This window comes from Ictalurus punctatus, chromosome 16 (assembly GCF_001660625.3).
Source record: "Ictalurus punctatus breed USDA103 chromosome 16, Coco_2.0, whole genome shotgun sequence".
Classification (NCBI taxonomy): Eukaryota; Metazoa; Chordata; class Actinopteri; order Siluriformes; family Ictaluridae; genus Ictalurus; species Ictalurus punctatus.
Genome location: NC_030431.2, coordinates 16,814,382 through 16,875,788, shown reverse-complemented (window position 1 = coordinate 16,875,788; position 61,407 = coordinate 16,814,382). Strand labels below are relative to the sequence as shown.

Below are 61,407 nucleotides of genomic sequence, written 5' to 3'. Positions count from 1 at the left end.
AGCCTTTGATAGCAGAAGCACATTCAGCTGCCCTATGAGGTTGTGCAAGCAGTTTGAAAAGATGCAGTAAATCTTTTCTGAGATGTCTAGGAGGAAATGTTAGAGTTCAATCTCCCAGATCGGAAGCTGCTTTGCGATAGATGAGACTCAACTAGTAGATGGAATTTGTCAATGATGCCATGAGAGGATAATGAGTTTTGGCCTATTCAGAGCACGTGTCATGATGGATAGGAGAATGGTAGCTTGATTACCAGGTTGTCAAGGAACAAAAACTTAGTGGCAAGGATGTATAATAGAGAAAAAGGAAAACTTCTTAGAGGGGAAAAAACTAGTATGCCCTTTTATGGACCTAGAGGCTTTTCCGATAGGATCTGTCTGTATCACAAAATTCCGGCTTTGGTCATGAACACAATTTCCTGATGTTGGCAAGATGTCCTGAGCTATTAACCACCCAGTTTTCTGTCATAGAAATGGCTAATAAGCACTCTGCAGGACTAAGTTGGACCCACTTGTTGATAACTAAAATGACAATGCAGTGCAGGGATGGTGAGGTGCCTTTGGTGGTCAGTGCTGATGCATACAAAAGCAGTGAGCCATTGCTCAACCAAGCTTGCTTTTAGCTCCAATCTGAATAAACTCTGGGAAGAAAGAAGCTTTGTGCCCTCATCTCTATATTTCTAAAACCCACTCTCTCTGCCTTTCCCCATCTGGACATGGTTAAAGAGGCTCCCTTCAAGGCCAAGAACCTGGAGAATTTCCTGTAAAAGGGGGAGGGGCAGAGAGGGAGGAAAACGAAGACAGAAACAAGAAATTAAAAGAGCCAGAAAAAGAAGGGAAAAGTAGACTTTTAGCAAGACAGTCCCTACTCCACATCTGGCTTATATTAGAAGGAAGAAAGGGGGGTGGGGTGGCCTATGATCAGAAATGGGAGAAGGATAAGGGAGGGACTGGACAGAAAAGGAGCTACATTGTCAGTGCTTTGTTCATGTAGGACTGCTATGTTTCTTTTGCTCCTCTCTCTCTCACACTCACTATGTGAATATGCACATTGGTGAGACTGTCCAGATCGCTGATCTCTGGAAGTCGACTGTCTGTATCCCTTCTTGTTTTCTCTCGGCATCTCAACTTTTCATTATGCCAGATAGTCTATGTTACACATAGAAAAGCACACACTCCCACAAACCTAACTTTATTCATCTCGCCTGAAGACCATTTACAGTCCTGGACTTATGTTTGAAACTAGTTGGCTCTGTATGCATACCAGAATCTGGGAGTGGGGCCAAGCAGAGAAGTGAAGGAAAGAGGGGGCAGAAAAGGAGACAGAGTGAGAGACAAAGTGGGGTCTCTGGGACAAGTTACTTTTTAGACAGCTGCACCATGTCCTCCAATCCAGACCTGTTCCCAGCCCCCAAAGCGGGAAGCTGAGGACAGAGCAGGACAAACTTTGATTGACAGTGGTTCTGCACTGTGTATGTCTGAGTATATCTGACAGCTTGGCTACTTAAAAATCCCACAGGTAGGCAGTCCTCATATATGACAAGACATGATTCTAAGTCCTACAGAGATGATTGTGTTAAAAGCATTTACACTGACATTTTTAGGAATACTATTGAGAAATTATAGTTATAAGTTTGGGCAGTTCTATGTCTAAAACTAGTGACCTATGTTAAAGTTCATCGGGTGTGAATTCTCAGCAGCTGCTATGACTCCCGTGGACTTTGTGTACATACAGATTTTAATGTCTATCTTGAAGAAAACAAGAACTAACTTTCTCTTTCTGTTTACTAAGATCCAGCTGCATCTTTCTCTGGCCTCTGGCAAATTTAGTTTGAGATCCTGACTCATAGGCCGGAAGGAACATGATGTTTGACGGCTCATCATGCTCATCATATATATATATATATATATATATATATATATATATATATATATATATATATATATATATATATATATATATTAGTACTGCAATAAGACTATGTTGGGTCTGTCTAACTGTTTAATTGCTCGAATGATTTTATTGCGCCCCCATGTGACTGAAATAATAAATTGACTTTTTTTTAGCTGTCCCCTTTTCATAGCAAAATGGCCTTGGAAAAAAAGAGAGATTGTATGACAGAGGCAGTATTATTTGCAATTAGTGCTCAGTTTTTACCGATCCAATGTAATATTACACTTTTGTAAAACCTTGGGTTAATTGTTATTTCAGGGCCGAATGTCACTACTAGGATATACTCATCTTTGTGGTCCCCTTGTAAGTAGGCAGTCAGCCTGCTGATTTCCTACTAAGGCCAGAAATATATTACCTTAATAAGAAACACCAGGAAGGGTATTGTGTCTGCTCTGTTGTCTGTCTTAAATAAAATCTGGCAAGAAAGAGCCCTTAATTCTGCCAACACATTTTGGGATCAAAGCAAATATAGTAATAGGCAATCAGGAGTGTATTCTAGATACTCAGTAAGAAAAATATTATGAAAAAGACTACATAAAAATGTGTTAATTCCTGTAATATCTAAAAAAACAAACAAAAAAAAACAAATAAAAAATTAATTAAAAAAAAACTTTTAAATGTGTATAAAGTAGCTCATTTAGAAAATTTAGTAATTTTGCACATACAGTATTTTTTATTCCTGGTCCTAGAGTACTCCTGCACATTTTGTGTATTTTCCTTGTTTCTAACTCATTAATTGAACTACTTAATAGGCTTGAACTGAGTCAGACTGGCTGAGTTAGAGGAGAGAAAACACTAAAATGTGCCAGGGTTGAGAAACTCAAAAGTACAAATACAATGAATATAAAAAGTCTACACAAAGGTTTTGTGATGAAAATCATGGCAGAAAAAGTGAGTGAAAACAATCAGAAACGTTTTAGGGAAAAATAGGAAAAATAAAAAAGTTACAATAACGTGGTTGCATAAGCGTGCACACCCTTTTGTAATTTGGTTCAAAATGAATCACTCACATTCAATTTCATGTTCAAAAGTAATTGTCATACAGCTGTCATCAATGAAATTATTCTGATTAACCACAAGTAAAGACCAGCGTTTTCTGTAGGATTTTCTCGACATGTTGGTTTCAAGAAGAGCTGACAAAGCCTGTACAGGGTCTTACTGTCAAAAAGAATTGATCAGGAGAGGGGTACAAATTTTTTTTTTCAAAACCATTAGATGTACCATGGAATGATCATCATCAACAAGTGGAGAAAATGGTGCACCATAGTGACATCACCAAGAACAGGACATCCCTCCAAAATGTACAAAAGGACAAGATAAAAACTTATCAGGGAGGCTGCCAAGAGACCAACCGCAACGATAAAGGAGCTGCAGGAATATCTGACAAGTACTGATTACTCTACATGTGACAACAATCTCTCGTATTCTTCACATGTCTGAGCTGTAGGTTAGGGTGGTTAGATGGAAGCCTCACAAAAAACATCCAAGCCCCACTAAATCACCCCAAACCATGTGGCAAAATGTGTTATGGTTTGATGAGACCAATTCCAAAAGATATAATAATTCCACAATTCCAATGGTATGTTTGGCACAAAAAAGCATTTTATCATGGTGGATGGAATCATGAATAGCTACAAATACCAGCTGATTTTATTGCAAAACCTTCAAGTGTCTGCTAGGAAGACTAATATAAAAAGCACAACAGTGACACAGAGCATATATCCAAATCAACAAAGGAATGGCTTGACCAAAAGAAGATCAGTGATTTTGAATGACCTAACCAGAGGACAGACCTGAATCCAACGAAAAAGTCTGTGGGGTGACCTAAAGTGAGGTGTGCAGAGGAGCTTTGCTCTTACAGTTTGATGGATCTTGAATGTTTTTGCAATAAAGAGTGGGAAAATATTGCCAAGTCAAGATGTGCCACCCTGATAGACTCTTACCCAAAAACACTGAGTGAAATCAAACTAAAAAGGTGCTTAAACAAAATATTCGTTTAGCGGTGTGCACATGTATGCAACTAGGTTATTGTAAGTTTTTTCTTCCAATTTATTTCCCTACTTTTTGAGCAATTGCTCATTAAAGGTGGGAAAAGATCTAACATGATTTATATTAGTGTCATTCTTTTACTTCACAGAAACCTTCCATTTTAACAGGGGTGTGTAGACTTCTTATATCCACTGTATTACGATTAACTACAGTTCAAAAAACTCATTAGTTTGGTGGATTAGTTTGTTTATCTACCATTCAGGGGTATACACAATATAAATAGCAGTCTAATGCTACAGTATTTCAGGGAGCTGTCTGAACATATAGATTTACATTTAGGCCTTTGTACTATATACTCACATTCCACCCTATTCCACTAGCCTGTGCATTATACAATCTACGAATCAATTTAACAAATACTTATATATTTCTTTAAAAATAACATAATATGGTGCAGTATATGGAGCCTTTTATGAAAAGTACACTACTGTTTACAGCACCTACAGAACATTTCATGATACTGACCTTTCAGCCCCTAAAATAATGATGTTACTGGTGAATTGATGCTGAGGCCAATGTGGGTTTGATATGTGTCCCTCTGAAAATGATGTCTGAACTGCTGTAAAATCCTGGGTCATGTTACTGTTTTTCTTTGCGAGACCTAAGCACAAATTCTAAATTTGATGTTTTTGCAATCTGCCGTAATTGATTTCTCCTCAAATGGAGGCTTCTAAATGTCTGTCAATCTGTCAAACTCCAAACATTAAAATCTCTTTAACATCTCAAATGTTTCTCCTAGCCAGAAATGAGGTTACACGAACATCAAATAGAGAGTTTTGCTTAAGTCTCCTCCTTCGCAAAATGTTCTCCTGAGAAAGATACTCTAACGCTCTTAATTTGTCTCTTCTAATGTTTCAGAAGAGACCTCAATATACTGTGCAAGTGAAAGATTTCAATATCAAAATTTTTTAATATTACCATATAATATTTTTTAATAATTTGTATTTATTAATAATCAATACACTTCCTTCATGCACTTATTTAATCCCTTTCTAGTGTATTTGGAAAATGTGCTGCATATATAATGTCTGGCACTGAAGGCAAATTTAAGAACACTCTTAAAATATATTTTCATTTGCTAAAAAATTCCTTTCTACAGGAATCTCCAGCAAGATTACAATGTGGAAACATGTGGCACCTGTTACGGTGTCCCGCAGAAGATCTATTTCTGTGCATGAAAATTCATTCACAAAAACAAGAGATTACTTGCAAGACATTAAAGAGATCTCCAATGTTTCTTGTACCACATTCTCAGTTTGACTCTTGTTCTCAGGGCGCACAGTGGCTTCCTGGTTAGCTCATTTGCCTCACACCTCTGAGTTTGGGGGATCTGCATGTGCAGAGTTTGTACATTCTCCCCTCACTTCAGAGGCTTCATACAAATACTCCAGGTTCCTTCCCCAGTCCAGAGACATGCGTTGTAGGCTGTTTGCCATCTCTTCCCCCTACCTGTCTGGTCAAATATGTAGGCTCCACTCTAGATGGCAGGGATTCTCTCTGCTCCTCCAGCTGCAAAGCCTAAAAGTCTTCTGATGATTCTAGAGTGATCAGGATGTACTGTAATGAGATGATTCAGAATGATCTCCAGAGTAAGACTACCCTGATTTTTTAATTTATTTTTTTGTTGCTCTTTACACTGTGGTTAGATACTTTTGATTTTTAAAAAAAGTGTGATGAATACTGGCATTTATATATGTTTTTCCACACAAAACACATTATAAGCATTATAATAAAGCATTATAATAATGTATATGTATGTGTCGGTCTGTGCACCAACACAGAGGTATTTTATTAACTTTAAGAATCAGTATCTTTGGATTTGTATGTTCAGATACATGAGACAATTTAGAAGTTGGTTTTCATAATTTGGAAGTTGACATTGATAAATATTTTATATTACTTCACATGTTCTCCCAGACCCTGTCCAGGGTGTACCCCGCCTTGTGCCCAATGCTCCCTGGGATAGGCTCCAGGTTCCCAGTGACCCTGAAAAGGAATAAGTGGTAGAAGATGGATGGATGGATGGATGTTCTCCCAGTGATCACATGGGATTCCTCTTGGTTCTCCAGGAGAGATTTCCTCTCACCTCGACTAGGTGTAAATGAATGAATGAGTGTGTGCATGGTGCCCTACAATGGAATGGTGACTCATGTATTCCCTCCTCACACCCATACCAGCGTTCGGGAGATAGAATCCAACATCACCTTGACCAGGATAAAGCAGTGACTGAAAATGAATGAACGAATAAAACAATGAATGGATAAGAGCTAATACGAGCAAGTGTTTCTTTTTCAAAGCTCATTTGCATTACACTAATCTATCAAAAACTAGACACTATGTCTGTTGAGCTAAACATATTATATGACTGACTTTGTTAAGTAGACATTATTTTTTAAGTAGACATTATTTTTTAAATTTTTCTTATTGTTACAAAGTTTTCCAAAAGCTATTCATTTTCCCAAGTATATTATGCCACACCACCATTGGCCTATCCACAAACAAAACAAATGTCAGATCTGTGGCTTTTATGCTTTTAATAAAATTGCAGTACATTTCCCTAAGGCTATAATTTATAACAGTAGCATTCCCCAGCAATATCAGTCAGTATTAAAATGACCATGGCTTTCACTATGGGTCAATTTCTCTGGCAGTATTTATAAAGTTGCTTCACTGTACTTAGTTGTGTTATATTCTCTGATGCAGAGAAATCTGCTTTAAATCTTGTATTTTGGGGTAGTACATTTCAATACTTTAAATCTGCTAACATCTGAATGTTTTCACTGACATAAAAGCTGTTAGACTCTGTGGGAATTGTTCTATAAATACAACTTTGTAATGTCCTGGAGCTCACTTAAAAAAGAGTGGGAATCAGGGGGCTTTTTAGACTAGCTTTCTGTATGAGTTGCACAAGACACAAAGTGATAGCAGCTTCATGTTTACTCATTTTCATAAAGATCCTTCTTTTCTTCATGATGTGCTACCCAGGTAGCTTGCGATTCCCTGTTGAGGCCGCTGAGATGGAAATGTGATGCAAATATTTTGGCAGAGGACCTGGGCTCATAACAAGCATTCCCAACAAGCTTGTGCTGTTCCAGTCTAGGCTGTCCTGCATCTGTCTACGTGATATTCATTAACACATAAAAGGAGAAAAAAAAAAAAAAAAACTGGCCCAGTTGCAGATTGCAGATTACTCTATGCTTCAACACTAGAGAGCACCATAACACACTGTACAGCACAAAAAAACAGGGGTCCTGTTCCAGTCATTCAAGCAGGTGGGCAGTTTTTCTAAACAAGGGATGTTCCATTAACCCTGAATTTATCTTTCAGTTTCAAAGATCCACGTGTTCTTTTGTCTTTCAGAGGGCATCTTATTTCCCTTGCAAATAAAAACACATTTAAGCATGCTTAGTAGAAAGCTAACTCTACTTCCTTCATTTTTTGCACTTTCAAACAAAGAGAAGGCAGTGCAATCACTAGCACTAGTTTTCTTTATCAGTGGAAGTTCTCTGGACTTTGAACAGACATTTAGTTTTATATATAACTGAGTGTTGCTCACTTCATATGTGAATTAATCCAATCATTTTCAAATGAAGGGTTAAAAATAGGGCCAGTATGGTAGCATTTCTATTAAACTAAAACCCACAAAATCAAGTCCTGCCATATACTGTCCTAAATACATAGAGCGATCATATTTGTGACTGGCTGTGAAGTCTCTTGTGAAGCGTCTTTTATACTAATTTAAAGTGGTCTTTTTAGAATATACCATGATTATGTAGCAAAGTTCATAACAGTAGGAGCTGGGGAACCATCTAAATTTAGAAGTACTATGAAGTAAATAACAATGTAAATCTAAAAAGCTGTAAAAAATCATGATGCTCTCCAAACTCACTGGGGGAAACTAAGATGCGGTACATGCAGCCGTCAAAGAGAAAGGGCAAAGTATTAATAAACAGATGAAGAAAAAGGGAGGGGTGACGAAGCAATGTGTTGTAAAAAGTACAAAAGAGGGAGGGCAACAATTTAGTTGGAGAGTGTGTGTGTGTGTGTGTGTGTGTGTGTGTGTGAGAGAGAGAGAGAGAGAGAGAGAGAGAAAGTTCTGCCCTCTGAGAGAATCAAGAGCAACAGCTGTTCAGGACAGACCCACCACAGGACATAGGGTGCAGAGCTGCCAGTAGTGACATGCTGAGGACTGGATGACTGTGATGAAGGAGGGATGAAGTGCAAAGTGAGTCCCACTAAATACCTGTTATTCAGGAAGGGAATAGAGTAGGAAACTACAGTGGAACTAGGAGGTGCTAGATGGACAATTAGAAGAGGAACTGTGACAAATGAGGAATGAAACATAAACGGCAACAGTACCTGAGAGATAGAGAGAAGTAGAGAGAGACTGAACACCAGAGAGTGCAATACTGAGAGAGAGAGAGAGAGAGAGAGAGAGAGAGAGAGAGAGAGAGAGAGAGAGAGAGAGAGAGCAGAAACAAGGGGGTGGGAGACACACCAAAAAAGGGCTTGAGTCAGAGCTGGAATCAATGCTTGCTGGACAAGCGCACAGACACCAGGGGAGAAGAATAACGCAACAATAGACAGACAGTGTGTGTGTGTGTGTGTGTGTGTGTGTGTGTGTGTGTGCGTGTGTGTGTGTGTGTGTGTGTGTGTGTGTGTGTGAGAGAGAGAGAGAGAGAGAGAGAGAGAGAGAGAGAGAGAGAGAAAGATACAGACAGACAGACTGACATTAAAAAAGAACATGGTGCACTAAGGATTGGTAAGTGTATTAGAGTATGTGCAGTATGTTTTGAGGTTAGTGGTAGTGTACAGATTTATAGGAGTGGGTGAATAGAGAGTGTACTTGTTCCACATATGAGGCTATGGAATAGAGCTGCAGCTGAACACAGACCGTAAGCTGTGCTGTGCCACCATGTCCACGGGCCCCGGGCCCCGAGAGGCCTCCCTACCCAGAGAGAAGCTACTGAAGGAGCCTGGTGTGATGGTGGGGAGCTCGGCTCATAGTCCTGTGGGACTACAGACACTTCTCGACCTGCTAGTTGGAGTCTACCAGGAGTTCCAGTCCTCCGATACAGCCAGAGATAGATACATCAGACGTTTCCTGCAGTGGGGTCAGTAGTGCTTCCTCAGTGTGGGTATGTGTGTGCGTGTATGTTTCGTTGCTTGGTAACTGTGTTGAGCTCCAGTGGGTTCAGGAAGGATGTAGCTGGGAGGTGAACATGAACACAAGGTCATGAAAGGGAACACTGTTCTGAGGTGGTCATGTGGGCGAGACTATGCCAAAGTCGCCATGTGTCCCAGAACTTCACAGTTCATCACAAGACTTTTGAATATGTGTATTTGTGTGTGTGTGTGTGTGTGTGTGTGTGTGTGTGTGTGTGTGTGTGTGTGTGTGTGTGTGTGTGTTAAGGAATGTTTTTATATCTTGGTGGGGGCCAAATATCCTCAAAAGGATGGGAATATCTGAAAATTTTGACTTTGTGGGGACATTTGGCTGATCCATTCTGCATTTATTTAAAAAACTAAAACACCCAAATGTTACCTGTTGGATTAGGTTACGGTTAGGGTTGGGTTTAGGTGTAGACATAACATGTATTAGTCACATTAATAATTACATCCTCACTGTAGCTGTGTATTTGATGAACCAAATACTTATGACTCAACCAAAGATTTTAGCTGAAGTGCCAATGGTTTGTGACAACATTAGCTGCCCCTGCCACATCCATTAGTGCCCCACACATACAAACACACTGTTCTGGTCAGTCCGTACATGGAGGTCTGTTGGCCATGACTTTATGACTTCATGAGGGAGAAGCAGCAGATATAGCCAGAATCAACACACACACACAGGAACAGGCTGTTACAAACACATTTGTCCTCAGACACTCTAGTGTACTGTTATGCTCTTCATGTACAGTCAGTATAGGCTGCTTGATGTAAAGACACTTTAAAGAATGATATGCATGACTGCATGTGTGTGAATAAGTGAGAGGTGGCACAATGCCAGAACTACTGAATCACTGGGTATCTAACAGGTGCTGGAATACCAGTGGCCACTGAACAGATGAAAAGCCCTAGCAAAGGCTGAGTTATTTTTTGCTTAAGTTACATTTGAGTCTCCAGCTCCCACATAGTGTCAGCTGCCGGTACACAGTCAGTTACCCTGTAGGCTTAAGAAAACATGTTTATGTATGTCATGGGTAGAGAGAAGAGCAAGAGAGATTCATTGGCATTGCCTCTGTTTTTGAGATATTTCCATTTATGTGGTTGTCAGGCTGCTTGGCTCTGTTCCACTGAAGAGGGGAAGTGGTAAACAGGAGGAAGGGTGTGGAGTGATTCCCAACTTTCCACAAGCATGCCAAGGCCTCAACATCAGCATCATGACTGTGTCCCTTCCCCCAATGTAGAAGCTGAGTGGCTAGGGCTGTTAGGATTAGTGTTTGTTCAGCAGATGACACTGGTTAGAGAAGTGGATAAAAGTGGATACATTTTGGTAAAGTAGAAATGTTCAGTGGTTAGGGCAGTGATTAGGTTACTTCTTGAGTTTTTCCACCATCAGTACTCATTATTATTAATTCATTTTTATATTAAAACTCTGAACTCAAGTTAAAGTAGAAAAGTATCAACACTACAAGAAAGATTCACAAAAATGCCTTAAATCACTCACCGATTTTACTTATTGATGATAAATTAGTGCCACTTTCACCACGGACCCAATGAATGTGAGGAAACATTAGCTAAGACTAATCTATCAAATGTTAGCTAGCATGATTATAGCTATGCTGTCAAAATGCAAACTGCCTTGACAAATGCAAAGTGAACAGCTAGATGGTGACAGTGATGATTTTAGGTCTCATTCTCATGGTCACATCTGTTACATTTTTAGATTTGTTAGGAATTTAGATCAAGTTGATCCTTGATGCTGTCGGATGCTAAAAGGTCACCTTATGACTTAAACAAATATATGAGTATAGAGAAATGTAGTGGTGCAGTGTTTAAAAATGTAAAATAGAGCGTTTTCTATTGAAATGTAGTATTAGCTGAACGAAAAACTCAATTGAGGTCCAAAAACTTCAAAACACATTTAACAGTGTAATGAAACTTTATGTTCCATCTATGCATATAATGTCTCGGCCCTGCTCAGAGGTGGGTAGTAACGTGCTACATTTACTTGAGTAACTGAAAAAAATTACTTTTTAAGAGTAGGTTTAAATGGCCATACTTATACTCTTACTCAAGTTTACTTTTAATCACAGAAATATACTTTTACTTCGCTACATTTGGTGGCATTCCACCATTACTGGTAAATATTAATTAATGTATGTAGTTTTAATAATTAGTCACAAACACTCACTCTCTCTTTCTCTACACACACTTTCTCTTCTGTTCTGTTCCATAGTCTCTTCTTTTGTTCTATGTTGTCTTGTTTATATGCAGATGCTGACAAGTTTCTGTTGTTAACATGTTGTGAAAATAAAGGGGTATGTGTGTGAGAGATTTTGTGTTGAAAATGACAGGTTGTGTATTATTGTACCCATCACAGGTCTGGGATATGCTGCTTCATCTTGAACCCAGGTTTTATATCATATAAACAGAACAGACAGACGTTCAAGGAGAGGTGTAACTTACAATTCTCCATGTAGTGTGAGATTCAGGATTTTCTCTTCATTTTAATCAGACCTGAACAGTAACTAGTAACTTGCTATTGAGGAGTCTTCTCAATGGATACTTTATTACTCTTACTCAAGTAATTATTAAAATGATCGCTTTTAGTGTTACTTGAGTAATTATTTTTATAAGTAGTTTTACTTGTACTTGAGTAAAATTGTTGGCTACTCTACCCACCTCTGGACCTGTTGGTGTTTAAGTTTATATACATTTATTTTAGTATCACTTCTTTCAGTATTTACAGAAGAAGTTATATAAATAAATGTACAGACCTTACAAATCCTACACTGAGTCCTTCCCTAAGGAGCCCAAGTCAAAATGTGCTTCCATTATGTTGTAGGTATACTGTAGAAATCCAGATCACTGCAATGTCATTTGTCCTTAGAAATGAATGAGTGAACAGGATCCTGATAATTACTGATAATTGTGTCAGTAAATTCAGTACAATGGTGTAAAACCTGAACACTCTTGAGCAGCTTGAGCAGGGATTTAGACAAGTATGTAGTCCAAAGGTTTATTTAAAAAAAAAAGAAAAAAAGAAAAAAAAAGTATATGCACATGTGTGAATCATGCCATAATTGTCATGCTTGATAAGAAATCATTACTCACTTCTCTTCTCATGCAATAAATGCAATCAGGTGGCTGTGTATCTTAGCAACAGCCATAACATAAAACCACACAGTGAGGACTTGTCATAGATTAGTCCCTTCTCTTCCATACAGATGTGCAAGAATTACTTTTCCAGCTAATAATTTTGAAACATCTCTTAAAATTATACCATTATATTATTATAAAATTATACTATTCACTTAATCAACATCGTCTCTTGAAACCTACCTACTCCCGTTTTTATACAGCTCATTATCAACCAACATCCTGAAAACTGTCAATCAATCGTTACAACATTGTGCCAAAGCAGCTACTGCCAGGTTGACTAATAAGGAGAGATCTTGAAACTTTGTATACTTAGTCACTGCATGCCTTTAATCTATCATTTATAATGCCTATATCTATAATTCACAATTTTGTACAAAATAACCAAAAATGTACAGTATTGCCTATACAGGTGACTGATACCACAAATAGTTTACTTGGCAAATTTCATGTGAGTTTCTGTCCTACTGAACCACAGTGAAATGTCTTCTCAAAGTTTTACTGTACATGATTTCTGATTAACTAGCACTACCTGTTTGTGTTTGTTTCCCTTATTAGATAGCCATGCTACCTACAGTTCAACCCGAGACCCTTCTTGACTGTTAGCTGTTGGCCGCTTTCTTTTTAGACTAGTTTAACCTATTTTAACCTATTTAAGTGGTCAGTAATACAGTCTAGAACTGGTAGAGTCCCTTCCCCTCAAGGCTCTGATTTGGACACTTTGTTATTTAAAATATGTGTATGGAGGCTTGGAAAGTGCATCACAGACAGTCTGATAGCCAATAACTGATTAAACTGATAATAATAAATTAAACTATAAAAAATAAACTTTGACTAGTCACTAAACTAAACTAAACTTTCACTAGTCCATTTCACTATAGCATGTAAATATCCAACAACTACCTAGCATTCCTTGTGTGAGAAAAGCACATATAGCTAGCAAGGTTTTTGACAGCCTTTTAAAATGAAAACGATCCTCATCCACACTGGCGTTTCTGTTGTGTTTCAGAAACGATCTCCGTCCACACTACGTGATCTAATACGCATGTCACATGACCATTCATGTACACTGGGCATGCGCATAGAAGGGTAAACAGGAAGTTGGTTGCCAGTCACCAGCAGGCACAACAAACCGGCATTCCATGTAGGGCTTATGTCTCTTGAAATTAGATTTGTTGCCAATTGATCTAATCATAGCTTGCCTCTTGCGCATGTAGGCAGTTAAATACAGAATTTAACTGCACAATGGCTGCTAAGAATGACAACAAAGCCAACAAAGCTTGCGGTTCAGTCTCCGTGTTGTTGTCTATACGATCAATGGTCATATAGTAGGGGCTTGACGAATCAGGGAAGGAAACGCAATGATCCAGAAGACCCAATCAGGGGGGCGAATGTGGGCGAAGCCATGCCTTCATTTGCAAAAGTCTTCGTTTTGGTCCGTTTACACTGAAACGTGAGCCTGGAGTTTTCCAATTAAAACGGGATCTTCTGCATGTCCAAAAGACTCCGTTTTCGAGGGTCGAAAACGTCGGAGTAGTGTAGACGGGAGGCGTAACCGTAGCAAAAGTTATGCATTTTAAAACTAAAATGCACTAGTGTAAACAGGGCCTTAGTTAAACTGACTCTTAACATTTTATGTGTTTATTATTCTGTGCCTCTTACTCAACACCATCTTTGCAGGAACCCAGGCAAGGTTAAACAGTAAATAAAAACATTTCCACAGTGATTTGGTGAAATATATTTATGGTTTCATAAAGTTAATCTCTCAAGGTATGTTATGGGTAGAAAACCACTATTTTGGCCAAAACCCAATTTTCATCTTTTCTGGCTGCCAGAATTCAGCCACAATGGCATCTAATGGGTTTTCCCAGGTCAACACACATATGTGCTTCTGCTTTACATAAGGAATAAAACATGACAGGTTCCTGAAATGTTTCATTTCTATTATACCACAGTGATTTGCCAATAATTGCAATTCATTTTTTAAAATGAATGATACATTTTGCTTTTTGAACATTTCTAGTTACATTTAATGTTGTGAAATGTCCAATGCAAAAATTAGTTCCTGTTATTATTTTTGTTATAGCAGGTATAAGTAGATGTTTCTTCACCAGACTCTCTCTTTTTTTCTCTCTCTCTGTAAAAGTTAAAAAGATCATCCATAATAGTCCATAAACTTAATAAATATAAATAAATAATTGTAAATATAAACAAATAATTAATAAATATAACATTCTCTTTCATCTATATACAGATGTCCCAAAGCTGTATCTGGACTTAGCAGCTGATTGTCACAGAACTGTCAGTTTTCTGTTTGGCAGCATAGCTTGTGGATGCCGCAATTACTTTTTGCAGAAGGCAACAACAGCACAGAAGGTCTACTTGTTAGAGGTTATGCAAAGTGAAAAGATAAGCATTAAGAAACATTTGTGCTTTCTACAAAGTTCAAAGTACAGAGAGGTTACTTAAGTATCCAGTCATCACTTAAATACAGTTGTGACGCTTTCTAAACACCTCTGGCTGTGGGCGTGGTGGAATCGGACAGACTTTACCCAAAACTCTCTTTCTGTCTATTCCAAACCCCTTCCCCTCTCTGTGTTTATCTCATCCCTTCTTAAATCAAACCTCTTTCAATTTATCTCTCTACTTCAAACTTCTTTTAACTTCTCTACCCCAGATACAGTATGTGGTTTGTCCCACTGCTCTCCTGCTTCAGTTACTATTATGAGAAGTGTTTAGGACATGGAGAAACACTCTGGAAACTTCTTTCCACAAAAACAGTTTACACTGTTGCCTTGCTCTCACTCACATTCCTCTCATGTATGTGTGTGTCTGTGTGTATGAGTCTGTGATCCAAGGCACTGGAAAAACTTGCCTTAAAAAAGTCTTAGGCAGTGGCAATCTATTCTTAGCATCATCTGTTCTATTTCTGAACACTTCTTTCTTAAAGGGAAACTGTTTTGCCCTAAATATAGGGGAATAGACTTGATTCTTTAGGAGAAATGGGCTTATCTAAAGGTTATGGTAAGGAGGAAGGCATTGACTAAAAAAAGAATATGGAATGCCAGTGGAATACCTGCAAGTTATGGTTCATCAAATGATCTACTGAAAGAAAAAAAACAACAACAAGAAGAATGCCATTCATTTTCAGGCGTCATTGATGATTAGATAAATGTCTAAAATACTTTAAAAGTGCGTAGCATTCTCTAATATCTCAGGCAAAAAGATTCAAAAGGTTCATTTTTCACTTGTGAATACTTGCAAAATCAAACTGATTCAGCAGGATTGTAAATGTGGTGCAACATGCAGACATATCTGGTTCCTTTTGTTACTTCCTGGAATGCATTCTCAGGACCGTAAGTAAAAAAAAAAAATAGGAAAGCTTGCACAAAAGTTATTGCTGGGAATTGAACTGCTATCAGGGTTCAGTTTTGATACAAACACACATAATTAAAATCAAACTAATGTAAAGTGTCGCTTTCCAGTGACCCATGCAGGTTTTAAGACATGGGTGGCAAAGGGGTGCCATCACACGATTATGTATGGGTTTGTTCCTCCTCAGTACTAATGAATGAACAATGTAAGTTCATAGTTGTTTGATAATTCCTAATAATCATGAGATTTATTCAAAGGTTATTTAAATCAGCATGAGATATGCAGTATATGATGAATTAAATTACCTTATGTCACATATATACTGATTATATTACATTTTTAATTCTGATTAGTTAGAAGGTGTTGATAAATTAATAAACAAATAACAGCAGCTCTGGCAGTAATGCAAGCTATAATTCAAATCACAGGTTTATATTATTGTGCTTGTTTGAATATGTTATTTTTTTCTGTAGGAACAGCCCATTCACTAGGACTTGTATGGCAGACATTCCACACAGTCTAAACCTAATATTGAACAGATTAAAAAAGCTTTGTTGTTATTTAACAAAGAAAACTTTATTTACTTTTTCATTAACATGTTCATGTGAAGTTTTCCGCTGCAAGAAAGTCTAAGTATGGAGGACCTTGTGGTTTCTCTGAAACAAGATGATAATATTATAAACTTCAAAAGAACTGTTATAGCTGTGAAAAAATAAGTGATAACAGGAACTAACTTGTTTTGCTGACATTAAATGAAGCTATAAACGGATATAAACTATGACATGTTCTTTAATAAACAAACAATTGTAATGATTGGTAAATCAGTGCAGTGTAGAATAAGATAGGGTCACATAACACTACAGTTATTTTTCTACAGTAGAAAGCGCTGTTGTGTTTTATTCCCTACATGTATTGCATTATGGTAATGAACCCGTTGGGGTGGCAAGGTTTATTTTAATAGTGTCAGCCATGTAGCCACAGCCCTGGTATCTCACCTGCTGCTTCACTTGCCTTCACCACAATACTTAACTTGTATAGAGAGCATTATAAATAAAGTGACAGCCAATCACAGCTGACATTATTGTACTCCTTTTATCCAATCACAGCGGAGCCTCTGGTGAGACAAGTGAAGAAGACCCGAATAAAAAGGGATGATTTCAACATCCTGAAGGTGATTGGCCGGGGGACCTTCAGTGAGGTGAGAGCCTTGAGACTTTGACTTTTTAGTGTCTAATGCACAGTCTAATATAGACAAATGTAGTAGATTTAAACATAAGAATATGCATTTGGGTTGTTATAGGTTGCTGTTGCTAGAATGTGCAACACTCAACAGGTCTATGCACTGAAGATAATGAACAAATGGGACATGCTGAAGCGTGGACAGGTAAAACACTTTACATATTTCTTAAGCTTTCTGTATGGTCTTTTTTTATTTTATTTTATTTTTTTACTAAAGTATCATATAATGAAGTACTTCTCTCCCTTTCGCTTTCTTTCTCTATGCATATGTTCAGACAGCATGCTACCAGGAGGAAAGGGAGGTTTTGCTAAAAGGGGATCGTCGCTGGATCACAGAGTTGCACTATGCCTTCCAAGATGACAATTACCTTGTATGCTTTGCTAGAAATCACACATTTGATCTACTGTACTTTTCAGCTGCCTCTTATCAAATATATTAAGTGTCACCAAACACACTGTACATGAATAATATGTTATCTGTGTGCTTCTCTGTTGTAGTACTTAGCAATGGATTACTATGTTGGTGGAGATTTGCTGACATTGCTTAGTAAGTTTGGTGACCATATTCCAGAGGACATGGCTCAGTTTTACTTAGCAGAGATGGTGATGGCTATTGACTCTGTCCACAGACTGGGCTACGTCCACAGGTAGATGTGTGTGAGCAGTGGTGGGGTAGACCAATACAATGCTGGGTGGCCAATAAGATTAGCTGATATTAAGGTTCTTATCTGCATTAGAGGAAATCACAGCAATACAGTACAGCTAATAACTCTTTAAATGTGTAGGAAAAGTCATGAAAGTATTGCTATTTTTGAACAACCATCAAGCAAAAGCCATTTGTGTGTGTGTGTGTGTGTGTGTGTGTGGGGGGGGGGGGGGGGGGGGGGGGGGGTTGTACGAAGTTTATTTGGAAGGTTAAGTGGTGTCTCTTGGATGGCCGTGGCGTTGTCAGCATTTGAATTTAAAATCTGATGACTGAAAAACTTGTGGCAGTAGCGTCACTTGGAATCTGCTAACTCCCCTTCTTTGAGGGGACAGCTGTTTGAGTTCATGTTATTAACTTGTTTTAAAGTTAACATTAGCTATTAATAAATATTTATCAAGGGCCTGTTTTTTTTTTTTTTTTTTTTTTTTTTTACATTTATTCTGTATATCATTTTTATCTGTATTACTGTTTCTGTTGTTTATTTGACTGTCATTACAGTAAGGCTCTGTTTACCTAAAGCTATTGGTGTCTACTGGTATATGCAACTTAGAGCACCTTAAAATCGGCATCGTTATCAGTGACAAAATATTTACAGTGAATATAAAAACCTACAGGTTCATGTTAAAATTGCAAGATTTTGTGATGTAAAAAATGTAAAACAAAGATTAGACAGATGTAGTACCTTCCCAAGTTCAGGCAGATGGAGCCAGGTTTGGAACAACTTAAAAGTCAATAAGTAAAACTTTATTTATGTAGTACCTTTTAAAACAATGTTTATAAAGTCCTTTACAGAAGACATAGTCTTACATGCATATGACAGGAGATATATAATATAAAATAAAATCAGTAGTAAGAAATAAAATTGAATGAAAGAAATAAAAGACAGTAAGCAAATAAAATAGAAATAAAAGCATACAAATAAAATCAAGTATGGAAAATCAAATGGTAAGGCGCTCGTCTCTCCCCTTTTTATCCTCGCCACAGCTCACTGCAACAGAGAACATTAATTAGAATAATTCCATGATGGTATGCAATCCTTACCACTCACCGTCTCCAGCTCCACCCTCCATTCACAAACCATCACTCAAGCACGCCTCCGTTTCCACAATAGACCTGTTGACTAAAGCCCCATTCCTGGCTGAAGTGAAGCAGCCTCATAGCATGATACTGCCACCACAATGCTTCACCGTGTGTATGGTGTTCTTTGGGTGATAAGCTGTTTTGTTTTTGCTCCAAACATAATTTTTTAGAATTATGCCTAAACAGTTCTGCCTTTGTCCCATCAGACCATAACACATTTTGCCACGTGTTTTGGGAAATTTTAGGCAGGCTTTGATGTTTTTTTTTCATGAGAAAGTGCTTCCATCTATCCACCCAACCCCATTTCCCAGACATGTGAAGAATATGAGTGATTGTTGTCACATGCAGGGCGTGACCAATACTTGCCAGATATTCTTGCAGCTCCTTTAATGTTGCAGTAGGTCTCCTGGCAGCATCCCTGATATGTTTTTGTCTTGTCATTTTGCCAATTTTGGAGGGACATTCTGTTTTTGGTAATGTCACTGTTCTGCTCCATTTTCTCCACTTGTTGATGATGGTAGTTGGTGGTACACTTGATCACGGTGTTCCAGTGTACAAATAATTTTTTGGAAATTCATTTATACCCCTCTCCTAGAGATCCCATACATGCTTTGTAAGCTCTTTGCAGACCATTTCATTTATCAGGGGTGTGTGGACTTTTTATATCCACTGTATATCAGTCAAGCCCCAGTGTGTAGTATTATATTTTGCTGTATGAGGATGTGGTGTGGTATAAATTCTGTGCTGTTGTCTCTAGAGATGTGAAGCCTGATAACATCCTGCTAACAGCGGATGGACATGTGCGACTGGGGGACTTTGGGTCATGTTTGAGACTGCAGGATGATGGCATGGTGAGGTCACAGTTCTTTATCCAGGAAACACTACAGGCATAAGCTATCATAACCATTATCATAACCCATAATTTTCATAATCTGGCCACATATTTCTTTGAGTATTTGCAGTTGGTCAGACTTAATAAATGTGTGTGAGTAAAGAGGAGGAATGTGACTGAAGGTATGTGCGTGTGTGCAGGTTCACTCTTCGCTGGCTGTAGGTACTCCAGACTACCTGTCTCCAGAGATCTTGCGAGCAGTAGAAGGTGGAGGAGGCTATGGTATAGAGTGTGACTGGTGGGCTCTTGGTGTGTGTGCATATGAGATGCTACTGGGGACCACACCCTTCTATGCAGAGTCTCTGTCTGAAACCTATGCAAAAATAATCCACTTTCAGGTAAATTGAGAGAAAGTGATATAGATAGAGATGGAGAGAGATTAATGCGCAGCAAGTCCTCACTCATCAGTTCACCAGTAGAGGAGAGAATTGGAATTTGAGCGTTATGTTGGCTTGTGTATGTATTTGTGTCTTTGCAGGATTATTTTGAGTTCCCTGCATCTGCTGTGGAGATTTCTGAGGAGGCACGCTCCCTGATCACAGGTTTGCTATGTGACAGGAACGAAAGGCTGGGTGCAAATGGCTCTGCAGATTTCCGGAGTCATCCTTTCTTCAGTGGACTTGAGTGGAGTGCCTTGCACCAGATGCCTGCACCCTATCAGCCTGAAGTCTCCAATGCTACAGACACCTCCAACTTTGACGTGCTGGATGACTGCCTCAGTGAAACAGTCCGTAAATATACCCTCTATTTTGTGGTGTTTTAATGTCCAACTATGGTTACTCAGCAAGATATAAATCACTGGGATCTTAGGATCATGCCTGTGTGTGTGTCCTTATCTTTTATAGGAGACTCTAACTGATGTAATGGACAGAGCACCTACAGGAATTCACCTAGCATTTGTTGGATACTCTTATACAGCTACTAGGTGATCATTCTCTATAATAATACACATTGCCTTCAATATTGGTAATGAATTCATCATATTGTCTTTATTTTTTCTTAATTATTTTTTGTCAAGTTTATTTCCTTATATTATATGGTCCCCAAAAGAAATGCCTGTTGCACAAGCAAGCTAATGAAAATTCTAATAAACAATAAAACAAAAATTTTCCCTACATAGCTGCTGCCATCTTCTACAGGGGCTGTGTGCTTCTTTTACTCCTTCATTCTTCTCTTACAGAGAAACAGGAGCTATGGACCGCAGCCAAGACATCATGATGGAAATTGACCAGCAGCCAGTTCTAGAGTCTCTGTACCTGCCGGAGAAACTGGTATAAGAAAACAATCGCAACAATGTCTCATATTCCGTATATCATTTCACCAGGAACAAACTGTCTCTCAAAACTTGAAACCCTGAAAATTTGCAATAATGATAAAAAAAAAAACACACACACACATTAAATTATTTAATACCCCAGTCAGCCAGTGATGCAGTTGAATTATTTTCAACCCCAGTTATAAAAAAGTTGGGAGAGTTTGGAAAATGCTAATAAACCAAAGAGTAATGATTTGCAAATGTACTTTGACTTGTATTTAAACAAAAACATATAAAGACAAGGTAGTTGATGTTTTACCTCATCAACTGCAGTTTTTTGAAGGTAAGCGTTTATTTTGAAATTGATGCATGCAACACGTTCCAAAAAAATTGGGACAGGTGCAATTTAGGACAAATAGGGATGTGACAAGTTGAAATAAGAAGATGCATCAGTGAATAATCCAACACTTTGAGAACAACATTCCCCAAAGATAAATCAGTAGGATTTTGTGCATTTCACCTTCTACAGTGCACAATATAATTAAAAGATTCAAGGAATCCAGTCAAATCTTGGTGCATAAAGGGCAACGCCGAAAACGACTTCTGAATGGGTGTGATCTCCAATTCCTCAGAAGTCACTGTGTTAAAAACCATCATGAGTCTTTAATGGATTTCCTGACATGGGCTCAGGAATACTTTGGTAAGCCTTTGTCAGTCAACACCATTCACCACTGCATCCACAGATGACAGTTAAGGCTTTACTATGCAAAGCAGAAGCCATACATCAACACTGTCCAGAAGTGCCGCCGAGTTCTCTGGGCTCGGTCTCAACTGAGATGGACAGTAGCACAGTGGAATCATGTTTCCTTTCAAAGGGAAACACGTTGCGTTTAGCATAACACTATGGGCACAGCATAATGCAACGTCTGGTTCCCTTCTCAGGGAAAAGGATTACATGCGTAACCCAGGCATTTTGACGTCTGACGAGTCAACATTTCAAATAGTTTTTGGACAAAACAGCAGTCGTGTTCTCTGGGCCAAAGAGGAAAGGAATCATCCAATTATCATTGTCAGGTCCAAAAGCCAGCATCTATCATGGTATGAAGGTGTGTCAGTGCCCATGGAATGGGTAACTTGCACATTTGTGAGGGCAGCTTTAATGCAGAAAGAGATTTAAACATTTTGGAGCAACATATGGTGCCATCCAGACATCCTTTTCTGTATTTTCCAGCAGTACAAAGCCAAACCACTGCCTGAATTACAAGCGCATGGTTTGTGTTAGCAGAGAATGCTGCTGCTAGCATGGCCTGCCTGCAGTCCTGCAGCCAAAATAAGGCAACAAAGGCCCTGTACAAGTTGTGCAGCTGAAGAAATGCATAATAGATAAATGGGGGAAATTCCGCTTACTAAACTTAACTGACTTAATGTGTCCAAACACTTAATAAGTGTCATTAAAAAAAAGTGATGTTACACAGTGGTAAACAGTCAACTGTCCCAACTTTTTTGGAGTGTGTTGCAGTCATCAGATTTGAAATGTGTGTATATTTTCATAAATAAATACAATTCACAAAGTAAAACATCCTATAATGTGTTAATAATGTGTTTTCAATATAGTACAGGGTGAATTTAATTTTCCAATGACTTTTTGTTTGGTTTTTTTGCATTTTACAACTTTTTCAGAATTGGGGTTGTACATAAAAAGGTATATTAAGATAAAAGTAAGCTATAGATCACCAGTCATTTCTGACTAGCACTTCATCCTAGGGTAGGTAGTGCATAGCATGTAGCACCAGTGTCCCAGGTTTGATCCTGTGCTCAGGTTACTGTCTGTGAAGTTCCTCATGTTCTCCCCATGTCCATGTGGGTTTCCTCTGGGTTTGCTGGTTTCCTCCCAACTTCCACAAACATGCTGGTAGGTGGATTGGCTACTCCGAATTGCCTATAGGTGTGAATGAGTGTGTAAATAGAGCCCTGCAATGCACAGGTGACCCGTCCAGGATATATTCTCACTTCACGCCCAGCATTCCCAGGATAGGCTCCAGATACACCCTGACCAGGATAAAGCAGTTCAATGAATGAATGAATGGACGGATGGATGAATAAATGACTTCTCCATACTGTTGAGGCATTCTGTGGAGGGCAGGTGTACATTTGTGCTTTCCACAACCTGACTCCGTAATTCCTCTTTAATACGACCATATAATCCTTTTTGTAAGAATGAGTGTCTACAAAATCCTCATTGGTGATTATATCAAATTAAGGCATTGAATTGCCTGTGATACCAGCTCTGGACAACAAAGACTTTTTAAGATGTTCAAGATGACATTAGTGAGTGTGTGTGTAAATATTTCAGAATCAGTTGTGGCAGCTCAGGGAGCCTCATGAGATGTCGACACAGACAGATTTTCCCCTGGCCTTTGAACACAGTACTGTAGAGCCTTCAACCACATCAGATACAGAACAGAGCAATGCCCAAATCCAGGAACTGCAGAGGTAAACTACCTACCCCATTTCCCTGCTTTGCATTTACCTGTCTGCTCCTTGTCTGCCCTACTTTTCTCCCTAACCCACTGTCTTACAAACACACCTGGCCCACTGACCTACTTGTATCCAAGGCTGAAAATACATGTAATAACTCTTATGAGCCAAACCTGAGAATATTTCACCCAAGAGCGCTTAAGCAAGACCATATTCACAAGTGTGGACCTTGGAACAGGCTTTTATCCTCCTAACTCTCTTACCTACCCAGCTTCCAACCCATTTATACCACCTCTTCCAATTTGCTGTTATTATCTCACTCAATTAGTAACTGATGACCTTGTTCTCTCAGGCAACTGAAGGAGGCTGAGCAGAGAAATGGAGACCTGAAACAAGAAGTACAGACCCTGCTTGACGAGATCCACAGACTCAAGGTCCAACAGGTCAAAGGCAAGAAACAAAGCCATAAGCTTACACAAGCTGAAGCATGTTACACAGTTTCAAGAAACTGGTTATTTAGCTTATTTATTATCATTTGAGCTTGTTAATAAGAAGAGTGGTGGCTTGTAGGGTCAAAGACAGATTACTAGTACCATCATGATAGGCCATTTTACACAGATTGCATAAAATTGTGTTTTATTTTACTATAAAAATCTAACTGAAGCAAAGTTAAAAAAAAAAAAAAAAAAAAAAAAAAGGCATTCTCTGAAGGTACATAATTTAAAAACCAAACTAATTTTAATTTATTTTTTTTTGTTGTTGTTAAGTCTGAACAATTAACAGAAAGTCATAATCACATGATTTTCAGTTAAAGATGGCTGCAAGCTTATTGTGTTTGTATCACTTCATGGCAAGCTTTATAATAAATTCATAAGACACAATAAAATAATAATAATATCAGAAAGTACCCACATGGGATGGAAATGCTGAATAATTTGGGAAACTGAATGTTGGGCCTTTTTGTTTAGCCTAAGTCTGCCAATGTCTCTCCATGCTGAACTATTGAAATTTATTGTATTTTTTTCCTGTCAAATAATAATAACATTGGCCACTTCCTGTGTCTCTCTAAACGGTTGAAGCTCATTTTTAGAGCTGTGATGTACTATGATGGTTCTTTTAAGATGTTATTTTAATGGACACCATTGCACAATAAACGAAACTTTCCTTATGGGGTCCAAAGGTTTTAAGTCAGTAACTGTTTAGTTTAATTAAAACTAGTTAAATTATAACTTGAAACCTACCCTTTTATGCTCAGAATAGTTGCTGAATGGTATCAGATGGACATAAATCAACTCCCCCACATACAAACACAATGGAACCCGTTGTTATGCTGCAAATGTTTATGTTTAAACTTTTACCCAGAGAACAGTTATAAATGTGTCATCCAGGAATAGGCCACTGCGAGTTCTACACCAGCACGTGCCAATCAAAGAGCGTGTGCCGTGTTCCTCACCCAGGCCACATGACTAGAAAGTAGAGTGCTGAACCACCTCTCACTGCCGCCTGCTTTCACACCAACAAGCTATTCATGAAGAAACAAACCCTACAGTATTTTCTTAAGCTTTACATGTGTGGAGCAGGCACCAAGCTCTCACTCTCAATTATGCATGTCACTGCACAGTAAAGCATGATCTTTCTCCTGTCGTGTGGCTTAGTGGCCTGCGCATTCCTCTCTAAAAAAAAAAAAGTGTAGTACCTGGTCATGGGAGAAAGGGACATATGTATGTGTGTTTTCGTTTTCGCAGGACTGCACTAATGGCTCTTTCTCATCTGATCACAGAACTGTGTGTGTGCCCATCACCTGTCTTTCTGCCTGCCTGCTGTGTGGAGCCTTTCAGGGATGTAAGCCTGCCTCTTAGCTTCCTCTTTCTGCTTCTGTGTGAATGGAGCAATACCATCTGTTTAAGATACAATATTCAACATGGCTCATCCATCAATGTCCAAAAGTACCCCTGAACTCAAAAACTTGATTCTGTAAATGACTAACTCCTCTTGGAACACGGGATACATTTATAAGGATTGATAGATTTGGTTTGGGGTATTTGTTTCCCATCTAAAACACAGATTTCATTAGTAATTCTGTTGAAAACTACTACAGGCAGTGTTACATGTGAGCTCTGTCTGTGGAGCTGGCTAACATTCAGTCAGAGAACTTGTGTGCTATGATAAACTGCTGACAATGCCAATCAAGACTTTGATACTAGTGTCTTGTAACAAAAACAAGCTAATTTAATCGTAGGTAACTAACTAGCTACTTCTGTGCTAATTATACAGTACATACAGCACAGTTGTACAGCAGCAGCAAGAAATGTCAAAAAATGCAAAATGATAACTGAATTTACTGTTCACTGATTCACTGATTACCCCATTTAGATATTTTGACATTCTTCTCATTTTTGTGTCTTGTGCTTTTCTGTAATAGAGTACGGCAGGGGTTCTCAAACTTTTTTCAGCCAAGGACCCTTTTAACATTCAAATAAAATCCATAGGCCCCTACATATTTATTACATGAACATTTTTAAAATGTGTAAAATCATATTTTGTCTATTTATTAGAGCGATAGAACTTTTTATTCCTGAACTTTCCACTGACAAAACACATTAAGTCCAAGTTGACATTATTTATAGGCCTACTTGTTTTTGAGTTATGAGGTTTGGAATAAACACATTTTATTCAAGTGACCAATCAAATGGGATAACGACTATGAAAGCACAGTAATAAATATAATAATGTTGATAATGGTGGGTTGTGATTTTCATTGCTGTAATTAAATTTAAAAGTCATAGACCCCATGCCTATGTTTAACAGACCCCTGGAGTTGCCGTGGCCATACTTTGACAATCTGTGGGTTGTACACTGTAGGTAATAGCATAGACAAACAGGTCACTGGAAGAGTTTCCAGTAGGCTATATATGCATACATATTCATAGATTTGTATGAGGGTAAAAATACTAAGATGTTGCCAGGCAATTTTAACAGTTTCTTAGGTGTTTTTTTTTTTTAAACATATTAAACAATTTATTATTTTAATTACAAAATCAGTGGTACTTTAATCTGTAAATTAATTACTAACTAACCCTGAAGCCATTACTTCTCTGTTCTGTGCTCATTGTGCTTCGCAATGCTGTACTATACACTAATTTTCATGTCTGAACTGGTGACTCGATGTTTGCAGAACTCAGCAGTGCCCCCTGCCTGCCATTACCCACTAGTGAGGCCTCTGCTGCGCCATCTGCTGCTCTTCCACAGGGTGAGTGTAGTAACATCTTACAGCACATCTACACTTTGTCTTTACACACTGACCACTGATAGCTAGTCGATTTGAGAGCAAAAATCTAATATCTATCAATAGCTCAACAGTGAAGCTATTTTGGGTAGAGCAATGCATTAAATAATTAATTAAAGGTCTCATTGATGGCATAATATGAAAGATGTGTGGGTAACCTATTACACACTGGTGTAGGGAAGGGACACTCAAGGCATGCACAACATGCATGAAATGTAATTATCATGCTGCTGGACCATGAACATTAGTGAAAATGTATGAATGTCAACCACAGATAAGGGTGTCAGTGACATTTTAGACGATATAGTTTTGCTTCTGTGTAGTAACCTGGCACTCACAGGCTGCATGAATCTACAGACTGGGCTAAAAAGAAATCAGCCCCAGCCTCACTTCTTGATCTATTCTGTATATGTTTCTTTTGACATTCTTATTTCTTTTGTTTGTGCAATGCCTCTGATTGATTTTCCCGCTTTCTCAGCTTCCACATGGTTCACTTTTCTCCCATAAACAGCTCTCTTATCTTCATGTTGGCTTATCCATTTAACAACAAATGCAGCCTTCACAGGTGAAACTGACGGCTAAACCCAAGAGTAGATGTTCAGAGGTATATATTATTTGAACAGTCAATCTAACAATATACACCTAAGTAAAACACCTGTCAGTCACATGTTCCAATATTTTGCTCTACTACGAATTGGGTAATCTGATACAAAATGCGCAATGTTCTGTCGTTTAACATATCTACATATACCAACCTGGAAATAAAAGCTGAAATTCTAAACTGTCTTCTCATATTCATCTTTTAATATTAAACCCAAATGTCTTCAGTCTACAGCAAAAACAAATGAATTGGCCTTACTGTTCCAATAGTTTCGGAGGGGACTGTATATACCAGATGCCACTGACAAGAATCTCTTTGCCCCTCTCTGTGTCTCAGGTGCATTGGCCACAGGAGAAGACTGAGTCGTACCTGCTGGTGTGTGCGGAAAGCAGAGAACTCCAGATGTGGGAGCGCTCCTGCAGTTCTGAGCTCTCCTGAGTGCTGCTGTGTGAAGAGTTGATGTCAGGTTCTCTTTGTGGGTCCAGTATGATTGTCTGACATTCTCAGACAGCTTGTATAGTGCAGTCTCTAAAACTCTCCACACCTTACTCTAAGCCACACTGCTGAGATCCAGCTTGTTGTTAACACCATTCAGGAGTATGTGCACCTGAGGTTAATTCAGTAACAAGTAGCAAGCTTAATATGTTAATGTTTACTTTATAGACCTCATTGATTTTCATTGATTTGGGTTTCATGCAGGCTGACACTTGATTGCACTTGTTAATGAAAAATGGGTTTATGGTCTTTCAGTTTGTATGATACTCCTTTTTATACACACTTAAGCTTTTGTAATGTAATTTAAACAAGTACCATCTGATATATCAAAGTGTTTGTGTGTATCAGGCACTGACACTAACACACTCACATTAGCTTAGGTACAAACAAAAGAAAAAGAGGAGAGGACATAGAGAAAGACCACTGAATCCCAGGTGTGCTGTTATAATGCACTGTGTACTTCAAAGATTTTATTATCTTTTGTACAAAGAAAGTATTAAATCTATTGCACATTAAAAAGCTTTAAATGTTAGCTATGTGTTACATATTTATTACAGGACTACTAAGTTTTATTTGTCCATAAAATGCTTACGTGAATAATTGCTGTTTATGGTGTGGCAAAGACATTATTATATCTTTATCAAGGTGGTAATGATGAATAGCAAGTTTTTTTTTTTTTTTATCAAAAAATAAAAATTGTGTGCATCCAAGATAATTATTAAAGTTGACTTTCAATTTTTTAAAATTACATAGTTGTAATGCACTGTTTTGGGACAGCACAGTTTAGATGAATTATCTGAATAATATTTTTAGGTTTTTGTTGTAGAATATTGGATCTTAGATCCCAAAACTTCTTAAGAAAGATTTTTATTAAAATACAAACATCATATACACATATAAAAATATTAACCAAGGTATAGTTTATATTAACTGTACAGACATAATGAACACGACATATTAAAAAGTAAGAGAATGAAATGTTTTAAAGATGGAAAAAACAGTTACAAGATCTGATACACTATACACTGTCCACCTTCACATACACTATATGGCCAAATGTTTGTGGACACCTGAACATCACACCCATATATGGTTCTTCCCCAAACTGTTGCCACAAAGTTAGAAGTGTGCAGTTGTATAGGATGCTTTTGTAAGCTATAGCATTACACTTTCCCTTCGCTGGAACTAAGAGGCCTAAACCTGTTCCAGCATGACATGAAGACATGGAAGACATGAATGTCAAGGTTGGAGTGGAAGAACTTGAGTAGCCTGCACAGAGCCCTGACCTCAACCCCACTGAACATCTTTGGGATGAACTGGAATGATGACTGTGTGCCAGGCCTTTTCGCCCGGCATCAATGCCTGACCACACTAATGCTCTTGTGGCAGACTGAGCACAAATTCCCCTCCAAAATCTAGTGGAAAACTTTCCCAGAAGAGTGGAAGTTATTATAATGGCAAAGGGGACAAAATGTGGAATGGGGTGTTCAAAAAGCACATGTGGTTGTGGTGTTCATAAACCTTTGGCCATATTGTCTATTTGTATAACATTATGATAGTGGGCCTACATGAAGCTGCCTGCTCCTGTTATCATGTATGCAGTGGTAGCAGAGGCTCAGAGAAACAGTGCGTTTGGTTTCACATGTAGAACGCTGTTGTCGGGTAGAGCATGAAGGGTGAGATGCGGGGCTGAGTGGGCGTCTCCTGCATGTGTTTACGGTAGTATCTTCGCAGTGCTGGACTGTCCGGATGCCTCTGACGCACGTGCATGAAGTACTCGTCAGGCCGACTGGAAGTGAAGCCGCAATCCTCACACACAAAGATCTTGGAGCGGCGCTGCCGGTACGCGTACTGCTGCCTCACACCATGGATCTTGCGCAGGTGAGACTCCAGCGAGCAGCGCTGTGTGAAAGCCTTCTCACACAGCTCACACCTGTAGGGCCGGATACCTGCACACAGGGGTGTGTGGGTGAGAAACGGAGGGCTTCTAGCGGGAACAGATCTCTGCAAGAGGTGCGTGTGTAGAGTGTCGTCACCTGTGTGTGTGCGCATGTGCCTCTTCAGGTCAAAGGTGTCGTTGAAGCCTTTGCCGCAGTACCTGCATGGGTGCCTCTTGATAAGGCTGTGGCACTTCAGGTGTCGCGTCAACATGCGCTGGAGTGGGAAAATTTTATGGCAAACAGGACACTGGAAGTCTCCAGAGCTGGGGGCAGAAACCTGTGGACAAGCCGGGGGAAAGATGTTTAAGTTTAATGAAAGACACAACAGATTTGGTCAAACATTTTTCAGATTTTTGGATAAATTGTATATATAACATGTCTTCTTATAAACTGTAATAATAAAACTCAACAGAAAAATATTTATTTCAATGTTTTGTCTTAGCAACTTGGAGAAGATATAAGCTCTGCCCACTTGACACAGCGTCATCATGTCATATATCATAAATGTAAATTTGTGGAAAAAGTTCCAATGCAAAAAATATATGTAAGAATTCTAGAAATGGCCAGGGAAAGATTGATATCTCTTGCTTTAAAAATGACCATATTCACCTGTTGTGTCTTAATGGAATGGAACAATAATACCTCTCTCTCTCTCTCTCTGTCATTTATATATATATATATATATATATATATATATATATATATATATATATATATATATATATATATATATATATATATATATGACACTTAGTTTCTCTAATCTTAAAGATTATACACAACATTAACAATTAACAATTACATAATTCATATGTGTGTGTCCAGCTAGGAACCACTGAACAACATAAATGTTGAATTAACACTGGGCATATTTATATTATATAGATGTTCAAGTATCTTTTACCTCAGTGTAATACACACTAAAAATGAAAGTGTTAAAAATATCTGGTCTTTGTCGCCAATAAATCCTCTTTATCTATTATTTACACTCATACCTGTGTACACACATACCAAAAAGAGGACCCTCAATCAAATTGCTCATAAATGAAATAAAGGTTAACTGTATTATGTACTGTAAAAGATTTAAAGTTGTTCAGTGGATTGGACTAAGTTACCTTGGCTCTTGTGGTTGAAGCTGGATCGGAGGGAGAAATTGGCTGAAAGAGACTCTGAGAGGGCTGCTGAGAGAGACAGTGTTCAGGACTCGTTGTTCTTGATTCAGTACTGCTGGACGCATATGCTGACTCTAGGTCAGCACTGCTAGATGTGTTTATCGGCTCAGAAGGAACGCTGCCCGGCACTGACTGCAGACTGACAATGCCAGGTGCCTTTACTGCAACTGCTGGAACAATATGAATAAAAAAAAATTTAAACTGACATTTTAATTAATTAAACTTATTTGGGTTTAAAGAAAAAGCATATATTCATTAACTGGTAACTGATGTGAATTATCTATAACTTTACTGAATCTATTAGAAAATGTATGTGAGGAATGTAAGTCAGGACCTGCCGACAAGTCTCAAGGGATTTGAGGTACTCGATCTATTCATAATGATATATTAAAGTTATTCTTAACCTAAAGAACGGGTTTAATTTTTTTTTTTTAAACAGCAAGACAGACAAACTGCACACCACAGCACTTAGAAATCTCTCTGATACTTCATGTTTTCAAATTCATGCTCATAAAAACATGTTACAAAGGTTCAGATAATTAAAAAATGGTAGAGCGCAGAAGAATGTTCTGAAACACTGTCATGTAACATGGAATATGCAAAAAAAAATTAGGTCGTGAAATGTGGAAATAGTGGGAACACTGATTTGAATTTTCAGTTAAATTAGGAATAATACAGTAGACTGCTTGTTTGTAAAGTTGAAAAGTGGTAGAATCTTGAATCATTTTCTATTTTAACTGAATATGATTCATCAGATTCCAGTCTGAGCTTTCCAAGAGTTTTGTTCATCTTGCAATCATCACAAGTTGAACATACCTACATATTGTAAAAATATTTCACTTCCAATGTTCTCTGTTAATTAAGATAATCTGAACGTGAAAACTGTGCATAGATAACCTAAATTCAGATCTTTAAAATACAAAAAACACATCAAATGAAACCTGACACACTGCTCATACCTTTCCTTCATTAGCTTTAATTATTTTTTTGAATTACAAGCCATTAGGGATGTTATCTCTGTGGTTCTCTAGAAACTGCTTCATTACCTGCACTGATGTGATTGATCCAGGAGGAGTTTTCATCATCTCCCCATGTCCATACACCGCCCGCTTCCCTCTTCCTCCTCACCAGAAATGAACGTGGCATCCTTGATTTTCTTTACTTGAGCCTCCTTTGAACCAATATAACTACTTACGTAGCTTTACTTACAATCTTAACTCAAACTTTAACTTGACTCTAACTCTAATTGGAACTGCATCTACTCCAGGACATCACCTTAAACCTTGCAACCACCTCACCTCACACTGTATTCACAGCTGATCTGTGCCTCACTCTTCACTGTGTTCCTCCTGCGTGTGTGTCTTCTAACCAGCCCCCCCAACCTATTCAGCGGTTAGAAAGCACAAATCTCAGTGCTCATTTCCATACCTCTGGAGGGAGGCCACGGCAGCAGACACACCTGGGTGTGTGTGCGTGCGTGTGCGTGTGTGTGTGTGTGTGTGTGTGTGTATGTGTGTGTGTGTGTGTGTGTGTGTGTGTGTGTGTGTGTGTGTGTGTGTTAACTGCTGCCCTGATGATTTTGCATGCCAGGTAGTGAGAATCTGGTCTCTTCATTCAACTGGTCCTTCCATGCAAATGGCCCACTGGCTCTGCCGACATGGAGGGCACGGCCTGCCTAACAGGAGCACGCACAGCTTGGACTGCTATTAAAATTTGGCTTTTATTTCTCGTTCCATATAATTGTCTGCTGGGTTTGAATCACCTGGGTCCAGACAAAGGACATTCAAATCTCTCTTTTACTGTTTACTATCTGTTAACTACCCGGTTTAGAGGATTGAATGAACCTCTCTCTCCAATTTACAGGTGGCTTTTTCTTTTGTTGCGCAGTAGAAAGAGTGAAAAATCATTCCCGCCATGTCCGGGAGCACCACCAAACTTGAAAAATGTTCATGTGTTTAATGGATAAATGAATTGTATACATATTTGAATATGAATGGGCATGGAATATGCTTACACATCATAGCTATATGTTACACAGAGATGAGCTCTGTGTGAGAGGGATGAGCGTTAGGCTCATTACACTGAGCTCTGAATGGCAAATATATCTGCTTGCATCATTGTTGTGCAGCCTGTATGCAAAGTCTCTCTCTGCCTCTTGGATAGCAGAAGATGATGCCTGAAAGTAGTTGTGTTCTCATGAACCGATAGTCTATAATGATTACTTAGTAAAATTAAATCACTAGACCACATAACTACACATAGTTCAAATGAGTAAAGTAGACTACTTCTAAATATATGATACTTTGACTCGATCATTTATTGAACCATTATTTTTAACACACTGTAACACCTTTCATAACTTTTTATGCTTCTTCAGATCAAATGAAAATAGTTAATATGTGTGGAACTGTACTTTTTATTTTATTTTCATTGCTTAAACTTTCGTTGTATATTAAAAGTAAAACTCTTACTATTTGCATATTTTTCTTCCATGAGCAGCATTATCTTTACCAACTGGGGCCGACTTTTGTCTTGATTCATGGGTTATTTATTAATAATGAATTATATGAGGATCTTGAGTTATCTTAAATAAACCAGCCAGGCATTTTCCATGGACTAATGCTGATTTTTAAGCATAGCTACAATTACACAAAAAGAAAACATGCTAATTACTTGCATTTACACAAAATGAGAGGAAATGTCATACCATCATTATTAAAAACTGATTAGTTCCTACGTACTGTAAGTCTGGTTCAAATTTCCTCCTGAATGCATTGTTAAGGTTTTTAAAATAATTGTGGTTTTTATATTTGTTCTACCAAATATCAATAGAATGAATATAATTTACTTTTCTTCCTTCTTCCATTTTTGACATGATAGCATTATTAGGACTCTTGAGTATACTCGGATACCCTATAATGATCTGACATTGATGTCTTTTAATAAACTGAACCAACACTCAGCAAGTTTGTGTTTCAAGTTTATCTGAAACATCACAGATTTAGGAAAAATTGTGTACTATGTTCATCCTACAATGCCTAAGTCAAACTCACACATGTTCACATGTTAGACAGGAAAATATGTTTTTGAAAATATTCCAATCTTGTACAGATCCATTGTTTCAGGACAGCAGCAGCCCAGATAACGAAACAGTATTGGATCAGTACATACCTAATACTTAAAAGTAGAAGAGAAATAAATAAATGAAGTGTATGTAAAAAAAGATATGTTGCTTATATAAATATATATTCAATATCATATGTATTCTGTGTAACAGTATGAAAATTAGTCTCATCAATTAAAAGCAGAGAACAATTAAATGTTGAATATTCCATTTGGCATAAATTCACTTTAAAAGCTATATTTATATTTCCGTTGTTTCAGTTCAGTTACTTTCCTTTCCCTAAATGAATTCTCATTTTCTCTGGGCCTGTGAACAGTGAGCTGTTGGCCTCAGTCTGAAAGGCCACTGTATATGGTACAGTACACTCACAGGCATCTAGAGACGTTCTCTAACTGTATGCAAATCCCTTCCTGACTTTCTGCACGCTGCCCTCAGACAAACACACAGGAAGGTTCACTATTTCTGCTTTTGTGTGTGGAAGTAAAGTAGTGATTCTAACTATATGATCAGTTGCTGGAGGTAAAGAATGCAAAATATAAGCTCTTTGATTAAAAAAGCATAGGAGATGCTTCTATTGTTCTACCAAGTGTACTTTGCAGAGCAAACATAAACACTCAGTAGTGAACATTGCAGTTTTGCATAGTTATTTGAACAGTGACCAGTGAGGGAGGGTGCCATGTTTGACTTTTAAATGTTCCTATTTCTAATGTGAACCACACCCGCACAAGAAGAAAAGAACCAGGCGTCCTTTTGTTCACGATTAAACACCAGGCAGAGTGAAAAGAGCTGTCTGTCAGAACAAAAAACAGTGTTGACTGAATAATACAGGACTGTTGCAAACTGACTTGGACTGTTATTTTCAGAATGTCAGGGAGAAAAAAGCTTCAAATGCACTGAAACACTGTTTTTGTTTAGAGTGTAGTTTTACATTTTGGAGATTGAAAAAGTTTTGTTAAATATTCTTATTCACACTAAATGCAATGTTTCTTTACTATCGTTACTGTAAATGACAACTAACAATCAGGCTACATGACAAATTGCACATTGACACGTAAACACATTTTTTGTCCAATGGATCCAAGAGCCTCTACCGTTCAGAAAGTTTAGTGTCAGAAAGAAAGTGTACCTTGCAAGTTGTTATTCTCTAACATGAATGTAAAATATTCCTGTAACTACAAAGGGGGGGGGGGGGGGGGGGTGTCATCTTACTGACAAAAGCTTGCACCTTTAGACCTCAGTTTAGCAACCTTTTTTGTGAAAAGAAAAGTAGATTAAACATATAGAACAAATATAGTTAAGATACTCAAAATGAGGACAGTTGGGTGTTACTCTTTTCCCCAAACTTCTTCCTGTTTGAAGACACAAATCAATTTCCATAGTTCCATAGTGAGGTGATAACACAAAGAAATACCCAGGGGAAATCGCAAGCTGGTTTAGATGGTGCGGGATTAGATTTTAAAAGGGACTTAATATGTAGTGTGTGTAGTTTCATTTATGAAAATAGATTATATTAGATTAAACTTTATTGAGCAGAGTACAAGTACAAAGCCAACGAAATGCAGTTAGCATCTAACCAGAAGTGCCAAACAGCAAGTCACATTAAGTGTAAAGTGCAAAGAGACAAAGTGGCAAGAAAGGGCAAGTGATGGCCTGCTATCAACACTGCAAATGGAATTTAAGGCATGAAAAAACCCACAGTGCTAATTGGCATGATGCGTTTAAATGAGACATGGATTGCAATAATGGAGACAGTACAATCCAGTGAACAAGGTGCAAAGTTTAATGGCGGTAGTACTGTGCAATCTATTTAAGGTTAGTCCATGTGCAGAAGTAGGGATGTATGTGGAATCGTGCAAATGATGCCACACGTCTCATATAAGGTCCCATACATGTGTTTTGTTCATGGTTTATACATAATACACAGGAATGGGTCATGAAAATTACAATTTACACATATTTTAATGCTTATGACAACTAGTGTTTGAGGCTAATGTGATGATATTGAAATGCAGTTTCTCATGATTATATTTACATTTACAGATTTTAGCAGATTGCCTCATCCAGAGTTAGTTACTGAAGCGATTTGTAGTCTCCATCAAAAACATATTCTCATAGTAGTACAAATATGTCTAAAGGTCTAAGAATACCATCAAACTAAGCCCATGTTAGAAAGACGTTCTGCAGCACACAAGAAAAACAGACAAACACACAAAAGACTTGTAATTACATTAGTGCTCATTTAAATGCTTGGTGAAGATTTAGGTTTTCAGGCTTTGTCTGAAAAGAGTCAATGACTCTTTTCTGTTTGGAGAGCCAGGGGAAGTTCCACCGGGGTGACAGAGAAGATTCTTGATATATGTCTTCCTTGTATCTTGAGGGAACGTGGGGAACTTGGGGAGACTGAAAACAAATCTTGCAGCTGCATTCCGGATCAGTTGCAGGGGTTGGATGGCATGCAAGGGAAGACCCAACAGGAGCAAATTGCAATAGACTGAACAAACACCTGAGTGGCTCCATGGAGATACATTTTTGGATCCTCTTGATGTTGCAAATGAGAAACCTGCATGACTGAGTCAAGTTAGCAATATGAAGAGAGAAGAATATTTAGACTCATAGCTCTAATGCAAAACAAAAGCAGTTAAATTTGGACACCAAACATATCAGAGCAAGTTGATTTCCTTTGAATGTTTAGGCAGTAATTTTGGTAAATAGTAGTTGTTTTGTAACTCAAGAGTTGAACATTTAGTCTTCACTTCAAAGGCATGGCCCCAAGCACATGCCCAGACTTAAGCAACAGGCAAATCGAGTCACCTCCTTGCACTGGCTGGTTGGATGTTGTTGGTCTACATTTGTTTGTTTCCCTGGGGCACCACAAAAAAATAAATCTTTTGAGCAGATTTTATTTATTTATTTATTTGTTTATTTATTTATTTATTTATTTATTTATTACAGCTACCAGAATGTGAGGAGAACATCATTAAAGATTAGAAAAAGTGTTTTCCCAACTTTAACCTTATTGCAGTATCAGAATAAAAGTACCAAACTGTACTTTTTCTTGTCACTGTGGTATCATGAACTGAAAAGGTTTTTAATTTTACTAATTTTTGAGCGATTACCTCTATGTATTGACATTGCAAAATCCATTTTTAAAAACTGTTTTATTTTACTTGCTGTCATGGCATCATGGCACACAACAAATTTAGGTTATACAGCTGTTTACAGAAACCTCAATATCTTGTCTCAGGATGGTCCTATCTCCTTGGAACAAGAACTGATTTCCAGAGCATGTTACAAGGTACATCTACATATATAACCATTTTGAACATTCATGTTATTTAGACTTAGAACTTAAGTCCAAATGTAATGCTGAAGATTGCTCACAGTTCCACTTTTAGAGTCAATCGGTAGGGTTTGAATCTTAATCTTAATTTTTTTTTAAATGGGTACCTAGGAAAGTATAGTGTGCATGCTGAACATTTCAGGTTTGAGACTTCTTTCTCTTTTAGGGGGGCAAGGAAGTGCAATTTTTAAAAAAACATTTTTACCAAAATACACATGACCAAGTAGTTAAACCAAGTTTTTAAAACCAAAAACCAAGTTTTTTTAAAAAAAAATAAACTGGTGGTTTCGCAGTGCAAATACATAGAAGTAATATCTAAAATTAAAATTAAAAAAAATAAATAAAATAAAAAAAATAAAAAAAAAAGGTTGGAAAATGAAAAATGGCCAAACCTGCACCTTTGCAATTATTGGTCCACTTGAGATGACTTGCAAGACCCATTTGCTTTCAGAGAAGAGTTTTAAAAGTACACCAGTGGTCCTTAAGGTCCCATTATAGACCTAGCATTATTTATTTATTTATACTATTTATCTAATTTGGAAGATACACACTAAATGTACAAACATGTAGGCTACCTTTCATGGTACACCCCAACGGTAAGGATACATTTATGTTGCAATACGACAAACAGCCACAAGAGAGCAAAAGAGGACTGGAGTTACACTTCTGTTTTCATCTAAACAGTGGAATATTAGATATCAAATGTAATACATTTTACACGTGTCTTTACCAGGTCTTATGGTTTCTTTTTCCACTATAGACATTTATATTTGGAGTTCAAGGGCTTCTCCTATAAAATCAGCCTCGTGTTAAGAAATTGCTGACAGCCCCACGTGTATAAAGGATGAAACGTTATTTGGTGTCAATCCGGATGAAGCGTAAAGATCAGATTCGTCATTCAAACCAGGAAATTGTGGCTTTGTCTGAACAACAGGCTGAGAAGCGGATGCCTCTGAACACTTCAGCTCAGATCCCTTTTATATAAATGTAGCTTGTTTTTTTTAATGTGTGTGTGTGTGTGAGACAAGATCATCTCGTAAAAATGAGGTAAGTCCAACAAAACAGTGTCTTTAAAATGCATTTGGACATAAATTTACTTTCATGTTTATATGTATTTTATGTGAGCGCATGCTGTACTCAGTGTGCTCAGCCTCATCTGCCTTCCTAGGTAAAAGAACAAACTATATTGTTTATTGTTTATACACCACCACACACAACTTCGAAGGGGGAAAGCTGTAATGAACATTTACCTTGTGTGTTGTTCACACTGTAAGTTGTGCAAGTCTATCAGTTAGAAAGTGGCACTGGCTTCCAGAGTCAATTCAGTTCAGTTTTAATTGAATAGACATAGCCACAAAACTGCTTTACAGAAATGAAGGTTTAAATACCTGATGAGAAAGCCAGAAGTACCAGTGGCAAGGGGAGACAAAACCCAACACAGAGTTAACATGAGGAAGAAACCTTGAGGAGAACTAAAGACTCAAAAGGAAACTCATCCTCTTCTGGGTTACTTGTAATCCTTGTTACTGGGTTAAAAATATCACTCGTCTTAGATCTCTTAGACAGCCGTATACTGTAAAGTCTAACAGTACTAATTGTGTTGAAAGGAGGTTCAGTATGAGCAGTTTGTGAATGAATCCTGGGATGAGCACAGGACAATTATGATTACAGCAGCAGTTCTTGGGTACAAATCTACAGTATCCAGGTATGATGATCCACTAAAGAAAGATTAAGACTTGAAGATGTGTGATGTTATATCCATGTAGACCCATCCAGAGCAGCAGAAGGTGAGTCACAAGTGCAGAAAGCTCCAAGCGGAATTGGAGAATCAGAATGATTTAAGGCAGGACCTTAATGAGAGGATGAGAAAGAAAGCAATGGTAGTAGTATTGTGTCAGGAACAGGCAGCAGCAGTACATGTACAGAGAACAGATTTTTATGCATGTGCTTCATACATTCAAGCAAAGCTTGTACACTGTAATTGGACTGAATGAATTTTTTTTCCACAACCAGATCAAATGACTCAATTCAGCAGATTTTCTAACCTGGCAGCTTGTTCCATGCCATCTCAGTGGCTCATTTGCCTGATTTCATGACGTTGGATAGTTTTTTTTTATCAGTTTGAGCATGCGTATTTACAAAAGTAACTCTCGGTTAGTGTCAAACTGAAACACACCATGGGAGCTTGATTACATTAAGCTTAAGCATTTCCTCCAGTTTTGAGGAAGTGAATACAAATCTACTGTGGTTAAAAAACCGAACTCAGGTGTCCATGTCTTTCTCACGTAACATTTGTGTTTTTTCATGGTGGTTTCTTATATAACATCAAACATCATAATCCAGTCATGCATGGATACACATGCAGTCTGAAATGTCTGGACATAAATTTCAACACTGAATCTAAATTGTTCTTCCACCAAAGCTAATAAGTAACTCTCATTTCATTTGTATGCATGTAAATTTGGAAACTGTTAAAGCAAAAACTGTGCCTTCTCTATTCTGAAAGGTGGCTGTTCATACCTTTTTAAGCTATTATGACAAGGATTACTGAAAATATAAAGAAATATACATTTCTTATAATCAGACCCAGGACTAACATGCATGTAAATAGCATCTGACATCAAATAACGTTAGAGATGCGTTACAGATTATATTTGTGGCTTATATACTGCTGCATAAGTGCAAATCTCTTAGAAATTGACTTAGAAATTTATCTCTTTTTATTAATGTATTTTGAATGCGTGAATGTTCAGTCTATAAATAAGAGACTATGCAACAGTGCAACTATATTGAACTAATTTAAGTACATCACTACATGGAGTATATTTCCATTGTAATTATTTCTATCAAATGTCATTATATTTCACTGTGAGAGTGTGTCTGTGTGTGTGTGTAAACAGATCTTTAAAAATAAAAATGCACAAGCGCAAGAGCTCACCCTCAAAGCCAGTCAGTTCTATAAACTGGTGAAGAATCGACCTCCCTAGCACCTTTCACCAAAATAGACAGCAAGAACTTACAAATATCTCAACACCATTAGAGATCACATATCCGGTGTCTGTGAGAATAAGACTTTTAACAATAATATAAGCACATTGGAAGCTCTCTGTAAGTACATCAGAAAGCAAATTAAACTCATTTTTCTCAGACCACAGATGATGAGAATTTACAGATCATTTTACACAAGACACACACTGTTTCCAGTGCTTCTAAATGTGTCTTGTAGTCACTGCATGAAAGTAAGAACTGACTATAACCATTATCGATTATATTATATAGTGTTTGTAATGTTACATATTTGATTCATATTGTAATTGTTACACTTGTAACAATTTAGCAATCTATATAAAGATTGATAACCTACAAACTGTAAATGGTCTGCACTTACAGTGCTTTTTTAACCTTAGCGGTTCTAAGTGCTTTACACTGGTTCTCATTCACACACGCATGCATGCACACACCAATGGTAGCAGAACTGCCATGCAAGGCGCTAGCTTGCCATTGGGAGCAACTTGGAGTTCAGTGTCTTGCCCAAGGACACCTCGGCTTGTAGGGCCAGGTGTGGGCCAGGATTCGAACCGCCAACCCTACGATTAGTGGGCAACCTGCTCTACCACCAGAGCCTCAACCGCCCACTGTACAATTACGAACAGTAAGAACCGATCACACCAGTCTAGACGTGTGTGTGTTAAAAAGGTTGTTTTTTATCACTTTGGGGGCAGGGGGGGCGGGTTATGACTTTCTGTTAGTAAGGTCATGTCAGTGGAAGGTACTCAAAGTAGAGTACTGCCAAAGTGTGTGTGTGTTTGTGTGTGTGTGTGTGTGTGTGTGTGCATGTGTGCATATAAATCATTGTGTGTAAAAAAGTAGAGTAATGCCAAAGTGTTTGTGTGTGTGTGTGTTTGTGTGTGTGTGTGCGTATGTGTTTATAAATCATTCTGTAGTCAGTGTCTGCAGTGAACCGCAATTTCCTACTCTACATTTAGTGCTGGAGAGACTAAACTATCATACACCAAACCAAGAAAAAGCATTTTAATGTAGTTCACATGCGGGCAGAGACGGAAGTCTTTTGCACTGTAGAACACTAAAGGAAGGCTTCGTTGTTTCTGAATTTTTTTCCTTGCTCATGTCCTCGATATCTCATTGTCATGCACTACTCTTACCTCTCTATCTGAAACACACTTCCTATTATTTACCATCTCAGATCCTCTTTTAGCGCTGCTGTGTCTAGTTGGCCAATCTGAGTATTTTTAGAGACCAGAGTTCTCTAGCTAGTGCTTTGTAGAAAGCTGCACTTATTGACTATGTGTATGCTTACTCAATACTTCAGTTTAGTCCTTAGTCCGGCAGTCATGTCGGCGGAAGTCAGTAGGTGCAATACTATCGTTGAGACAATTGCAGGGGAAGAGAGAAACATGTTCCCACTTCCTCCTATGTGTTTTTCTACACGTTTTTAATGTGCCTGTAAGAGAACAATTCTAATGATGGTAGCCTGTGAGTCATTGTGCACACTCAAGCCAGAATCAATCAGCAGGTGTTAATGAACATTTTATTCCTTCCTTTTTTTTTAAATGATAAACAGATATCTGTCTGCATGTTTGAAATGAGAGAACTGATGGTTCATAATTTCTCCACCCTGTCTCCTGTGTGCTCAGTGAGGTGAGCTTGTGCCAGGCGCGAGCTACTGTCATGTTGTACGATGACGCGGGGAAGCGCTGGGTCCCTGCTGGTACTGGAGGTCAGGCTGTGAGCAGAGTACACATCTACCAAAACCCCAGTTCCAACACCTTCAGAGTGGTGGGCCGAAAACTGCAGGCTGACCAGCAGGTACACAGAAATACATGCAAATCAGAACTCCAGGTCCAGTTAATAAATGTCATGAAGCATTGTGTGCTGGGTGAAGTGGAAAGGATGTGGATGTTAATGGACCTTGATTATAGAGTTTATTTGAATGCCCCAAACAGCTGCTGCTCTTGCTGGGGTTCTGAGACATAAATACACTAATGTGTATTAAGGTTGGATCTCATAGTAGATTTAACAATAATGATATCATGTCGACAATAAACAGTAATATGACAATATAATATAAATTATGTCATGTTACACTTGTAGATGTCGCCAGTACAATACACTGATTCACTGCATAGTCATAAGTAGATGATTGGATATTAACATTCACTGTTCACCAATTTTACAGACAATAAATAAGGTTACAAATTCTAACCTATAATTTTTAGTTAAATGTGACAGTAATTTTTTATGGGCAAATTAAAACATCTTTAAGTGTCGTGATATATTTCTGACACAGTGTCTGCACCTAAAGGGCACACATACACACATGTGTGTTTATATATATATATATATATATATATATATATATATATATATATATATATATATATATATATATATATGTATATATAATATCAGTGTGCAGTATTGTACAAAAGTTTTAGGCGTATGAAAAGAAATGCTGTAGAGCAAAGATGCCATCAAAATAATGAAATTAAATGTTTCTACATTTTAAAAACTAGCGTAAAGAGCAGTAAACAGTAGTAAATGAAACAAAGTCAATATTTGGTGTGATGAAAAAATAAAAATAACAGTCTCCGGTACAATTAGCGCAGTTTTATAAGGAAATGAGCTTTAAGTTCTATTGAACATCTTGCAGAACCAGCCACGGTTCTTCTGGAGAATTTGACTGTCTCACTCGCTTCTTATTTTTGCAGCAAAACCCAGCAGCCTTCATTGTGGTTTTTTGTCTGAAAAGTGTCTCTTACATAATACACTGCTTTCTTTAATGGCACACAAACATTTTTCTGTAACATTTCATTTTGTGCTAGAAAACTAATGTTTATGAATCTAAAATGTTTTTTGTACTGATTTATACAACTAAACATAAATAAATAAATAAATAAATCTGTCAAGTTATAAGTTTGCACAAAATAAATTGTGTGTGTGTGTGTGTCAAAAGTTTGGAGACACGTGACTGAAATGTTTCTCATGATCTTTAAAAATCTTTTGATCTGAAGGTGTATGATTAAATGTTTGAAATCGGTGTTGTATACAAAAACATAATTGTGCCAACATATTCATTTATTACATTAGAAAACTAATATTTTATTTACAAAAAAATATTTTTTTAAAAGGATGACTCGGAACAAAATATTCCGAAAAGCAGCCAATAAGTGTAAAGCGTAGGTGTGAGCTCTTTAATACTGTTTAAAAAGCATCTCAGGGAGATTCCTCAAGAAATCGGTTGAGAAAATGTCAAGAATACATTTATGAAAATTCTTGGCAAAAAGGGTGTCTACTTTGAAGATCATAAAATCCTAAATTATTTTGATTTATTTAGGATTTTTTATCACAACATAATTCCCATAGTTCCATTTGTGTTACTTCAGAGTGTTGATGACGTTATTATTATTCTAAAATATGGGGGAAAAAATAAAAAGTAGAGAATAAGTGTGTCTAAATTTTTGACCTGTAGTATATGTCTTATTAAGTTAAAATAATACAGCTGAAAATGGAGTAAGAGTGACACAAAAAAATGAAGGGACCTGGTGTACATACAGTATAAGACTAATACTGTGTAAAATAAACATTTAATATAAAAATGAAGATCATTTTCTTCTTTGTATTATCTGCCCTCTGTAAGATTCTGACATTGCATTACTGTAGTGCTTCTGAGAAACCAGTCAAAGTTTCACGTCCTCTTTTCAGTGGTCAGTCATGGTAGTTTATTAGGCATGTATGAACAGCTTTACACAGAGTACTAAGAGAGTAATTTTACAAGCCTACTTTTTTACCAGAGGTTCTTCAGTCTGTGCTGTGGAGGAACAACACAGGGAAGCGAGTACGTGTGAAATAGTAGAGTAGGGTGCCGTTTTGTCCTCAGTTGGTGGTTTTTTTGTTTTTGTCAGTCTCACAGTTGTTAAATGCTGTCTACATTTTACTTCCTGTCTTTGTGAAAGTACTGCGAATCACACTGTCACCAAACGCAGATTTTATCAGTCATTTTTCGAGTCCCATTTAGAACTAGAAACCATAAGCAAATCATATCGGTGCTGCATGAAATGTCCAAATGCATCTGCATTTTTATCGCATGTAAAAAAACAAACAACAACCCCAAAGCATCAGTTTATTTGTCTGGAAGAACTCATTCAGAACTTGCCCCTGGGAAGTCGTGTGCCTGTTTTTGATTTTTAGTCATTTTTAAAGATTCTGCACCCAGTTAAAACAGTGCAGACATGATCTGGGGTACCTTAATAGTTAGGAGTCCTATTCTCCACACACTATATGTAATAAATAAATACAAGTATGGTAAATATTTGGTTTCTAATTTGACCTTTTAAAAAATAAGCACAGAACATCAGACATACGCCATCCTTGAATAATGGGGCTAACTCGAAATAGGTTCTTCCAAAAGGGATCTTCACAACTGACAGTTTGTAATAAAACTGCAGACCCAGTCGGGTCTTTCATGTGTACGGATATGATTTGTATTAAAGATCAAGAAAATTCAGACCAAAGATTGATTAATTTTTTTAGTCACTACCTAAACCCAGTTAAAGCCATACGTGTGAGACTTGCCCACATACTGTATGTGAACAAACCTATTAATATCAATAAACAGTTACAAGTATGTTAACATTTGTTTGCTACATTTCCTTTTTCAGGTTGTCATTAACTGCCCACTTATGAGAGGTATAAAGTACAATCAGGCCACTCCAAATTTCCACCAGTGGCGAGATGTACGGCAGGTGTGGGGCCTGAATTTCGGTAGTAAGGATGAAGCTATGCAGTTTGCTAACACCATGCTGCATGCACTAGATTTGGTCAACGGTGAGAGAAATTCCAGACACACTATTACTCCTACTCAGAATATATGTTTACTCTAAAGCTATTATGTGACTATTAAGAAGGTCTATCGGTTAGGAACTGTACTTTTCAACAGCTAGCATTACACTGGTGTGTTGAGGGAATTTATTATATTATGTTTGTTTTATAGGTGCAACTCCCTCCCGGCCTCCACCGAATGGACCGAGTGTTGAAGAGCAGCAGAGGTACTCACTCACCAATGCAGTGCACACAATGACCTCGACTCAACTCAGCCAACACAACATACAGTGACTCAGCACAGCTCATTACGGAAAACAGTGTTCCTGTTTCACCAATACACACTCGCACAGTATAGACACACATCAGTGGTTTATGTACCTCATTGTAGCTTGTTTCCAAATGAAGTAAACTGTTACTCTGTGGATTCATGTGTATGTATGTATGTATATGTGTATATATATATATATATATATAATATAAGCATTTATATCACATAAGCCATATAAGGTTAAAAAAACCCTCTAATGTTCATTGTCGTTCATATTCAGATGGATTTTACACTTCGTAAACTACCTGAGATCCAATTAAGTTCCTCCAACACACAGTTAGGCCAAATCCCAAAAGACTTAATATTTACTATATATGGTCACAACTTTTTGGAATGTACTTGGTGCATGTTACGCCAAATAGACATTTCTGAAAAATGTTTGTTAAAAATTCAGGGTTCGAATGGTCATGAAAAATCTGGAAAAGTCATGGAATTTTAAAATAGCAAAAAAAAAAAAAAAAAAAAAAAAAAAAGGTTTGGGGAAAAAAATAAACCCAGAGAGTTTTGGAAAAGTCATGGAAATTTGCTTCACAAATACCTGTATAATAGAATATATGTTTAATTGTTAATATTGGTTAAACAATACTTAATGTTTGGGTGATCAGTCACGCCACACAATGTTAAGTTCTCTGTGAGGAGTAACATCTGGGGTAACGTCTGTGTCAGGGCGGTAACCACCAGAGACATTGAAGGGGACATGTCCCACAAATAGGGTGCATGGTGCCTGAGTAGTTAGCACGTTTTCCTCACACCTCCAGGGTTGGGGTTTCGATTCCCACTGTAGCCCTTTGTGTGGATTTTGCATGTTCTCCGGGTTCCTCCCCTAGTCCAAAGACATGCATGGTAGGCTGATTGGCATGTCCGAAGTGTCTGTAGTGTATGAATGTGCGTGAATGTGTATGTTATTGTACCCTGTGATGGATTGGTGCCCCATCCGGGGTGTAGTATCCTGCCTTGTGCCTGATGCTCCCTGGGATAGGCCCCAGGTTCCCCTTAACCCAATAGAATTAGTATAGAAAGTGGTATAGAAGATGGATAGATGTCCCACAAATTATCAGATATGGCCATATTGTCCCCCTCGGTATTTGGTATTTGCTGCTCTGCTGCACTCTATTATGCACCGCGATGTATGTTGTTAGGATGACCAAAAAAAAAAAAAGGTAAACTTTTTAGTGTAGTCTGCCTTCTAGCAGGTCTAGCAGTGCTCGTCAATGTCAAAATGTGTGAGATGACCAATCAAATCAAAGAAGGCGGTGCTTTACTGTTCACAGAAGCTGCACGAGGCTTCAGTTTTAACGGTGAAAGACTGCAAGGTAAAATGTAAGCTGAGTAGCTAAAGTTTGTATTTGACAAGTGTTTTATAATAGATAAGTTAAACGACCGACAGTAAGGGATGCAAACATTTACATGATTCATATAGTGTAGCGCATTATTGTCAATGTGAGGAGATAAGAAACATTAACGGAGCCATTTTCAGTATATTAGGCAGGAGAATTAATGTGTGCATATTGTGAATGAACGTGTGAGTGAACGTGGTTACATGGATTTCCTGGTAGACTTTCAGTAAATTCACTTATCTAAGAAAATGATTCATAAAACTCAATCATCCTCAGAACATGATGAAACTTGTGGATTTGACTCAAGTGTGTTTTTAAGTTGTGGTTAGGACAGAGCCATTTATTAAAAATAAAAGATTATTTGCAAATCTAGTTCTTTAACTATTTTTCTTTATTCCTTTAATTCTATTTTTTTGGACAATAAACCCCCAAGTGTCTGCAACCACTGCATTTTCATACTAGTCTGTGTGTCCTTGTCAGGTCTGTACTCAAAAAGTTAAAGGGATAGTTCACTTAAAAATGAAAATTCTGTTATCATTTACTTACCTTTATTTAATTCCAAACCCAAATACTGTTACTTTTCATAACATAAAAGAAGATATTTTTCCATTCTTTTCCACTCTATTACATCTCTATTCCATAAAATGGCAGAAGATAGTGATCATGAGCTTTAACTATGCACTATAAAAACTGTACTCCAAGTGGCCATACTAGAGCTTTGTATCATATGGACTGCTTTTATAGGATAGCGGTGTAGACACTTTTCAATATACAAGGACCTTACTGTAGTTATTTTGTTTATGTTTTAATTGTTGTTAAAATACACTGTGGTAAATTTTAACATGGATTATTATTATTTTATCTGGTATACATAGACATTTCAGGGAATGTATGGTCATGAAAATTTGCCTCAAAAGTCATGGAAAAGTCATGGAAATTTATTGCTAAAAATGTGTATGTACCCTAAAAATTGTTAGTAACTACTAATAAAGAATATCAGTTTTAGGAAACTTTTTTTTTTTTTTTTTTTTTTTTACAATTAATTACAAAAAGTATTACAATCTGAAAAATAAAACATTCCACAAATAACATGCATAAGGGTAATCTAGACGTAATTTAGGGAATGCATGTTTTGATAGATTTATTAGGTTATTTGACTAAAAGTGGAACATGGGATCTTTTGCTTTCAAATACATAAGTATTATGAACATTTGAATAGTTCTTGCTAAGTCATGCCTCAATGCAGCCTTTCCATTTTCTTAACAGACAGGAGCAGCAGGAGAGAGAAAGACAGGAGAGAGAGAGACAGGAACAGGAGCGGCTAGAGAGGCAGAGGCAGGCAGCCGCTCCACCAGCTGCACCTCCCGCTGCACCTCCCGCTCCTCCACCAGCTCCAGCTGCAGCTGCTCCTCCCGCTGGAGTTCCACCTCCACCTGGTCCTCCACCACCTCCCGGGCCTCCACCGGCTCCCCCTCCACCACCCGCTGATGGGGCGCCACCTGCCCCCCCACCACCACCTTCAGGTGGAGGAGGAGGAGGTGGAGGTTTTGGTGGAGCCGGAGGACTAGCATCAGCTCTTGCTGGGGCCAAACTCCGCAAAGTGTCCAAGGTAAATATATAGATATCCTTTGACCTCTCTTATCGACAAGGCATTTGATTTTTTTCCCCTTGTTTTTCCACACCATTATGTGTACAATCTAGTGTTTTCTGAAATAAGGTGATTCAGGTGTTTCTATTCAAGTGTCCGTTAAGCATACAGTGCCCTCCACTGATGGTGGAAATGGGCATTTTCTATGCTTTTGCTATATTTTTATATTTTAGCCATTTTGTGAAACTCAACAACCTTTTGCTACACATCACAGCTACATTCCTTGGTCTTACCCATTGTTATGAATGACTAAGAGAATTTGGCCTATGTATTACTTCATATTTATAGCCATGTGAAACAGGAAGTCATGGTTGAACAATTTCCTGTTCCTAGTCACCCAGGTGTACTAAAAAATTTTTAAATATCAATGGGAATATACTTCAAATATATTTTTCGCATATGAATTCATCGGGGTGCCAATAATTACGGCACACATATATTTAACAAAGATATATTTTTGGGATAAGCCTTTGTTTTGTTTGCAATTGTTCGATATCCATGAGAGCAGAGTATTTTAGTGATTTTTTTGGGGGGGATAAAATATCAAAAGGTTAAAAAGTAAAAAAAAAGAATTCACAGCTTTCTTTGCTCATATTTACCAAGAGTGCCAATACTAGTAGAGGGCATTGTATATACTGTGTACTGAGCTGAGAAGGAGGACCAGGGCTAAAGAATATCATAGCTTATTTAGCTTGTTGCAACGCGGCTAATATATGTGAGACGAATGTGTAGTAATAATGGTATGGAGAGGAGTAAAAATATGTTAACGCATGAGTGATGGATTTCAATATGTTGTAAATGGAGCTAATGGACGGCTCTTCCCTGGGCATGTAGGATGAGAGTGGATCTGGTGCTCCAGCACCAAAAGAGAGCAGCCAGAGCTCTGGAGGAGGAGGAGGAGGCGGCGGCGGTGGGGGAGGTGGAGGAGGGGGTGGCGGAGGGTTGATGGGCGAGATGAGTGCACTTCTCGCAAGAAGGTTAGTATATTGCAAACTCATTAATAATATTTCCATATTTAGAAGATAAAAGCCTCTATTTTCAAGACAATCTTGCAAGCATAATCCTAAAACAACGGGTTGGCTAGGAAGATCATCAAGAGGTATGCTTGTGCATGTTACTGTGATACAAAATCAATACACAGTCAGATCAGGTCCTCTCATTAGATTCTCATTTGACTCTCAGCAGAGTGATTTTAAAAAAATATATTATATACAATTAGATTTCACTTATAGATGCCAGTAAGTATTTTAGTGGTATTAATAACCAGCTGGATGACACTGGTTATATCAGATTTGTTTTCTGACTTGTCTGTAAGTTTTAGACTTTACATCTATATGTTATTGGGAGTCTCACAAACACAGAGCCTGGAATACACATGCAAGTGTTTTTATGTTAAAAAGCCTGGTACAAAATCCACAAGAGTAAAAAAAATAACTGATTATAGGGATCAAAGATGCACAAGCCATGTTATACAGAGATTCAAAGGTATTAACGAGGCACATATACGAATGAGACAATGACATTATCACCACAGGACATGCAGCATATGGTGGAAAGTCGGGTGGCCACAAGGTAAAAATAACTGCCTCTCTGATAAGATGCAACCAAGATGTTTTGTCTCTTCTTGTGTACTTTTTAATGGGTGTTTATTCATGTTTATATCAGCGAATCTCTTTTCTCTATGATGGCATCAAATTGGGTGTATATTGCATTGAATTTTGTAATGAAAAAGCAAATGTCACACCCCCACATCAGTGCATCTTTTTTCATTTCTCATCACCATAAATAGCAGTTGGATGCGAACCGGACAAAACTGCCGTACGTCTCAAATCAGCAAGACATTGGCATTATAAAAGCAAACTACAGTTGTGCCTACCTAAGAAAAAAGTGCTATATCTTTTGTAATATGAAAAAAAGTTTGTCTCATGCTGAGTTCTTTTTTTATCCTTCCTTTACAGGCGCAAGGTAACAGATACCCCAGTGGCGAAAAAAGAAGATAACAATGTAATTTGAATATTTTTTGTATAAATAACCCAGAATGGTTTCGGTATAGAGTCCATGTGAATATAGATCATTTCAGTAATACTGTATACAGTGCTGTAGGGAAATCAACTTTTTTTTTTTTGCTCTTGCTTACAGGACAATTCATCCCCCTCTGAGAACAAGACAGAAGGTCAGAGTAGTAAGCAGACTTAAAATCCTTCTTCTACCAGACATTATGCCTTTACAATAATGTTTGAAATCTCTAATTTTCCCCCCAGTTTGCAAGCCTTGGGAGAAGTCTGGTACCCTCCCACGGTAAAGTTTGCATATACACCTTTTTCACCCTGTTTCTCAACTTAGGGCAGGGTACTGAGTAAAAAAAAACAAAAATACTTACATTAAGAGAATGTAGATACAAGAGCAGAGAATGTAGGAACACAAAGAACACAGATCGTTACAGTTAAAATGAAATTTTACATGTAAATTTAATTAAATAGTGCTGTTTATTTCATTTAGCTCTAATTCTGGCCCCAAGGGTCTTGATAAGAGCCCTGCTCCAGCATCAGCTCCAATAAACAGGTACTGTACTCCTGTATTTGCTCTCTCTCTCTCTCTCTCTCTCTCTCTCTCTCTCTCTCTCTCTCTGTCACACTCTCTATCTCTCTCTCACTCAGTCTCGCGTTCTCTCTCGCTCTCTCTCCCTCTGTGTGGGTGTATGTGTGTGTGTGTGTGTGTGTGTGTGTGTGTGTGTGTGCAAGCATATGGGTGCGTACGGGTGTGTAAAAATAGTTTTGCTTTTGCTTCATCAAGCTAAATAATCACTATCGTTTCATTTCATTTCTGAGCTTCCGTACGGACCGGTTCTGTCTCTATCTTAAAAACATTCAACACAATGTGTTTCTGTTTTGAATTCTGGTCGTGATTGATAGCAAAGTTCAATCTAATGGCCAGTAGACAAAGCAAATGAGTCTTTCAAGCCGCTCACTGTTTTATGTTATTGTCTGTGCACACCTTGGTCATGTCTAGAATCTCATATATTAATTACTTTGCACAAAAACAAAGGCAATCTTTAGACTTTTGTTTAGTCTCTGCAGGCAAATCATTCAGGCAGTGTACGTTAAAGGAATAATGCAACTCAGTTCAATTTATCAACCACATCTATAGAGTATGGCCAACTGGACATTCACTCTATCCTACATTTGTATTGAGAAAAGAATGGAAACCTATATATGCTAAACTCATAAGAAAAGTTTAATCTGGGGACGTAAACAGCTTTTTACTCTTTTCTCAGCACAGGGGAATGTGTCAGACTTATTCTTTGTATGCTAGAACTGTGGTAGGTTGAAAACAAAAACTTATAGATATACCTTTGGCGCTACCACAGATTCTGTACTGATTATTAAGAGTCACCTTTTGCTATGGCTGTGAAATACAGTAAATTCCACATAGTATCTGAACTGACTGATTCATCTTGCACCCTTTTACTTCTTTCACCAGGCAAAGGCCAGGCAGTAACGTGAGTGACACGGCTGCCAGAGAGAGCTTTGATATGGAGAAATTCAAACAGGTCAGATAATATACCATTGCTAATGTTTGGATTAATTACAGCTGAGGACTGATAACTTATTATCTATGTGCCGAAACTGGTTTTGTGTTGTTACAGGAAATCCTGGAGGAGGTGCGCAAGGAACTGCAGAAAGTTAAGGATGAAATTATTGGAGGTCTGTTCTTTAACTTTAACTAAGAATTTCTTTTGTAAAATATATGGCTTTATCTTAATTATTGGCTTTTAAGATCTCATAAATCTTTAGACGTTTATGTTAAGTAAAATGTGGCATATACATACATTTATTTTAACTTGCTTTGACTTCTCTGAATACTGAAAGCTTGCTTTGTCTATTGCCTCTTTTACCTACAGCGTTTATAGAAGAGTTGCAGAAGGGAGGCGCCCCCTAGCGTCACAATGATGAAACAGCTTCTGCTTTGCGATGCAATAAAAAGTCCAAACAGTGTTGCACATACAACCTTTTATGCAAATTCTTTCAAAAAGGCATTTATCTTACTTTTAGCTATCCAACTGCATTATATTGATGTCTCAATTTACAAATGGGTGAAAAAAAATTAAAAGAGAAAACAACGTAGTGTGATAGTGTGTCTCAGTAAGATGATGGGTCGCCACAAGCTGCCAGAAGTCTTTGGAACTGTACTTGAGGGATGAACACCATTCTTCAAGAGGGCTCAAACCAAGCCAGCAAAATGCTTCGTACACCATAACAGAGATTGTGTTTTCATTTAATTTGTCACCTGTCTGCAAAATTCTCCAATAATACATTCGACTATTTTTATTTTTATTTTATTCTGCCTATCTCTTGTTCTAATATCTTAAGGTTTTCCTGTGTATCTTTAAAACATGCTTATCATCAGAGAGGCACATTATCCTTATCTCATACATCCTATAAAGCCATCTTATCTTAGGCCTTTCAATGAATTGTTGTGTACATCCACATAACTGAAATGACAAGAAAAAGGTTACGCAGTATTCTTGATTATTACATTGTTATTGTGGTATTTTATTCAGTTGTTGTATTATCTGAAAATAATAATGAAGGCCAATGAAGTGTTAGATATGTTTATAATGAAGTAATTTTGCTGGTGGAAAGTCAGCTGTGTGTGTGGTGATAAACTGGATGAATATCATCTTGCTGATTTTTTTTCTTGCCTCAGGAATTAGCAGATGTTAATATATGTGTACATTTACACAATTAATTATATATTTTTTTAAAATTACAAAATGACCCATTGCTTATGCTACTGCTGTGTTTGCTTTTTGTGTATTTATGTGCCTATGTGTTTTTGTGGTTAAAAAAAAAAAAAAAATTGTGAAAAGTTGAAAAAAGACTATTGAAAAGTTGGTTGTATTTTCAGATATTATTGTTCAATGGTACTGTTCAACAACTTGAGATTTCATATGATTAATTTGATTAAAAATACCATTTGTTATTTAAGGGGTTATGAAATACAACCACAATTTATACCAGTTTTGACTTTTCTGTATTTGTTCTGCATGATAGTAACATAGACACTCAGTTGCCAGTTTATTATGCAATAGATAAACCTAAAGTTCCTAACTGTAGGTCAGTCTTTGCTATGCACATTTGGTTAAGGCACAAATTATGTGTTCCACACTGCCACATATTCAGTACTAATACTTGTTGAGCTACTTTATCTTCCATTGTAGTAAATTAGACGCATATATAAAAAATATATATAGTGTGGGCGCACGGTGGCTTAGTGGTTAGCACATTCGCCTCCAGGGTTGGGGGTTCGATTCCCACCGTGGCCCTGTGTGTGCGGAGTTTGCATGTTCTCTCTGTGTTGCGGGTGTTTCCTCCCCCAGTCCAAAGACATGCATGGTAGGCTGATTTGGTGAGTCCAAAGTGTCCATAGTGTATGAAAGGGTGTGTGAATGTATGAGTGATTGTGCCCTGTGATGGATTGGCACCCTGTCCAGGGTGTACCCCACCTTGTGCCCAATGGAACCTCCTTGTGTCCAACCTAGAAACCTCCAGGTATTCCCATGACCCTGAAAAGGATTAAGCGGTATAGAAGATGGATGGATATATATATATATATATATATATATATATATATATATATATATATATATATATATATATATATATATATATATATATATATATATATATAGTGTGTTTGTGTTCTCCAAACAATGACAAGCCATAGTAGCCTGTAAACCTCAAGATCAACAACCTTGAGGTTTGCGCAATTCAGCCTTGACTTGTTCTAATAAACAGTGTTTCATCATTACTTGTGCCAGATATGTAAGTTTGATGAAGCATCTCGGTTTGCATCTATGTCAAGTTCCTGTTCTTTCACAGTTACACAAATGGCTTAGAAGCCGACATTTTATAAAGCTTGATATACACTTGTCTTCTGATTAGTATTAAGTGCTGAGGATGGGTTTATGAAAGTAGTATATTTGCAGCACACCTAAGGGCAGTAAAAGACAGAAAATGTGAGGGAGGACTGGCTCTGAGTAGACTAGCACCAAATACTGTCTAGGAGAACAACATATTTTGAAGGTTGAACGAGATATGATTCATGGTAATTACCATTTTAAGATTAAAATCTTTATACATATATATATATATATATATATATATATATATATATATATATATATATATATATATATATATATATGTGTGTGTGTGTGTGTGTGTGTGTGTGTGTGTGTGTGTGTGTGTGTGTGTGTCAAAGAAAAAAAAGTAAAAATTAAGAGAAATTAACATTTTGTCACACCTATAAAACCAGAGCAAGGCGTTTTGGTCTTTAAATGGTTAATTTCAAACTGCCGGCGTCAAGCAGATCACGTGATCAGTCAGCTGACCCACTGGTTGTTAAAGCCTTGGAGCACAATATTGTGGGACGTTGACAGGAGGGTCGGAATAGGGAGACTTTGTGAGTGTTTTGTTCTACATCAGCGATCATTCGCAGTTTGTGTAACTGTTCTGCAGCGTGAAGCTTTTGAGAGAAAAAAAAAAGAAGTGCGATCTGGTGGTTATTAGACTTCCTGTCTGAAATCGCAAGTCAGTCAGTCACACGTACCGAAAATGAGAAACTTTTACTCATAAACGCCCTTCAGGAGCCAGTGAAGGCTTCACTGTTGGATTAAATAACTTTGGACGACAGTTTGGCTGTTTAATGAGAAGATCACTGAGATTTCACCCCATCACTGCTGCACCGTTTCGGCGTTCAGGATGATGAACAGTGTGTGTGTGATCACAGTTTTGTTCTTGGCTTCCCTCAGCTCGTCTTATCCTCTTCATGATGATGTGGACATGGCTGATATAATGACTGTGAAAACACTGGATCGATTTAAAGTTCACTTTAGCTGGCGCAACATTAGCTGTCCGGTGTGTAAAGCTGTCTTCACCGTGGTGGACATTGCCCTTTTGGTAAGGAAATTGTCTTTTATGAGCCCCTTTGTGTTTGTACAGCAAAACAGTCCTACTTATATTAAGCAAAATATATTGAGCATCAGTGGCAACATTAAACTAACTTCCAAACACAGTTCAATGAACATTTGATCAAACACTAGGTTCTTAATGTGTTCACTATTTCTGTGTTTTAATCAGTTTTGACGCTTTTTTTTGTTTGTTTGTTTTTTTTTAAAGTCAACATGAGCTATGGTTCATAGTTCAGCTTCATTCACAAACACTGCTCAACTGTCTGTGTTTCAAGTGACCTCTGCATTTAGATCTATGGGAAAGACCTCCTCAGTAAATAGGACCGGAAATTATAGTCAAAACGACCACAGTGACTGTGATGCTTGTGTGTTAGTGTGATATGTGAGATGCAACAGAAAAGCAGATGAGAATTACCGTGCAGGATGTTGGTTTTTCTGTTGTTTTTTCGACGTTATATATAACAGCACTGACATAAAACATAACAATTTAAATGAATTTGAGGTATGAAGAAAAATTTTATGAAGAAACATTTACTACAAAACTAGATTTTACCATCCAGTCAGCAACTTCTTGTACCCTGTATAAATATCCCAAAGGTACTAGTGAATTGTAACACAATTTCTATGATATCAATGTTATAATCATTGGATTATTGACTAGCTGTAACATTCAGTTTTATGTAGTTTGATGACACCCGATTCCTTGTTATTAACTAACCTATAATTGTATGTGTAGCTGAGGCTTTGTAAGGAAGTAAGAAGGGCTAGTCACACTCTGAGTTTCGTGATGACTACCCAAACCATGAAACTGTGACCACACTTTGTCAAACTGTTTTGTCGGAACATCGTGCTTCAGGGTTGACATTGTGTGAAGTGTGATATGTTAAAGCCTTGCATGTTAGTACATATGTCACTGTTGTGAAATGTTACACAAACTCACTCAAACGGCCTTGGCTTTCTTTCTAGAGTGACTCGAACATGGAGCATGTGGCTCGTGCAGTAGGAGAAGCCTGTGTCCGTTTGCACTTGGCAGAGGAAAGTGTGTGCTGGGAAATTACGGAGCTCTTCCGTGACGACTTCATTCGTGCCCTTCAGGAGTCTCTTCTTTGGCCATCAGAGGCCTGCGCCTTACTTGTGGGACCGTCATGTGGTCATTTTGACATCTATGCCCCCTGGAACATCACCCTGCCCCATGTCCCCAAACCTCCAGTGGTCCCTCCCTCACCACCCAAACCTGGCTCGCCTCAAAGCAGGGTGCTCTTCCTTACTGATATCCACTGGGATGCTGAGTACTCTGAGGGCAGCGCAGCCGACTGCAAACAGCCCTTGTGCTGCAGGAACGAGTCTGGTAGAGCCAACTGGAGGCGCCGGTCTGCAGGTCACTGGGGTACCTACAGCAAGTGTGATCTCCCACTGCGTACAGTAGAAAACCTGCTGCGGAATGTAGCCAAGGCTGGACCCTGGGACTGGGTCTACTGGACTGGGGACATCCCTGCGCACAATGTTTGGTCCCAAACGAGGGCACAGCAGCTAAATGAGCTGACTACCATCTCCAGACTCATCAGGAAGCACCTCGGACCTGATGTTACCGTGTACCCAGCCGTGGGCAACCATGAGAGCACACCAGTCAATAGCTTTCCTCCTCCATTTGTGCACGGCAATCGTTCTTCCCGATGGCTATATGACACCATGGCAGAAGAATGGGCTCCCTGGCTGCCTGCACAAGCTCTGAAGACTTTGCGGTAAGCAAAATATAGCCAGATTCAATGGAGGTAAATCATCATAATCTGTTAAACAGATACACCATACATAACATTTTGTATATCATTTAAATTTGAAAATTTGTATGAATACGGGCGAAATCGTACACCCCACACCCACACCCCGCCCTTGGCCTTCATGAATGTGGTGCTGACACTTAAAACATTGATTGATGAACACCATTTGAAACTATAAATAATTTAGTGTTAACTGAATAGTGTTGGAATTCTAGCTATATATAAGATGAATTTTCAACATCTGAATGTTCAACATCGGTGTCCAAAGGGATGAACTTGGAGCCACTGTATTTGCTACAAATCTAGAATTCACAGAGAAAAATTATCCAACTACTTTTTATTCCTTTCAAAGCATCATTAATTCAGATTATGCTCCAGACTGTGAGATTTTTACATTCTTTTGTATAATGATGTAATTATTTTGGTGTATCATTTGTTTGGATATACATTAGTAAAAATATATATTTTTAGACATATATTTTCAAGTAAGTTCAATTTGTCTTGAACCAAGCAAGTAATAAACATTGAGCATTTTCAACGAAACCTTGATTTTTGGATATTCCGTTCCAGCCGAGGAGGTTTCTACACGGCTCAGGTTCAGCCAGGTCTGAGGGTGGTGTCGCTGAATATGAACTTCTGTGCAAGGGAGAACTACTGGCTGATGGTGAACTCCACAGACCCAGCGGACCAGCTTCAGTGGCTTGTACACATCCTGCAGGAGGCTGAAAACAAGGGAGAAAAGGTAGAACTGCAGTCTCCATTGGACTTTCCATAAACATTCCAAGCCCATTTCTTGACTGTAAACACTGTTTTGAAGCTAATATTTTTAAGTAAAAATTTTTTTTTTGGCTCATATGTTTTGCTTTCGATACCAGAACATCCACCAGAAATAATAAAACATAACACATAGCATTTTGCCAACACTAACAAGTTGGGTCTTTTTTTTATAACTAAAGAATGATGCATCATACTTTCTATCCATTTATAATTACTTTTAATGTAGTGTGACATTTGTGAAATAAGTTAGATACTTATAAACACTTGCTTCCTCTTGTTTTTTTTCTGTGCTGAAGTTAATAATATAAAGCAACATCTTTACCTTTGACAGTCTATAAAAGGCTGACACTTGAGACTCCTTTTGAGAATGTTAAATTAACGTCTCCACACAGATCTGTTCAAGTCCTTGTGTAAGCTTTTACTATAGAAACAATAACATATTAGAATGAACACATTAATATAAACCTTGAAGCTGGCAGTACTTTAAGAGCTACTGTTATAGAAAACTAATCAACACCTCCTGATCAGTCAGATTCAAGCATTCAGAAGTGCTATGGTGTGTGTGTGTGTGTGTGTGTGTGTGTGTGTGTGTGTGTGTGTGTGTGTGTGTGTGTGTGTGTGTGTGTGTGTATATATAGAAGGTAAATACTGGTCTAGATTCACAAGGATCTTTTGTTATTCTGTAGTGACACACAATGCTTTCTCTCTTGCTAGGTGCACATTATTGGCCATATCCCCCCTGGACTCTGTCTGAGCAGCTGGAGCTGGAACTACTATCACATAGTCAACAGGTTAGTCCCAAACTAACTGCTATTAACTTGGCTCGCTGTGTGCTATGTCTTGGTAAACTCCCTTCTACCTTGAGCACATGACTTTAGATACAGACGTCCCCTAATTCCTTGTCGCAGTTCCTTTCAGAAAAAAATAAGTGGTTGTCTTATTTGAAATTGAGGTCATGTTAATTATTGCAGACCATGTGATTCAGTTTGAAGTCCCAGACCTGTATATCTGCTGCATGTCAATGATTCCTAGGTTTTAGTGTTTATTGGTCATTTTGTGTTTATGTCTTTGTATCAGGTACGAGAGCACTATAACAGGCCAGTTTTTTGGACACACACACTACGATGAATTTCAGGTGTTTTATGATGAAGAGACACTGACCCGAGCAGTTGGTGTGGCTTACATTGCTCCAAGTGTAACCACTTACATTAACCTGAATCCAGGTAAGACTGAGATGAACATAAGTACTGGTCCTTGTTTTCGTTGGATGCCTGTTTAGCACTTGTGTTCAGATACAATACCTTAATATGTAGCTTTTGTGAATATTTAATGGTGGAATACAGATCTGATTTTAGATATGACATTAAAAAAATCAAATCAAAGCATATTTTATTTGAATTATGCAAAGGTATTGAATTTTATGATACCTTCAGATACCTTATGCTTTAATTTAGATTTTTTGTTTTGTAGGCTACCGTGTATATTATATTGATGGTAACTACTCTGACAGCAGTCGTCTAGTATTGGATCATGAGAACTTTATCCTCAATCTCACCTTGGCAAACGGTTTTCAAGATAACTCATCATGGTTGCCAAAACCTGACCCGGACCCAGCGTGGACATTGCTGTACCGGGCCTCTCAGGCCTACGGTGTGCCTGCCTTGTTCCCCGCTCACTGGGAAGCTCTGGTCCGAGCCTTCATTACCAATGACCACATCTTCCAACAATTCTGGTACTTTATGCACAAAGGCCATGTGTCAGAGCCCTGCAAGGATGTGTGTAAGAGCACGCTGATCTGCTACCTGCGCAGTGGCCGTTATGACCTGCTGGAACAGTGTGATCGCATTGATGAAGTCAAGAAGACGAGAGTACGTTCTGTCATAAAGACTCTGTGCTGATCCAGTTAGACACTTGCCGAAGTTAAGAATTCCACAGCTAGTATAAATGAGTTAATTATCACTAGTGATTTCTCAAAATTGGAAACTTTTGTGTTGTTTTGAAAAGTAGGAATTTCACTGAGCCAAGTTTTCAGGGTTTCTATAATGTCATATGCACTTTGTGATAATGATTGTGCTATTTGTTATCCAAAGATCAGCCTGTTTGGAATCACTGTTTCAGGATTATTTTATTAATGCTTGGCACTGATTACTAATTACAGTTAAGTCATTGTGTGTTTGGATGGAATGCTGTGGCTTTTGTGGTAGAAACGCATTTCTGGCTAGCTTGTATTGTAGTTAGTGACAGTGCTGTGCAATGATGAAACAACCTTAAAATGAAAAATCCATTACATTTAATTGAAGAACTAGAATGCACACTCATGCTAAAACCTCAGATGATGTAAAGGTCATGGTATTGAAACTGCACTCTTATGTACTTTACCTCCTACCATTGTAGACTTCCTGCTTGTTTCATAATGGAGTGCAGTGATATGATTTAACCACAGCACCAATTTTTTTTTTTTTTTTTTATCACTGCTTCTGCTATATTTACTAGGACTGATTTCATGTCAGACCATTGATTTTCAAAGCTATAGTGTAAGCTTTTCAGTTTGGATATTACTCAACAGTAGAATGTTACACATAGCAATTTCCATTATAATTTACAGTTGACCTTACCTTGGCCTTCATAGCCCAGAATGTAGCAGATTGCACAGTCTCTAGTAACTGAGAATACTGTTGAGTTTAGAATGTATGTGAGTGTAAAATTGTTGATTTAACTGATGTAAATGTTGAGTGAAAGATTAAATTTAAAAATTCCACAATCCTATCACAGTTCTCTCACATTTTTTTCTAAGACAGCTGTATGTATGTGATCTAAAAGTATATGAATTGGAGTTTTTTTATTTTATTTTTTTAATCTGTCTCTCTTGTTGTGTGTGTTTTTTTTTTTTTTAAAAACATAATTTTGTTGGGTAGGTTTAAAGATAACAGCATAGAACAATGTCTAAGGTACTATCCCACCATGTCTACCGTAACTGGGATAAATGCAAACTTGGTCCTGGATGGCATTCTTAGTGTGAACAGTTTAGAGCTCATCCCTCAAGAAATATCAACATGTAGGAGATAAAACAATAATATCCAAAACTAAATATTTTCCTAACGAATAGCTTTTCTGCAAGTTTAATTTATAATCTCATTACACAGACCATATAAAAATGTAAATGTTAGTTTTATTGATATGAGTGACGTCATGACATCACTAAATAATGCCCATTTGAATATTTAGTTTAATATACAGTAGTAATGTTTTGCCAGTTTGAGTGTTGTGTCTATGGTATGTAAATTAATGCATGCAATGTATATACTATATGCCCAAAAGTATTTGGCCAATTCATAACACACCCATTGAATATCCCATTCCAAACCCCTGACCTCAATCCCATTGAACACCTTTGGGACGAATTGTAACAGACCTCG

At 37.8% G+C, this 61,407-nt stretch overlaps 4 protein-coding genes across 15 annotated transcripts; 3 read left to right on the top strand and 1 right to left on the bottom strand.

Annotated features, from left to right (window-relative positions):
• Window positions 1–8,048: 8,048 nt before the first annotated feature.
• Window positions 8,049–28,264, top strand: LOC108277322 (DM1 protein kinase). Of its 11 annotated transcripts, none has more exons than XR_008398110.1 (16): window positions 8,049–9,114; window positions 16,807–16,898; window positions 17,001–17,084; window positions 17,215–17,310; window positions 17,438–17,586; window positions 19,483–19,576; window positions 19,758–19,955; window positions 20,096–20,344; window positions 20,463–20,542; window positions 20,798–20,888; window positions 23,226–23,365; window positions 23,703–23,800; window positions 25,131–25,192; window positions 26,526–26,600; window positions 27,148–27,240; window positions 27,574–27,659. XR_008398110.1 is itself a non-coding variant. In XM_047160780.2 (16 exons), the coding sequence occupies exons 2-16, from the start codon at window positions 8,916–8,918 to the stop codon at window positions 27,673–27,675; spliced, it is 1,809 nt and encodes a 602-aa protein (XP_047016736.1). In that variant the 5' UTR covers window positions 8,051–8,225; window positions 8,863–8,915; the 3' UTR covers window positions 27,676–28,264. The 11 variants fall into 11 exon arrangements, 9 of the variants coding, with proteins under 9 accessions (XP_053542877.1, XP_053542879.1, XP_053542880.1 ...); XR_008398109.1 differs by having other exon boundaries at window positions 27,115–27,240; XM_047160780.2 differs by lacking the exon at window positions 27,148–27,240 and having other exon boundaries at window positions 8,051–8,225; window positions 8,863–9,114; window positions 27,574–28,264.
• Window positions 28,265–28,631: 367 nt separating this feature from the next.
• On the bottom strand, window positions 28,632–32,408 carry zgc:171929 (C2H2-type zinc finger protein). 2 transcript variants are annotated; one of them, XM_047160781.2, is made up of 4 exons: window positions 31,891–32,408; window positions 30,788–31,011; window positions 29,769–29,949; window positions 28,632–29,681 (listed from the first exon to the last, which is right to left on the bottom strand). In XM_047160781.2, the coding sequence occupies exons 1-4, from the start codon at window positions 31,988–31,990 to the stop codon at window positions 29,371–29,373; spliced, it is 816 nt and encodes a 271-aa protein (XP_047016737.1). In that variant the 5' UTR covers window positions 31,991–32,408; the 3' UTR covers window positions 28,632–29,370. The 2 variants fall into 2 exon arrangements, with proteins under 2 accessions (XP_047016737.1, XP_017345442.1); XM_017489953.3 differs by having other exon boundaries at window positions 30,788–31,014; window positions 31,891–32,406.
• A 5,787-nt stretch (window positions 32,409–38,195) lies between these two features.
• vaspa (vasodilator stimulated phosphoprotein a) lies at window positions 38,196–53,483 on the top strand. Its single transcript, XM_017489076.2, has 13 exons — window positions 38,196–38,355; window positions 41,964–42,135; window positions 44,988–45,153; window positions 45,320–45,374; window positions 48,082–48,424; window positions 49,298–49,440; window positions 50,422–50,467; window positions 50,603–50,636; window positions 50,725–50,761; window positions 50,963–51,025; window positions 51,944–52,013; window positions 52,110–52,167; window positions 52,365–53,483. Exons 1-13 carry the CDS (start codon window positions 38,351–38,353, stop codon window positions 52,400–52,402), a joined length of 1,230 nt encoding a protein of 409 aa, XP_017344565.2. The 5' UTR covers window positions 38,196–38,350; the 3' UTR covers window positions 52,403–53,483.
• A 1,374-nt stretch (window positions 53,484–54,857) lies between these two features.
• On the top strand, window positions 54,858–60,757 carry smpd1 (sphingomyelin phosphodiesterase 1). Its single transcript, XM_017489077.3, has 6 exons — window positions 54,858–55,425; window positions 56,403–57,178; window positions 57,785–57,956; window positions 58,706–58,782; window positions 59,069–59,214; window positions 59,462–60,757. Exons 1-6 carry the CDS (start codon window positions 55,228–55,230, stop codon window positions 59,887–59,889), a joined length of 1,797 nt encoding a protein of 598 aa, XP_017344566.1. The 5' UTR covers window positions 54,858–55,227; the 3' UTR covers window positions 59,890–60,757.
• The last annotated feature ends 650 nt before the right edge of the window (window positions 60,758–61,407 follow it).

Bases quoted from the DNA above. Each gene is read 5' to 3' on its own strand.
- zgc:171929 (XM_017489953.3), bottom strand. From the start codon at position 31,990: ATGCCACGTTCATTTCTGGTGAGGAGGAAGAGGGAAGCGGGCGGTGTA. The intron at 31,015-31,890 runs GTAATGAAGCAG...ATATTGTTCCAG, and splicing joins GATCAATCACATCAGTGCAG to CAGTTGCAGTAAAGGCACCT. The intron at 29,682-29,768 runs GTGACGACACTC...CCCTGTGTGCAG, and splicing joins GCACATGCGCACACACACAG to GTATCCGGCCCTACAGGTGT.
- smpd1 (XM_017489077.3), top strand. From the start codon at position 55,228: ATGATGAACAGTGTGTGTGTGATCACAGTTTTGTTCTTGGCTTCCCTC. The intron at 55,426-56,402 runs GTAAGGAAATTG...CTTTCTTTCTAG, and splicing joins TGGTGGACATTGCCCTTTTG to AGTGACTCGAACATGGAGCA. The intron at 59,215-59,461 runs GTAAGACTGAGA...TTTGTTTTGTAG, and splicing joins TTACATTAACCTGAATCCAG to GCTACCGTGTATATTATATT.
- vaspa (XM_017489076.2), top strand. The intron at 42,136-44,987 runs GTACACAGAAAT...TTCCTTTTTCAG, and splicing joins AACTGCAGGCTGACCAGCAG to GTTGTCATTAACTGCCCACT. The intron at 50,762-50,962 runs GTAAAGTTTGCA...TATTTCATTTAG, and splicing joins AAGTCTGGTACCCTCCCACG to CTCTAATTCTGGCCCCAAGG.
- LOC108277322 (XM_047160780.2), top strand. From the start codon at position 8,916: ATGTCCACGGGCCCCGGGCCCCGAGAGGCCTCCCTACCCAGAGAGAAG. The intron at 17,311-17,437 runs GTATGCTTTGCT...TCTCTGTTGTAG, and splicing joins TCCAAGATGACAATTACCTT to TACTTAGCAATGGATTACTA. The intron at 20,345-20,462 runs GTCCGTAAATAT...TATCTTTTATAG, and splicing joins ATGACTGCCTCAGTGAAACA to GAGACTCTAACTGATGTAAT.